Source organism: Pinus tabuliformis, chromosome 7 (assembly GCF_031772625.1).
Source record: "Pinus tabuliformis cultivar Carrire ecotype Pingquan chromosome 7, CPIR1, whole genome shotgun sequence".
NCBI lineage: Eukaryota > Viridiplantae > Streptophyta > Pinopsida > Pinales > Pinaceae > Pinus > Pinus tabuliformis.
In genome coordinates, this window is record NC_142293.1 from 1135772219 (window position 1) to 1135844307 (window position 72089).

Consider the following 72089-nt stretch of genomic DNA (forward strand, 5'->3'; position numbering starts at 1 on the left):
AATATATTCATTGATATGATATTTTACTCATTTTCTAACTGACATATTAATCCAAATTGAATGTTTCAGCTAGCTTCAACATTCTTATTGCAAATATACCGAGGTGATGAGTAAATTGTTTACTGGTATTTGATTTGGCTAAAAGTTGTGTAAAAACACATAAGAAAACACCAATAAAACAACAAGAGAGTAAAGGAATGAGCTTCAGAATGGTGTAATACAACACTGATAAATTCCAACAGTTCCAAGAGGAAGATTCAGTTGGAAAAAGGAGAGAGGAAGACTATCCTAGCTAGATGAACACCCTTAGAAGTATAAGAGTTGAGATGAGAAGTTATAAGGCTAAAAATAAGAGGATTGTCGTAGTTTAGGAAAAGCAAGCAGAAAAAAATGTAATTATATTGCAGAGCCTATTATATTTGCATAGGCAACATGATCTAGGTGCTAGCTACCTAGGAAGAGGTTTAGGCAAGCAAAGTCCATCAAGACTAGGGAAGCATGAATTGAGGATTTATGGTGTAGAGGGAAACATATCTAAGTAGACAAGTGAAGATATGGTGAGAGGAGAAACTCTAGTAAATACTCAAGAGGGGAGAAATAATCATGAGAAATTGTCTAATGTTGCCACCAAGAGACATCATCAGCAAAAAAACATGAGAGAATCATTTGATGCAGGCAGAATTTAAGAAGGAAAAACCTCCTACATTTGATGGAGAGGTTGTAGAAATTTTGAATAATTAATCACTTATTCACAGATATTATCCCAATTATACACTATTGCGGAATACATGCACAATACATAAGCTCCTCTATGTTGATCATCAATTTAGCAGCATTAAAATCATTGAAACATCAATCGCATGCACACATTAACACAGTATGTAACCCGGGGAAAGCTTACGGCTGAAAACCCCACACTATCTGTATATTATATTGATTGAGAACATGTAACAATACATAGTACAATACTCCTCACAAGTACTCAGTACTATCTCCACCTGTTACACACAAACTAGCTCAGATCTGAAGCCTCAAATCTCCTCCATTGTTTGCCTGCCTCCACTACGCAATCCTGCAAGAGAATAATGATGAATGGCTGAAGAAAACTCGTATCCCTTGGCTGAACCAGGAAATCCTCATTGGCATTACTCAATCCCACTGATTGTGCAAGATCTCATGCACAACTATAGTCACAACTGATAGCAATCTCAACCTCTACCACCTGTCTCCATTGAACTGTCCATGCACTGAGTTAACTGATGGATTCTTTAGTTGCTTTATGAGTTAATAATTAGTGAATTAATTTAACAATTAATTCACATCACTCATCACTAGTCTATTTGTAGTTAGACTAAATACAACTAGTTTAATCAAGTCAAACTGAACACAACTCCATCAACTCCACCAAAACTCAACCACATGAGTTCTAATTGAAGTCTTGCATGCAATAGCTCAACTGACCCACAAGAAAAGCATATTTCCTTCTGATAGCTGCATGTGCCACATCTGTAGCTCAAACTGAAGTGCTCCAAGAGGATAAGATAATGTTTATAGTCCAAATATTATTATGAGACAATAATATTCGACTGTTCTATTTTTAGCCTGGCAAGTCTAAAAATAGAAACCGCCCATATGTCTAAAAGTAGAAGTCCATCTATTTTTACCAACATGAACAATCATCCACAAATAGCATCCTGCAACTCGTAGACCATGATCCTCTAAAAATAGACATAGTCTAAAAATAGACTTTGCGCCAAAAATAGCTTGCAGGCCCACTTAGTGAAGGCGACTTATTTCCACTAAGCTCCATCATCTTGTTGCATTCTCAACACTCCCTCTCAACAAGATATGGATTATCAGCAACCCCTATCCTGCCTTGGTGGTATTCGAATTTGCTCCTAGTGAGCGCCTTCGCCAAGATATCAGCAGCCTGATCCTCCGTTGGAATGTATGAAAGTAACATGATTCTCCGCTACACACAATCTCTGATATGATGGTACTTGATGTCAATGTGCTTAGATCTATCATGAAATACTAGATTAGCCGAGAGTTTAATGCAACTCTGGTTATTACAATAAGTCACTGTAGGCTCTAAGTGAGAACCGAACAACCCAACCAGGATCTTCCTCATCCATATAGCCTCACATGCAACCAAACTTGCTGCCATATACTCAGCCTTTGCTGAACTAAGTGCCACGGATCTCTGCTTCCTGCTGTACCAAGAAATTGCTGTCGACCCGATACTGAAGCCCCCTCCTGATGTGCTCTTTCTGTCCATTGGGCTCCCTGCCCAATCTGCATCCGTGAAGCCACATAGCTTCACCTCATCCTCCTGTCTGTACCATAATCCATATCCCGATGTGCCTCTGAGATAACGCAATACATGCTTGCCTGCCTTCTAGAAGAGCTTGGTTGGCTTAACCATAGCTTGTGAAAGCTGGTTAACAGCATAGCATATATCGGGTCGTGTATTGACCAGATACATAAGCGACCCCACCAACTGTCGATAAACAGTGGCATCCACTACTTTTGCTGAAGTAGCATCCTCCTTCCTCCAACCTCCAGGAAAAGGAGTATCAATAGGCTTGCAACCATGCATGCTGAACTTCTCCAGTATCTCCCGAGCATACTTACCCTGATAAACAAATAGTCCATCACTGCGCTGCCAAATTTCCAATCCCAGGAAATAATGAAGGAGGCCCAAGTCCTTCATCTCAAACTCCTTAGCAAGATCATCCTTGCATGAAAGTATCAACAGCTCATCACCTGTTAGAATAAAATCATCTACATAAACTACAATGTTAAGCAACTTACCCTCCACCACAATCTGGTATAGGTTAGGATCCGCCTCACTCTTGGAGAATCCAAGTCCGGTGAAATAACTGTCTATCCATGTGTACCAAGCACGTGGTGCTTGTTTCAACCCATACAATGCTCTCTTGAGCCTACACACATGCGACTCGCTGCTGAAGATCTCAAAACCTTCGGGCTGCTCTATGTACACCTCCTCCTCAATGACTCCGTTGAGGAACGCAGTCTTCACATCCATCCTCTATTTTACAACCCCATTGTAGCTCGGGGGTCCATGGGGAAGAAGAGTACCCAAGAAGTAGGCTAGGAGGTCAACCGGTGAGTCAACGACATTCGATCAGGATGCAACATCCTTCACGTGTAGGCGGACATCAACAAGGGAGCGTAAGAAGCAATGAATTCAAGATCGAACCTCCACCCTTAGTGAACGGTACCTCATGTTTCCATAAAGTTCTATCACATGTTTATTGTTGTTTATAATGATCAGAATGCAAAATTAAAGATATGACATTGAGTTGTAATTTTGAACTATGGATGAGTGATTCTAAAAGAATTCTTTATATTGCATCATTACTTGTATTATAGTAACTTAGATCTTGCCTCTTATTTCATTATAAAAATGTGAGTATGATTTCCTGCATCCAATAACTTGATGGTATTATCTATGTTTGGTTTTTTAAAATAATAATAATAATAATAATAATAATAATAATAATTTACTAATATATATATATATATATATATGAAATTAGCATCATAGGGATGGTTCCTACACTTGGTATCAGAGCCAAGATTCAACAAACTTGAACCTTAGACCCTCTTAGCTTCATTCTCGCAATATTAATGGGGGGAATTTGAGGGAAAAGGTGGAATTGGATACCAACATTTTTTTTTTCTCTATCTACATTTTATTCACCCTCAATTTAGTGAAGACATCTAGAGTGCAACTATTTCTTGCATCATAATCAGTTGTTTTCTCGCATAGGTTGTTGATTATTATGCTATATGTCCAAATAGTAGGGTTGCAATTATCATCCAAATTTTGGTCACAAGCTGAGAAACTCTAGGATGAGTTCCTTTTTAGATAATCCTATGATAAGTGTATTGTAAATGATAAACCTTTGTTGTATGCTTCATTGAAGAGATCCACATCTTTAAACCCCTTGAAGTCAAGTCTCAACTCAAGTTTTGCCATGAATAACAATGGGATTTACACTACTACATTTCTCATCCAAATTCATAATAATGTGATGCTCAAATCATTACTAAAATAAACTAACAAAAACTTTAGCCAAGGTCTTCCCAATTTGTTGTCAAACTAATGACCTACTCCAATCATGGATAACCATGACAAGCCACTCCTAGTGAGGACAAGTATAAGAGGAAATGGTCAAATGTCAGAAAGGAAACATAAAGATGCAATCTCTATGGGCTTCATCGATTTTAAAAAGGGATTGTGATTCGGCTTGCCAATCAGATCACGTTTGATTTTCTTATTTCAATCTTTGTACTCAATAAAAATATCTGTAATGGAAAATTCCAAAATTTTCAATTAAGAACTATTTAGTAAAATAAAATTATTCAAAATTTGGATCATGACACTCCAATTCAATAGTAGTACGAGTCTAGCACTTGTAAGAAAAAGGAAGTGGGTGAAGGTATTTGACCGCATGTCCTTACTTTTGGATTTTAGAGAAAATGGTTAGATTTCCTTAGGAATAAATCATTAAATATAGATTGCAGATGTTAACATAAAATATAAACTCATTTATATTTATGGGATATCATTCTACCTTTTAGTCGACAAAAAGTAGAAAATGAAAGTAACAATCATTACAACAAAGACCTTCACAGCAAAAGCTATGCATTGTGATAAAAATTGATCAACGATAATAATCTTGAAGGATAAAACCTAAATTTAGAAAATGAAGGTTCAAGATGTAAGGACATTTAATCATATATTTGGGACAAATCCACGTTTATAACAAATGCAAATTATGTAAGATTTCCCTACATAGAGGATTATACATTGTAATTGAATAATGGATCTATCCATCCCATAGATGAATAAGAGGCTCGAAAGGTATGCTCTCTTAGGCAAACACTTCTCCATGAATTCTTGGGTATTAGAACTGATATCTAGATGTAATTATGACAAGGATAAACTATCTATTGTATCTTAATAAATGAACTCAACATTTACTAAATAAGGACACTCAGTTCAACTACTAGATTTTGAAGAATGATAGTTGTGAATAAGATAATGAGAATATTGTGCCAACAAAGTATGTGTGGTGAGGAATTCCAATGTTAAATTATGTTTAAGTTGAATTTCAAGGAATTTTTTTAGTGTGATTTTTTGGATTTTTTGGTGTTGGAATCCGGTGGAAAAAATTGAAGTGAAATATTGATTTGTGTTATTTAAACTAGTTTTTTTATTGTATATATGGATTCAACACCTTGAAAAATTCTTAAGCACTTCAATTGTGCGGGGATTACCCATTGTAGAGTCTCAAAGAAGGTATGTTTTGATGGTTATTTTATTATCTTTTTCATTAGGATATATAAGCCTTTCTGCATTTTAAACTTAGATAATAACGAAACACGTGAGGTTAAAAAAAAAAGTCGTTATTACGTGCAGGAAGGAGGAAAAGCAGAAATTAGCCATCTCAAAGGGAAAGATGAAGAGGAGCTAACTGCTGTCCCTTTGACGGGGAACCGCAAACAGACCAGATCAAAACGAACCAACCCAGAAAAGGAAGCGGAGATACCAGTTCGGAGCAGAAAAGGAAAGAAGTGACTCAGGGTTAATGATTCTGTGAATCCCTCAGGATCTTAGATCCTGAGGGATCACTATTTTATCTATTTTTTTGTATCTAGATATCTCCGTCATCATCCTTATATAAGTGATAGCATTGTTGGCTATAAGGGAGGTTCTGTTGTAATTCCTTTTTAACAGATCAAGACTATGATCTTTATATCCTGTTAAGACTTGCTCTGCTGTAAGTTTATTTCATGCATTAATACAGACTTGGTTACTCTTTTATCTTTGATCCTGGATCAACTTTAAGCGGTGTACCCCTGGAGGCTAAGGGCCCGGCCCCGGAGGACACTTGCTCTTGTACCATTACGCATGGTTTCTGTGTGGTTTGATTATAGGCGTAATCTGGTAATCTGTTGTGTTTTATGAACATTATATTACATGCTCTGTTATGTTTAACTTGTTTAATGTTCCTACAAATTGAAGTCTTATATTGACACTGCATTATGTTACCAATTTATTGAAGTGTTGATTAATCTCTACAGGATATTATCACTCCGGTACAGAATTCATTGTGATTGTGTTTTAGCATTATGACAAGTTATCTTGAGAAGTCTGATTTCAGATGATTATTGAATGTTACTGTTTATATCTTGAGATGCAATCGCATGCGTTTATTCAGATCAATAACAGAAGCAGATTGAGCACGTTGTGTTTCTAGGGTTGGAATTGGTAGTGTTGTTCTATAGTATGTGTATATCTTTTGAGAATGCAGGATTGATGTTTTGATTGGAGTGGTTAGATAGAATCACAGCTTGATGAACTTGGTTATTGCTTGTTCCAATTGCTATTCCATTTAGTTGCTGTTCCATTTCTGAATTGTTGTTCCATTTAGTTGTTGTTCCATTTCTGAGTTGCTGTTCCATTTCAATTGCTGGTCTATTTCAAGATTGTTGATTTGTTGTTTCATTTACTTGCCATTTCTTAAGGACAGACTCAGGCTGTAGTGAGTATCAGCATTTGCTATTTGGCTCCCAGACCTCTGATCTACTCCCATCAGTTATGAAAGGGATAGGTTATTGCCACCAAACCCTTGGCTGATGTGCTATTCTATTTCATCGTTATTTCCTTTACTTGTCGTTTCATTTATATTCATCAAGGACGATCTCAGGCTGTAGTGAGTATCAGCATCTGCTATTTGGCTCCCAGACCTCTAATCTGCTCCCATCAGTTATGAAAGGGATAGGTTATTGCCACCAAACCCTTGGCTGATGTGCTGTTCTATTTCATCGTTATTTCCTTTACTTACCGTTTCATTTATATTCATCAAGGATGATCTCAAGCTGTAGTGAGCCCCAGCATCTGCTACCTAGCTCCCAGACCTCGGATTTGTTCTCATCAGTTATGAAGAGGATGGGTTATTGCTACCGAACCTTCGACTGATGCAATGCTTGGTGTGATTTAGCCTTTTGAAGTAGTTAAGTTGTAGACATGCAGCCATTTACTTTTGTAGCCTTTAAGTAGCTGTACTACGAGCATTACTCTGACAAGTGCTAAGCCTCAGACTGAGACACTCTTTTGAAATAGCAAGACGTTCCCGGATTGACATTTTAATGTGAGGTAACTAGAGGTGAAAGATACCCTTTTTATAGCTCTACATTTTGGCGCCGTTGCTGGGGAAAGAGTGTAGCTATTTGTCTTTTTCAGGGTAGTGTACGAACCTGCTAGGGAAGAATTGGGTTTTGAAAACGGAAGGTAAGAACCTACGTACGGAGCATGTAAAAGCCCTGCTCCTTTGCCCGCTTTCCTGCAGAATTGCTGCTATCTGCTTAAGAAAGATTTAGTAGTTAAATTGAGTGCATGACTAAGCAGAAAAAGCCGGAGAAAAATCCCAAACCTTTGCCGAAGCCAAAAAAAGCTAAGGGGTCGGTGACCCTTGGTCGAACAACATTCATAGACGAAATCTATAAGAAAGCTGAATCTCAGCCTTCAGTAGGACCTAGGAAAGTTATTTCCAGACAGCCTACTAGCTCCCTTCAGGCCACAGGTTCACCATCTGTAGCCTTTGCTGAGGTGCATAGTCAAACTGACGAACAGGACTTTCAAGAAATTGAAAATTCTATTCCAGAGCGATTGCAAGAAGGGAATTTTAGTAATCTTTGTGAAGGAGAAGGGGAAACAGGGGAAGAGCCGAGATCTCCTCCTAGGATAACTCAGCCATTGAATAGCCCAGACAAAGGAAGTGCGGTAAAAATTATTATTGAAAAGATCCAATCCCCTCAGATAGGAATTCCAGATAGAGGAAGTGCTATTAAAACTAATCCTGTCAAAGCCATTCCCGCTCAACCAAGGAACACTCTTCTAGATATTCCGGAAGGTTATTGGCATATATTTGACCCAATGGCTCAAAATCCACCAAACACCCAAACCTCTACATTACAATACCCCATAGTGGATTCTGCAGCAAATGCCCCCATGAAAGCAATTCCCCTTCAACATATCCCTACATTTCACGGACTTACATCAGAAGACCCGGATGCATTTTTATTTGAATTTGATGTACTATGCAGGGGATATGACTACACCACTGACCCCCAGAAACTAAAATTGTTTCCCTCGACCCTGAAAGGGGCTGCTTTAAGATGGTTTATGGGATTAGGTGGTGGGGTTATAAATAATTGGGATCAAATGAAGGAATCTTTTCTAAAAAAGTATCAAGATTACTGCAGGTCTAGAGAACTAAAATATGAAATATTCCAGATGGTGGCTAGACCATGCGAAACATTAGAAGAATATGTGGAGCGTTTTCAGTATAATTTGCAAAGATCGCCCTATGCATCATCACCCTTACCCGATAATATGTTGAAAACAGCATTAATAAGAGGCATGAAAGAACAATGGATTGAAACATTAAACATTATGGGAAAAGGGGATATTTATCAAGAAAATTTTGCTGACATAATTGATCTATGCATCAGGAGTTCGAGAGGCAGTACACGGATCAAACCAGCAGAACATGATCGGTTTGCAAGAGAAAACAAAATTTCATCAGAAGGAGTAACGCGGGCTGAAATCGGAAATTTATTGGAAAACTTTAAAACTGATATACTAGGAACACTGACTACACAATTGGATGTTTTGCAGGCCAAGCAAAAGCAAATGGAGGCAGAACAGAATTTGGCTATCTTCTGCCCCAGATGTAGGAAGAAGCATAGCCATAAGGAATGCCCACTAGATGCAGTCCAAACATGCGCCATTTGTACAAAGGATCATTCGACAGAAAGCTATCCCTCACTACCTGGACTAAAAGCAGTATATAAGGAGGCAGAAGAAGAACCAGAAACGGTGTACATGCTCAACCAGCGTCGTCAGTGGCAGCCGTGACAAACTGGTATGTTTTCAGATCCAACTTCTTCTTTTCAGTATCCCCAATATAACGCTCAACAGTATAATACATGGCAAAGCCAATTTCAACCCCCATTCCCAAACTGGTCACCATAGTCATATCCTTCTGTTAATCCATGGCTAAATCAGACAAGCCAATCTGGTTGGTCGAATCCTCCTTATCCCCCACCATATTGGCAAAATAGCCCATATCCTCCACAATGGACTCCCCCTACTTCACAAAGTTCAGCCTGGCAGAGACCAACAAATTAGCCAGTAGGAAATGTCCCTCTCCCTCAACCTACACTGCCAGCTTTACAGCAAAATCCCCAGGCTAATCTGAGACCGCAACTCCCAGCCCAGCCCAATCCCAATCCAAATAACAGACCGGTCCAAGCACTCCAAATTTTAGAAACACCAGAAGAAGGACCCGATCTGAGGGAGTGCAATGATCTTCAGCTAAGATCTGGGCGTATTATCCAAACAGAGGGAAATAAAATAGTTCAGATTGAAGAACAGTCACCTAGAGAACATCTGTCACAAGAAGAGGATGTGAATAGACAGCAAACTCATAATCAAGCAACCACATCCTCTCCCCCATTCCCAGAACGTTTAGTCATACCTCGACCGATACAACAACCTAATTTTGACATTCTGGGAGAATTACAAAATTTGTACATAAAAATTCCATTCCTTCAGGCCATTCAAGACATCCCGATATACGCAAAAACTATTAAAGAATTGTGCATAAAAAGGCCAAGGAGGAATATAACAGATAATCCAAGAGTTCAAGTAGTCGGTACTTTATCTGACCTATTGTCAGGAAAGGAAACACCTATTAAGTATGAGGACCCAGGAAACCCAATAGTAACTGTTCAAATTTATGGTCAAACCCTAACCAATGCCTTAGTTGATCTTGGAGCTGCAATCAATATATTGACAACTGCTACTTGCCAAAAGTTAGGCATTACATCTGAAGAACCTACCTCAACTCTGCTAGAATTGGCCGATTGGTCTGTGGTTAGACCGGAAGGCATACTGCATGATGTCATGGTCTCGGTTGACTCCTGGGAATACCCAACTGATTTTCTGATAATAAACCCTAAAACCTGACTTGATGGACATCCACTGATCTTAGGAAGACCTTGGCTCGCTACCGCTGATGCCTATATCGGCTGTCGGCAAGGGAACATGATTATAACCAAAGGGGCGGATATCAAGAATTTAGTACTATATCCCCCAGCGCAGCCAAGTATCACTATAGTTAAAACTAATAGGCACCCTGTATCATATCTGACTGAAAACATCAGATCTCCATTGACTATACAAGAAGCACTAGAGTTCAAAGACCAAACAGAAGATGATGCCATCAGTAATTTCATTAGTCAAACTGAACTCACATCTCGTACCCAGTGTCATATGATAAAAGCAGCATTTGATAACGAAGTAGAAGAGGAACCTCTGAAAAATGCACATTATCACACAATCCCTATCACTTCAGTTGCACATAGTAAAATTGTGGAAATCGAACCTGGAAAGACCTTAAACATTAACGCCGACCTTACACCCGAACAAGAAACAAAACTCATCTATATTTTAAGAAAATATAAAGAAGCATTTGCATGGGATTACCCTGATATGAAAGGAATTGACCCGCAGTTATGTACACACCACATCTACATAGAAAATGATGCAAGACCTGTTAGGCAGCCTCAGAGAAGACTAAACCCTCACCTAAAAGAAGTAGTAAAAGCTGAGCTTCAAAAACTTTTAGATGTTAACTTCATCTACCCTATCTCTGATAGTAAATGGGTTTCCCCGCTTGTGGTGGTACCGAAAAAGAATGGGAAGTGGAGGATCTGCGTGGACTACAGGGAGCTAAATAAGGCAACACAAAAAGATCACTTTCCTCTCCCGTTCATCGATCAAGTATTGGACACTTTGGCAGGGAAGAAATTCTTTTCTTTTCTCGACGGCTTCAGTGGGTATAACCAAATACAGATTGCCCCTGAAGATCAGGACAAAACTACTTTTACTTGTCCTTGGGGAACATTCGCCTACCGAGTTTTACCTTTTGGTTTATGTAATGCCCCTGCCACATTCCAAAGGGCTATCCTTAGCATTTTTGCAGATCTAATAAATGAAGGACTGGAAGTATATATGGACGACTTTACTCCATATGGAGATGAGTTTGATCTAGCATTAGAGACACTAGAAAAAGTCCTACAACGTTGCATAGCTACTAGGCTTTGTTTAAGCCATGAAAAATGTTACATGATGATGACAGAAGGACTTATTCTAGGACACTACATTTCAGCAGCTGGCATTCAGGTAGACCCAGCCAAAATCCAAATACTTTTGCTTATTCCTACTCCTACTACTCAAACAGAGGTACGTAGCTTTCTTGGATTCTCTGGTTATTACAGAAGATTTATAGAACATTATTCACGTATTGCTGCACCATTGTATGCATTAACTGGTAATATTGATTTCTGTTGGACAGAAAAATGCGAACATGCCTTCAACGATCTGAAGAAGCTCGTATCTACAGCCCCAGTTCTTCGGGGACCAAATTGGGATTTGCCATTCCAAATATCATCTGATGCCTCAGATACAGCCATTGGAGCGGTCCTTGGACAGGAGGAGGATAGAAAACCATATGCAATTTATTACATTAGCAAAAATCTATCCCCTGCTGAATTGAATTATACTGTCACTGAAAAAGAATTTTTAGCTGTTATACATGCTATCAATAAATTCAGACATTACATTACTGGATATCCTGTTATCCTGTACACAGATCATTCTGCTATAAAATATTTAGCAAATAAGCCTGTCACAAATGGCAGAATAACTAGATGGCTGATTTTATTGCAGGAATTCGATATTAAAATCAAGGATCTACCTGGGAAATAAAATCCGGTAGCTGATTTCCTCTCAAGAGTACCAAAACCAGTCGATGCAGCAACAGTTGAAGATCAGTTTCCAGATGAGCATCTCTTTGTTGTTGCTGTTCAAACACCCTGGTATGCGGATGTCGCCAATTACCTAGCAGTAGGTAAGTTACCAAAGCATCTAACCCCTAATGAGCGAAAACAGATTGTCCAACGAAGTACCAGATTTTCCTGGATTGGGGGTTATTTGTTTCATACAGGGGCAGACATGCAAATCAGAAGATGCGTTAGACAAGATGAAATTTTTGATATATTGAAAGCATGCCATGACCAACCATGTGGTGGACATTTCGCTGATCGTAGGACTGCACATAAAGTATTACAAACAGGGTATTATTGGCCCACAATTTTTAAAGATGCAAAGAAATTCGTCCAAGCATGTGACAGTTGCTAGAGAGCGGGACACCCTAGTCACTCAGACGAGATGCCTTTGAAACCACAGTTATTCATCGAACCATTTGAGCGTTGGGCTCTTGATTTCGTGGGACCAATCAACCCGCCATCAAACCAAAAAACATACATTTTGGTAGCAACAGAGTACGTCACCAAGTGGGTTGAAGCAGAGACCTTGCCCAGAGCTACAGAAGAATCTGTTATACAGTTCCTGCTCCATCTATTTGTGCGTTATGGCCTCCCTAGAGAGATAATTACAGATGGAGGGCCACAGTTTGCTGGGAACAGAATAGCGGCAACACTCAATAATTATCATGTTCAACATAAAGTTACCACCCCATATCACCCGCAGGCAAATGGGCAAGTAGAAAGCAATAACAAAATAATAGAGACGATTCTAACAAAAACAATTGCATCACATAGACGCGACTGGGCAGCCAAACTACCAGAAGCACTGTGGGCTTATAGAACAACATGGAGAAGCACTACTGGTCACTCACCTTATCAGCTAATGTTTGGAAAACAACCTATCTTTCCTATAGAATTTGAAATCCAGACATTACGAACAGCACAACAAGTTGGTTTAGATTTAACTGAGGCACAGACTAATCGACTACAACAGATTAATGAGCTAGATGAAATTAGGCTCTCTGCACTTCAACACACTGCTCTGATACAGCAGCAGAGAGCTAAATGGCATGATGCTCTCATTAAAAACAGAGTCTTCCATGAAGGAGACTGGGCTCTTTTGTATGACTCTAGATTTCAGGACTTCCCCGGGAAACTTCAGACTCGTTGGTTGGGACCATATGAAATTCAGAAAGTCCATGACAATGGGACCCTTACCCTGACTACTATCGATGGTTCTGGATATACCTTCAAGGCAAACGGCCATCGAGTCCGTCTCTATCGCAAACCACTTACTCGGGAGTCCTTCTGCCAACAACTACGCCAAGATTCAGATATGGAGATCTTAGGGGAGGAAGACAAGTCTTCCCCGCCTGTAACTCACTAAAAAATCTACTTTTCTTTATAATTTGTATATAACTTATTGAATTATTTTTGTACATATTTTTGCAGTATGTTTTGTTATTTCTGCTGTTCCTTTTCCAAAAGGAACAACACTTTTGATTTTTGCTGTTCCTTTTTCAAAAGGAACAGCACTTGTGATTTTTGTTGTTCCTTTTTCAAAAGGAACAACACTTTTGATTTTTGTTGTTCCTTTTCCAAAAGGAACAGCACTTGTGATTTTTGTTGTTCCTTTTTCAAAAGGAACAACACTTGTGATTTTTGTTGTTCCTTTTTCAAAAGGAATAGCACTTTTGATTTTTGTTGTTCCTTTTCCAAAAGGAACAACACTTTTGATTTTTGTTGTTCCTTTTCCAAAAGGAACAACACTTGTGATTTTTGTTGTCCCTTTTTCAAAAGGAACAGCACTTGTGATTTTTGTTGTTCCTTTTTCAAAAGGAACAACACTTTTGATTTTTGCTGTTCCTTTTCCAAAAGGAACAGCACTTGTGAATTTTGTTGTTCCTTTTTCAAAAGGAACAACACTTTTGATTTTTGTTGTTCCTTTTCCAAAAAGAACAGTACTTGTGATTTTTGTTGTTCCTTTTCCAAAAGGAACAACACTTTTGATTTTTTCTGTTCCTTTTCCAAAAGGAACAACACTTTTGATTTTTGTTGTTCCTTTTTCAAAAGGAACAACACTTTTGATTTTTGTTGTTCCTTTTCCAAAAGGAACAACACTTTTGATTTCTGTTGTTCCTTTTCCAAAAGGAACAACACTTGTGATTTTTGCTATTCCTTTTCCAAAAGGAACAACACTTTTGATTTCTATTGTTCCTTTTCCAAAAGGAACAACACTTTTGATTTTTGTTGTTCCTTTTGCAAAAGGAACAACACTTTTGATTTCTGCTATTCCTTTTCCAAAAGGAACAACACTTTTGATTTCTACTATTCCTTTTCCAAAAGGAACAACACTTTTGATTTCTACTGTTCCTTTTCCAAAAGTAACAGCACTTTTGATTTCTGTTGTTCCTTTTCCAAAAGGAACAACACTTTTGATTTTTGTTGTTCCTTTTCCAAAAGAAACAGCGCTTTTGATTTTTGCTGTTCCTTTTCCAAAAGGAACAACACTTTTGATTTTTGTTGTTCCTTTTTCAAAAGGAACAACACTTTTGATTTCTGCCAATCTTTTTTTTTTAAAAGGGAACGACATTTCCTTGAAACTATTGTTCCTTTCTCCAAACGAACAACATCTGTGAACTGTTGTTATGACCTTCCTTGAAAGGAACATTACTCATACGATTTTGAAACAACTTGCTCCCTCTACCCCAAATTAAGGATGTTTATTGCTGATGTTCTTTCAAGTCTTTTGGAATACGACTATACATTTATGACATTAAAGCGAAAACGCAGCATACTGAAATCACTAAATCATAAATCGCTATCTTTATAAGAAACTGCCCTGACTTGGTGAAAGGATGCAGAGAAAGACATGCTTACTTATCATCTTTTGCTGCCATTGTTCTACTAACTTCGTTCTGATTAGTTATCTGTATTATGATGGTTCTTTTTCTTTAATTATCATATGGCAATAGGATCAAAAGATCTATACCTTTCTATTGGGATATTAAGACTTCTTCCACCATTCCTACTCTTAAGGAGTGTTGAACCACCCTTTGTGCATAAACAGGAAAGGCTCTCTATTAAAAAGAAGCAAAACAGAGTTTCTAAAAACTGTCAAATTGCAGGATAGGAAGTCTCATTACGAGCTGGCCTACCATCATCATCAGGATGGAAGCGAAGTGGCATTCCCATTAGGGCCACCACACCTGGGAAATGGTCCAAAAGGTATATCAAACAAATCATCCTTGGAACAGGAGGTCTCACCACGAGCCGGCCTGCCCACTATTCGCTCCTTCCTCGTGAATGGCATTATGACTAACTGGTCACCAAGCCAGCATAGTGGCCTACATTTTGACATTGCTCAAACGCTTCCTCGCATACAAAAAGGACTATGGTTCCAGGGGTGAAACAAACAACTATGCCAAGGTTATGGACACCTGTCGGCAGCAGAGCACTGTTAATGGTATTGAAGTCATATGTTTACACCAATAGGTAAGAAGATTACATCCTTTTGCTTCTTATGCCGTGATAATTAAATTATATAATATTACCCAACCATATAGCGCATGACTATATATCATCGCCAATCAGTACGAAGCTACTGACAGTGACCGCATGAGACCTTCTATTTATGGCAAATGTCTTATCCCTGAACTTCCATCAAATCACCGTAGCCCCATAATATTAAAAGCGATCTAACTTTTTACCTCAATTTTAGTATTACGTTGTTTTTGGCTAACATGTCATATATCCATAAGCTGTTCCATAAAGACCTCGCGGCAGAACAGACGCTGCTCCTTTATTTGACGGTTGGGACAACCTATCACATTGCGAGGGGAGGAGGTAACCTCATCATTCCCCAGAGTACGTGTCAGCCCGTTATTTGAAAAATTTTGTACTCAAGCACGGCATGGCTCAACGGTATGATCTTTTGCTAATTTTGTTTTCTTCTGCATGAGCTGACGTTCAAAGCTATTTCCATTGCATACGTTGTTGCATTTAAATTTGAATGAGGAATACGCTACCAGCTTCTCTGCGCTTCAACAAACAGCTGTTGTTCCTTTGAAAATTGGCAGTGAAACTATGGGAGGAAGGTCAGTCCGTCGAGAACCGCAAACATTAACTGTTTCAGCTGCAACCCAAAGAATCCTGAAAAGAGCAGGATGGTTAACCTATTTCAACCGCCTGAAGGAGTCTAATGAAACAATAGCAAGAAAATTTTTACAGAACTTACAAGAAGAATACTCCACAGTAAGAGGAAGGCGAATAGAAGTCACACAACGACATAATAGCAAGAGTCATGGGACTACCGGCCACGGGACCAGTATGGACAATAAAGAAGGAAAGGCTGCAGAAGATTTTGGAAATCTTTCAAGACGAGGGCCAGAAGTTGACAATCCAAGGAAAGGGGGTGCTACCAGCAACGCTAGGAGAGCCATGGGCGGAATTGGAAAAAGTCATCCAAAGCTACATCACTTGCGAAGGCAGAAAAGATGTGGTAAGACCACGACATCTTAAACTCCTAGCTATCTTAAAACAAAAATGTTCTGTGAATTTGCCTGCATTGTTGAATTCACTATTGCATGATGTCGCACGAAGTATGAAGAAGGCATAGCACGCAGAATCAGTTATTAGCCACCACGGATTAATTCACTTGATAGTAAATTATAGTCTCACCCAGCAGCAGAGCAGCTGGGAAGAACTAATTGCTGTTATCAATAAAGGGACGGCCACATCTGGACGTCCGAAAAAACAAAAACGAGTTGATAACACACCCCAACGTCCAGAGAAACGAAAACAGGACACTTGCACAGAAGTGCAACCTGAAAAACAATCTGAAAAACGACCCGAAAAGCGGAAACATGACGCTAGTACACCTGAACAACCAGAAAAGCGTAGAAAGTCAGCAAGGCTCGCAGGGTTACAAGGAGGGCTGGAGAAGCCCCAGGCAAGCACGAGCCAAGCAATAGAAATCGAAGATGAGCAGTCTGCAGAAACAGAAGCAGAAGAAGAAAGCAGCGAGGAAACAGAGCAGTCTGCAGAAACAGAAGCAGAGGAAGAAGGCAGCGAGGAAACAGAGCAGTCTGCAGAGACAGAAACGGAAGGAGAAGATGCCGAGGAAGAAGAACAGTCTGCAGAAACAGAAACGGAAGAAGAAGACGTCGAGGGAGAAGAGCAGTCTGCAGAGGCAGAAACAGAAGAAGGAAAGGAGGATCCAGAGCAATCTACAGGGAGAGAAGAAGAACAAGATGAGCAGACTGAAGATAAAGGAGACGAAAAGGAAGAAGTTGAGCAGTTCGAGCAGGAGGAAGGAATGGAACAGCAGGAAGGGAGCCCATTACAAGACCCATTAAGGGAAGATGAATTGGCCGACATTTTGGCCAATATGGGCGAATATGGCCAACCCCTGAGTCCATCAAACCTCCATGCCGAAGAGAAAACCCAGGAGAAAGATGCACCCGACGAATTGCATGAAGAAGAGGCAGCAATAGAAAACTTGCCCGTTCACAATGAGAAGATATTAGAAAATTCTGAGCAGGAACAACCCGTTCCTAGTCAGAAGCCACCAGAGGAAAGTCCGGAGGAAATAAGGGCAGAAGAGGAATCAGCCCAAGAAATAGCGGAGCCAAGTAAGGTTCTTACCCCAGAACAGTTACCTCAGGAAGAAAATCAGGAAGCTAGCCACAATCCAAACCGCAGCGAACAGCCTGCTGTTCCTTCGGAAGAGATGATGGAAATAAGGGAATTGTTACACAGTAATTTGTCACTGTCTCTCTGTTAGTCTCCCTACTGTGTCATGAATTCCAATTAATCATGCTCATGCTCTCTAATCTGGCCAAATGACCCACTTTGCCAAAGTTTATTCCATCATCGCGACTGTTATTAAAATAACCGCGCTGACTAGCGCCTCATAGTGCAACGAATGCGCTGCCAGCGCGGAAGCACACGGGTTTTCCGCGCTGGTCGAATTTCATGAGCCAGCGCATCCTATGTTTGTATTGAGTCGCGCTGACACAACCCTCTCCGTTATTCAGATGCGATGTCAGCGCTCCAGTGCAGTTATACACCCGCGCTGATCCAGTTTGGGCGAGTTTGTTCTAACAGCCAGCCTTCCAGATGACTCCAGACCTGGTTGTTGGCCTTGTAAATGTCGCCCTCCCTTCTATGGCATGTATGTTCGTCATTTGAGCCACCTTCCTTGGAGATAAGCTCATCCTCCCACCATTCATGGAGACTCCTTCTCCTATTTAAGCCTCTACCATGGCCATGAGCAGCTAGTTTTTGGATAGTGTGGAATTCATAGTGCTTAGAGTGCTGCTGCTAGTAGGTAGTTGGTGTGACAAGTGTGGATTTGCTAGAGAGCTTAAGGAAGGGTGTGAAGTATTTCTTGTGTGAGAGAGAGTTTTTGTCTTGGGAGATATACCTCCAAGGGTGAATGCTTAAGAGACTTGCTAGCTGGACCCTCTTGAGAAGGACTCAACGTCAGAACTTTGGTTGTACCTTTCTCTGTTATTGATTAATAATAGATGACTACTGTTATGGTTCCATTCTCATTTGTCTTTGTAATGGTTAATGTGAATTACATCCTTTCTGACTGATGTATAATTGTATTTATTAGATTTCACGCTTGTGTTTGTGTTTCTCTTCGTGTGTGCAGGTATCTATCTACGGGGATCGTGGAAGATCGTGACCGGCCAAAGCAAAGGAGCGAGAACGACATCTCTTCATCAAACAATAGCGTTGGAATCCAAGTAGGTGTATATTGCCTATATTTTATTTGCAATTAGGAACTTGCATAGTAGCATTAACTGATTGTTGCTAGACCCATTCTGGGCTAGTAGGGATCGCCTCTATCCGTAGAGGGGATTTACCTCCCCAACAGGAATTACGAAGGGAAAAGCGGACATTGTTGAACATAATAGCCCAGCTTCACTAGCAGATTAGGATTCTAAAAGCAAGGCAAAGGGTGAAGGGGACTTCAAGAAGAAAAGGTCTGGCCACACTAGTAAGGCCCCTTATGGGCAGGAAGCGGAGGACCAGAAGCCGTCCCACTGCTCAAAACCCTGACAGAAGCCAAACTGCTGTTCCAAATGAAGCTGAAAAACAAACTGTTGTTCCATTTGAAAAGGAACAGCAGTGGGCTGGAGTTCGTGTTAAAATTGAAAAGGATGATAAGATGGTTCAGATGGAGGCACCACCATTGGGAGTAATAAGGGCTCTGAACTCAAAACAGCGTAATAAGAAAGTTCAAGTAAAGCTCCCGGCCTCCACGGATGCATGGAAGAAAGACCCGAAAACAAGAACCCTCCACCAACATTTGAAGCAGGCCCAGCAAGAAGCAGAAAAGCTCAGGGAGCAAATGGTCCCCCGAGAAAAATATGAAGAATTACAGCAGCAGCTAAGGAACGTCAACTTATCTGAAAGCCAAGCTTTCGAAGGATGGCAAAGGGAACAGGAGAAAGTTGCCAAGGTAACCCGTAGATTAGATGTAGTTATCAAACAAATGGATACCTTGTGTTCTTTATATAATGACGTTCTAGCATGTAGAGCCCCTGCCAAAAATTATGCCCTATTTTTAATGGAGAGGTATTTACAATTGAAAATAAAGGTTGTCAAAGCAGGCGCTCCTATACAGATTAACACTATGGATGATTTCATAAACTGCTGTAAACATTACGGGGTGAAAGTGCAGAGATTATTATGTGAATTTTACTTGCATAACCTTATACTAGAACAAGAGACTGAATTGAACCCAGGCCCTTTTGTTGGGGACATTCAATTGCAAGCATTTATCTCATTTGCAGTTAATCAAATTAAATGGCTCAAAGCTTATAACGCTTTTCAAAAACAAGAGAACGGATTAGATCTTTGGGTAAGAGCCGAGCCTAGGGATCCAACGCAGTTATGGAGGAGTCATAGAAACCTTATGAGGGCTCCAGGAGTGATTGAAGCGCTAGGACCCATGCATGAGGCAATCATTCGGCAGGGACTTGAATACTTTTCCTCTATTAAGGACCCTGCCATTGATGCAGCTAAATTTCGATATCAAGTATCTAATCTGAATATTCAGTTCAGAGAACCATTTAAATACGAGAACTTTAGACTTGCTGCTAGCCGTTTTCCCCTCTATGGTGAAATTGTTTTGAGAGCAGGGCCATCCTGATTAGGATATAGGTTCCGGAGTCCAATCATTTGGCATCCAGCACCTGGATACCAAGCCCTATATGAGATGCCTGAGGGTCAGACAGGCCACTTCTTTGATTATTTAGTTTCGCATCACGGCTGTAGACCCTCACATGAGATTCCATCTCCAGCTTACTCACTCACTGCATTGCATACCAAATACAATGTTTTCATGAGGTCATGAAAAAGGGTAAGCTGGGGGGTGTGTAAAGTCTCAAAGAAGGTATGTTTTGATGGTTATTTCAGTATCTTTTTCATTAGGATATATAAGCCTTTTCTGCATTTTAAACTTAGATAATAACGAAACACGTGAGGTTAATAGGCAAAACTGATAATTGTCGTTCTTACGTGCAGGAAGGAGGAAAAGTAGAAATTAGCCATCTCAAAGGGGAAGACGAAGAGGAGCTAACTGCTGTCAATTTGACGGGGAACCGCAAACAGACCAGATCAAAACGGACCAACCCAGAAAAGGAAGCGGAGATACTAGTTCGGAGCAGAAAAGGAAAGAAGTGACTCAAGGTTAATGATTCTGCGAATCCCTCGGGATCTTAGATCTTGAGGGATCGCTATTTTATCTATTTTTTTGTATCTAGATATCTCCGTCATCATCCTTATATAAGTGATAGCATTGTTGGCTATAGGGGAGGTTCTGTTGTAATTCCTTTTTAACAGATCAAGAGTATGATCTTTATATCCTGTTAAGACTTGCTCTCCTGTAAGTTTATTTCATGCATTAATACAGACTTGGTTACTCTTTTATCTTTGATCCTGGATCAACTTTAAGCGGTGTACCCTGGAGGCTAAGGGCCCGGCCCCGGAGGACACTTGCTCTTGTACCATTACGCGTGGTTTCTGTGTGGTTTGATTATAGGCATAATCTGGTAATCTGTTGTGTTTTATGAACATTATATTACATGCTCTGTTATGTTTAACTTGTTTAATGTTCCTGCAAATTGAAGTCTTATATTGACACTGCATTATGTTACCAAATTATTAAAGTGTTGATTAATCTCTACAGGATATTATCACTCCGGTACAAAATTCATTGTGATTGTGTTTTAGCGTTATGACAAGTTATCATGATAAGTCTGATTTCAGATGATTATTGAATGTTATTGTTTATATCTTGAGATGCAATCGCATGCGTTTATTCAGATCAATAACAGAAGCAGATTGAGCACATTGTGTTTCTAGGGTTGGAATTGGTAGTGTTGTTCTATAGTATGTGTATATCTTTTGAGACTGCAGGATTGATGTTTTGATTGGAGTGGTTAGATAGAATCACAGCTTGATGAACTTGGTTATTGCTTGTTCCAATTGCTGTTCCATTTAGTTGTTGTTCCATTTCTGAATTGCTGTTCCATTTAGTTGTTGTTCCATTTCTGAGTTGCTGTTCCATTTCAATTGCTGGTCTATTTCAAGATTGCTGATTTGTTGTTTCATTTACTTGCCATTTCTTAAGGACAGACTCGGGCTGTAGTGAGTATCAGCATCTGCTATTTGGCTCCCAGACCTCTGATCTGCTCCCATCAGTTATGAAAGGGATAGGTTATTGCCACCAAACCCTTGGCTGATGTGCTGTTCTATTTCATCGTTATTTCCTTTACTTGCCGTTTCATTTATATTCATCAAGGACGATCTCAGGCTGTAGTGAGTATCAGCATCTGCTATTTGGCTCCCAGACCTCTGATCTGCTCCCATCAGTTATGAAAGGGATAGGTTATTGCCACCAAACCCTTGGCTGATGTGCTGTTCTATTTCATCGTTATTTCCTTTACTTGCCGTTTCATTTATATTCATCAAGGACGATCTCATGTTGTAGTGAGCCCCAGCATCTGCTACCTAGCTCCCAGACCTCGGATTTGCTCTCATCAGTTATGAAAAGGATGGGTTATTTCTACCGAACCTTCGGCTGATGCAATGCTTGGTGTGATTTAGCCTTTTGAAGTAGTTAAGTTGTAGACATGCAGCCATTTACTTTTGTAGCCTTTAAGTAGTTGTACTACGAGCATTACTCTGACAAGTGCTAAGCCTCAGACTGAGACACTCTTTTGAAATAGCAAGACATTCCCGGATTGACATTCTAATGTGAGGTAACTAGAGGTGAAAGAGACCCTTTTTATAGCTCTACACCCATCAAGCTTGTGATTTCAATAAATTCTTGTCGGATTTTAGAGAAATTAGACAGGAAAACCCCACCGGAAAAGCTTCCAAAAAATCTCACTAAAGACAACTCGGAATTCCAATGCTTTTCTTACCAGCGTAGATCCATCTTAAATATGGATCTAACATGAGCCGAGAGGGATCCAATTTCTTCACGTGCAAATTTTTTTATGATCCAATATTATTTAAATGTTTTGTATAACTATTTATTTTTTATTTTTTTTAGATTTTTTTAAAATTTTATTTTAACGGACATGAGCAAAATTTCAACTTGAATGACAGAGAGAGAACTACACATCACGCTACACTGTACAATGAGCCTCTCGACACAATGACTAACAACGCAATTATTTCCTAACTACGCTTTTCCAAAATCAACAGTGAAAATTCTTATTTGAACCTTGTTGTTCACTCGTGAGAGGTCAACGGTGCTCCCCAAGCTCAACGCCAAGTCGATGCGCACAACGGTTGACATCTGGCGTTGTGGCTAAAATGTTGAAGTCGTATCATTGTCGACACATCACCACCACTAGGAATATCTACATGTACTGTCAGGGGCCATTAGGAATATGTACGTGTAGAGTCTTACTTTGGCTACGAGCCCATGAGCATGCTTGTTATTAGAGCCCGGTACCTTCATTTTTATTCGTCCAAGCTCCTCACAGATTCATTAAATTTGATTTTAATGAAATTGTTAATCTACTTCCATCTCTAAATGTGTTACAGATCCACGATGATATTTGAATAAACTAGCACAAAAATGACTGGTAAATTAATCTCTTAGGTTCATGCAATAGATTTAGTTCACTCAAACAAGTACATCTATGTTATATCTAGCTTAATCCACCCAACAAAATCATACCATCCCATAAAGGAGCTCAAAGTACTATTGTTGCATCGATTCAATGCGTTGGTTATGAATACAACAATGATGCTTTCAAATTGCACCACATTAAATTTTAAACCTTTTAATTCACATGTTATTCTAGTGGTGAAAAGTATCAAGATTGCACTATTTATTCAGACATTCAACCAGTTTTAGCATCAAATCGATTTGCTATGCTCAATATACTAAAGAAAAAAAAATATCAGTCACACCCACTTATACAAGAATTGAGGTTCTAAATAAACCTTTAAATCATTCACCAATACCAAACATTGATTTCTCTCTTAGCAATACAAGAATTGAGGTTCTAAATAAACCCTTAAATCATTCACCAATACCAAACACTGATTTCTCTCTTAGCAATACAAGAATTGAGGTTCTAAATAAACCCTTAAATCATTCACCAACACCAAACATTGTTTTCTCTCTTAGCAATATTAAGGCATGCATTAGGTTAAATCTTCTATGAAAAACTCCTAGATCTATGTTAAATCCCAAAAGAGCAATTTCTTGAATTTAATAAGTCTTAAATATATCAAACTATAGAAATATTACCTTTGAAAGCATACTTCTAATTTATTTGGCTACCTATCACTTAGGTTCACAATGATTTGGAAATTAAAACATCAGATCTAAGATGTAATGCAAATCGATCTACTAGTTTAAGCATAAGAGACTGATGATTTTTTAAGTCTACGCTAGATTTAAAGGAATTTAGCAATAAGACTTGTATTAACAATCTAAAGGAAACAAACCTTACATTGGGGTTAAGGATTTACTTGCCTAGCTTGATGGTATTCTTTATTTACATTATGTGTTAAAGCCATATGCAGCATTTAAAGATGAATTTTATAGTAGTTCTCTAATGTGACATGATACCTTTCTATGATTTTTTAGCAACTCTTTCCTTAAAGATATGTGAAAAGGTAAAATATATATATATATATATATATAATATGCATATATGTACAAAAAGTATAACTATATATATAATTGTGTTTATGCCAATGTTATTATCAATGATAGAATGTAGATGTAATATCTTAGGTTGAAAAAAATAAGCGCTAAAGTAAAGTATAATGTATTACATCTTACAACACTGTGAATTTATAATGAAGTGTTACAATGATGTTTTAATAGTTTTACATCTCTAAATATCCAACTTTGGAATTAAAATCTATTGTGAATTTGATTATGCTATAGTTTATTACATCTTGAAAATAAAATGTAATAAAATAAAAATGATAACTAAAAGCCTATCTAGCTTTATGTGCTTATATATTTACATTGAGAAGGGAATGGATAAGTCTATGTGTACATTTATCTGATAAGCCAGGATTGTATATCCCCTTTTGTTCATAAAGTAATTCAAGGTATGATAACAAGGGTGATTTAGGAGGATATGAACCTTGGAACCATCGTCACCTTTTGCACTAAGGTTATTAAATTAATGTGGACTAATGTAAATTGGTAGTTATGGAATAGGTATAATGGCAAGAAGAGGCACAAGTAGGAGTAGGGATACTAGAGGGCGCAACATGGTGCCACCACAACAGCCAACTCTTATCACACCATCCCATGATGGGGAGCACATCACGACACAAGAATAGATGCATGTCGGAGAAGTTTTAAACTTAAGGAGGTCATTCCAGCATATGTTAGAGGTCACGTTATTAAACCGTTTGGAATAGGATCGGGGAGGACCTGTCACGCAGAATTAAGAATCCCAAAACCCCGCAAGAAATGATGTGCATTGAGATTTCGAAAAGGTAAAATTTCCAAAATTTTGGGGTCCATAGATGGTCAAACTATATAGGCATGGCTAGAAAACATGGCTATGTGTTTTACCTTGAGGGACTACACATCAAATTTGAAGCCCAATATGGGTGTATTCCAATTGAATGGAAATGAATTACTTTGTTGGAAGATATTACTACCCCATCTAGGGATGGATATCTTAGAGGTAACTTGGGAGTTATTTAAAGAGAATTTTAGAGAACATTGACTGTTAGAAGAGTTCGTCGAAAGACAACTAAATGAATTCAATGCATTGAAGTTGCACAGTCACTTAATGCCTAAGTATAAGTCTCATTTCATGGAACTATTTTGTTATGCCCCTCACTTAAACATAGAAAAGCTCAAAGTGAACAAATTTGCGTATGGACTAAATTTTAACATTTGGGATAAGGTTAGGATCCTGATACCTCACACCTTGCATGAGGTAGTTCAACAGGAAATTATCTCCAAGGAGGAGATCTAAATAGTAGACCAAGTAGGCCACCAAAACCCATATGGTCAAGAGCATTAAGTGGAAACAAAGTGAATCGCAAAAAAATTCAAAGGGGACCGGTACACAGTCATCAAAATTGGTCTGCAGAAAACCAAAAAATGCCATATAAGCATTAATTTCAACAACCAAGCATGATATCTCAACATAATCATCAACCACCACAATACCATCCCATGCAGTAGCATTGTGTCATGCCATGACAGTACCGATCACAATAGTCTAGCTCTTACCAGCAGGGTTCCAGACCAACTCCCAGTTCAGTCGGTAATAGGAGCCAAGCTCCTAAGAGGGGGTGTAGGACTTGCGGAGGTCGACACTATGAGATGGATTTCCCTCAAAATATAGGTAAAACCAACTCAATCTTAACAACAACCATAGTACATGATTTGGGGAAAGCTCATCACATCCATGTGGTGGTGAATAATCATCGGGCTGAAAACCAATCCACTGTGCTGAAGACATCATGTAATATTGATGGTATGAATTTTGTCTTTTTAATAGGTCTAAGATCTATTGATTCTTCTATTTATCTAAATGCATTATCAAAAATTAAACATGAATCAATTACAGAACATGATTTTATGTATGTAAAGTTGGCATGCGGTATGAAAAGAAATGTAGGAAATATGGTAAGGGATTGTGAGGTGGATTTGGGAGTATGTAAAACCAAGGTATCCTTGTACTCTACAATCTTAGGATCATATGATGTAGTCATTAGAATGAATTGGTTGGAACAATGTTAGACAATTCTAGACTGCAAGAACAAGATATTGAATTTCACATATGATGACAAGAAATGAAATTCCTTTAGTGGAAAGAACTGTTGGGTGTCACTAAGGTTCATCTCATCAATGCAATTGATGAAATATAGATGAAGGGGATTTCAAATGTTTGTGGTGGCAGCTCTAAATTATAAATGTGACTCTAAAAATATCGATAAGCATCTAATTCTTGTTGAATTCAAGGATGTATTCCTCGAAGAATTACCTGGGATACCCCCAAAAAGGGAAATTGATTTCACCATCAACCTCAAATCAGGCACAAAGCCTATTGTAATGGCACCATATCGCATGTCAACTCTACAATTAAATGAGTTGCAAATCCAACTAAAGGAATTGTTGGACTTAGGTTTCATATGGACCAACATACCCATAAGGGGAGCCCCTGTAATTTTCATTAAGAAGAATTATGGGACTTGGAAATTGTGCTTTGACTACCACTAGTTGAACAAGGTGACAATAAAAAATGAATATCCTCTACCAAGGATAGATGACTTGTTCAACCAAATGAGGGGAGATACCATGTTTTCAGAGATAGACCTGAGATCAGGATATCATTAGTTGAGAATCAAGGAGGAAGATATCCCAAAGACAACCTTTAAGACAAGATTTGGGCATTATGAATTTGTAGTATTACCCTTTGGTTTGAAAAATTCCCAAGGCATTTTCATGAGTTTGATGAATGTAATATTCTGGTAATACCTAGATAAGTTTGTACAAGTCCTTATTGACAATATTTTCATCTACTCAAAGACCCCAAAGGAGCATGACAAGCATTTAAGGATAGTTTTACAGTGCCTTGGAGAGAACCAGTTGTATGGTAAGTTTTCAAAATGTTCCTTTTACTAATCCAAGATCCATTTTCTAGGGAACATTATCTTTGGGAAGGGTATTGTTGTAGACTCGGCAAATATTGATGCCATCATTGAATGGTCAACACCAATTAATTTTCATGAAATATGTAGTTTCATGGGCATGGCTGGGTATCATCACAAATTTGTCAAATAGCCTTCGAAGATAGAAAACCCCATTACCAAACTCGAAAGAAAGAACAAGACGTTCATTTGGACTGAAAAGTGTGAAGAGGCATTCCAAAGGTTAAAATTGTTACTAACAATGATTCCAATTCTGAAAGTATTAGATATGGAGCAAGAATTTTTGGTCTGCACTGATGCCTCCAAGGAAGGATTGGATTACGTATTGATGCAAGAAGAAAGAGTAAGTGTATGTGTCAAGAAAACTTAGAACCCACGAGGAGAACTATGCAACCCTTAATCTAGAAATGACAGTTGTTGTTTACGCCCTAAAGATTTAGGGACAATACCTAATAGAAAGGAAGTTATAACTAAGGGCTAATCATTGTCGGCTACAACACATATTCACCCAAGACCATTTAAATGACAGACGGTGAAGGTGGTCAAAATTAATAAGTGAACATGATTTTGATATTATTTACATAAAGGGAACATTAAACAAGGTGGAATATGCTTTAATTAGGAGACCTCGAATATTTTCGATGATTTTTTTAAAGACAAACTTGAAGGAGAGGTTCCTCAATTTACAAGTTGAGGGAACTTGGTACAAGGAGGTTAGCAAGAGTTTGATGGAGGATGAAATGATCATCCCAAAGTATGAAGGATAATCCCTATCTAGTGATGGACTTTTATGCTTCCATGGGAGGATATATGTGCCATCGAATGAGGATATATACCATTTAATCTTGAGTGAAGCACATTGAGCAGTATACATGGCACACCCCAGTGTTAAGAAGATGAGTGTGGAAATCACTCTTATTTTGAAGGGGGATGAAGGACATTCTAAAATTTGTAGTGAGATGTTTAGAGTGTCAACAAGTAAAATATGAACACATACATCAATAGGGTTATTGCAACCACACGAGATACCAAAGTCTAAATGGGAAGCTATATTAATGGATTCCACCATGGTACTACCAATGTCCACAAGAAGACATGATGTCATATTTGTAGTGGTGGACACGTTGACTAAGAGCACCTACTTTATACTAGTTAAGAATACATATACGGCACTGAAGATAGCAAGATTTTTTATTGATGAGATTGTAATATTACATGGAGTACCAAGGAACATCATATCAGATAAGGGAGTAGTGTTTACAGGAAGGTTTTGGACTAGTTTCCAAGAAGCCTTGGGAACCCAACTGAACTTCAACACTACTTATCACGCTGAGATAGATGGTCAAACATACAGGACTAAGCAATCCCATGAGGACTTGCTACGAATGTATGTGATGGACCAAAAAAAATGATGTGAGGAATTTTTACAATTGTTAAAGACACATGGAATGTGGACAGTAGATAAGATAAAATGTTAGATGCATTTACTTATGACCCTTGGTTTTGTATTCCAATGTCTCTTGGACTCCCTTAGACTATTCACATTCCACACCCAAAACCCTTAGAGGATTAGGTGTCCAACAAGGGGTATATACATGTCCAAGAAGAGAGCTCTGATACAAATATACAACAATGCATGACAATAATAAGCTAAATATTCTCTTTGAAATGATAGTATAAGGTGGGAGAACATCAGGTCTCAACCAATGGTGGTTTAAGGATGACCACCAACACTGGAATGCTTAGTGCATTTCCTGGAAATCTTCCAAATCTGGAAACAAGTTGAAGTCTTCTACTAGAGGAAGTGCTCCCAATTTTTGTGAAAAGGGAGACCTTTTGGTCTCAACCTGGAACGCTTAGTGCAATTCTCAGAACTCTTCCAAATATGGAAAGAAGTTGAATTCTTTTACTAGAGGAAGTGCTCCATAATTCTTTGAAGAGGGATACCTTCAACCTGGAAAAAGGGAGGTCTTCAACCTATAGAAAAAAGGGAGAACCCCAACCTGAAAAGGGAGGTCTCAACCTGTAGTGGTTTAAGGAAGGCCACCAACCATAGGCATGCTTAGGGGCTTCTTTGTCTTTGGCTACAACTTTGAATCTGGGTATGGTTGTCTCTAAATGTAGGCTCCGGAAACAAGTTCAAGTCGTGGCTCATCATGCTTGCTTGATGTGGCTTTGAAGCATGTATATGACCATAAATTCCCCCCTGTCAGATGAAAGGTTAGAACATGAAGATATATCAATTGTGATACTTTTTAATATTCAAGAACAAATCTTGTGGTATGATTTAAATATCTTCTTGATTGTTAAATCCCATTGCCAAGAAGCGATCCATCCAAGGTGAATCTTTTTTATTGCAAGAAGCCTATTTAAAGCATTTGTTTGAAGAAAGAGTATGTTGACCAGAATTCTTGCATGGGTGAAGATCAAAACATTGATCATTCACATGGCCACTCGGTCATAATGTTGGCATTTCACAATCTGTTGTGAATGTGGAGGAGCAGAAACATGTGAAGGATCGTCCTGAAGAAATCCAACACTTTGAAATTTGATGGGATTTGAGTATTCTGGAGTATGAAAGGACTCCTCCTTATCATATCCAAGACATGTTATGTGCTTGTTGCTGACAAGTTCTTCCCAAGGTCTAATGATGGGCTTGGGAAGTGCAAGTGGAATTTCTGCATTTGCATGCAAATTCGTTTTTAATCAACCTCAACTTTACTACCTTGATTAGTTTTTGCATGTTGAATGGAGTCAACTTCTGACTCAAAAATGGGATTGTTCTAAACAAAAACAAGTTGATAATGATGACTACGTTGTTGTAGCTCCTCTTGTTATAGCTAAGACTCAAGCTGAATTTTTTTTATCTTTTCTTATGCATTATGCAAACAAGTCTAATATCAAACAGAGTTTCTTTTTTTACTTTAATTATGCCATCAACAGAAGATTGTATCAAAATTTTCAGGAACTCTAATACTTCATAAACTTTGGCCATTTTATTCATTATAAGAAAAAATGATCACAACTATGAACCAGTGAGGAATAAGCAGCACTCACTCACAATTCAATGTCACTGCAATATTCTTTATAAATGTACATACCAGGACTTCAATGCATGCACTTAATGCTCCAACTAGCAAGCAACAATGATTGTAATGCATTCACAATCCATGACATATGCATAATAGTTCATGCATGACCAGTGCATAGAATTAATTAGAGAGACCAACATGTATATAATGACCAATGCAGAGCATTGAACCAACTACGCACTTACTACTTCGACAAATTTCAATGAAGAGAAATGAATTTTCCATGCTAAGACTAGCAAATATTTATTTTCCATGCTATGTTGAGGCTCTCCATGTTATCCATTCTCACTGGTCTCAAAGGATAAAAGCAGTGCCAACTTCCACATAGCCCTTTTTAAATCCAAATGCAATAGAATTTGTATCGTCAACACTTCTAGTTAAATCTCTGATAAGAATACTAGGTAATCTTGGCGCTTCGGGAAATAATGGAAAGGATTCTTTGCAAGATTATGATGGGTATTTTTATCAGCAAGTTTGACTAGTCATGATTATCTATATGCTAAACGTCAAGGATTTCCACACAAAGAGTAGATATAAATTCCAAAATTGCTCGTTGGTTTGCAGGATTTCATTTACATGGAATTGGTATGCAGGCATTTAGTCAAGGAATCATGGACTGTCTAGCTTCTTCAGCATTAAATCAACTCTACACTACAGAGAATGCTTTCAGTCAAATACAAATCACCTTGCGCTCCCTTCAATCTGCTATGGAGTCATGCACATGCCTTAATTTCCTTGGATGACTCTTGTGAATTATCGATCTTTCTCGTAGTTCTAGAAAAAAGGTCAAATGTTGTTCATGAAAAGATAAAATAGAGCCAAGACCTTCTTCCATGAAACTTTAATGAACAAGATGAAGAAATTACAAAATAAATCAAAGATCATCCGAAGCAAAGTGCAAAGAAACTTCAATGAACATAATGAAGAAACGATGTCATGATTTCCTTCGACGATCAATATCCAAGCCTTCTCCTCCCATCCTCAATCTATGTTGAACTATTTTCTTGGTATGGGACCAAGGATGAATTGATAGCTTTAATTTAGAGAATATGGTATTATGTTCTCCTTTCTTTATGTAAAAAATTCACATAGCAAAAATTGAATCGTTTGGACTGACCACTAAACTCGACACATAAATATGTTCATGATGTTTAATCACTATAGAGATCTATTCGAAAAACAATCAGAAATAAACCAATGATTGTGTCTCAAGGCACATAAATTCAATGGTGAAAAAAAACTTTATTCGAAGGCATAGACATCAAGGTTCCAATGAACTGACCATTTTTCTAATCAACGCTCAGTAGCAATCAATATGACTCAAAAATTAGTGTTTGACACACATACCAAGGTCTGCAATTTCACAACGTAGAGATTCACACTGACTCAATGCACAGAGATGCACATACACTACTAACATATAAACTATATTCTCTCCAACCACAAACTGTTATTATGCCAATGAATGTAGAGAATGGACAATGCACAAGTTTCAATATTAATACGCAGAGAATGAATTAACATATTCCAGTGCTCAATAGAAATTAATGTTTTTGGAAGATAAATACCGCAGGTGAAATTCTTGCCATCAAATAGGTACATAGGATAGAGGCCATTTTTGTAGAGGGATTGATTTTTACTATTGGAGGATTTACAAAGAGGGAAAGGGAATGCCAAATAGAGACTTATGAACCTAGGTATGAGGGGAAAACACCATTTTTTCTATTTCAGGATAATGGGAAGGTGCAGGATTGAAATGCACAGAAAGGCCACAAAAACCAGTGGCTCAAATTAGATTGAGCAGGTTAGGAGTGTACCAGCTTTGATACCATGTTAAACACACATGGAATGTGGGCAATAGATAATATAGAACATTAGATACATTTACTATTCAAATTATATACATTTGTATCACATTCTTATGACCCTTGGTTTCGTATTCCAAGGTCTCTTAGACTCCCTTAGATTGTTCACATTCCACACCCAAAAACCTTAGAGGATTAGGTGTCCAACAACCACTAGTAGAATTTGCTTGCAATAATAACCATCAGAGTTCCATCAAGGTAGCACCATTTGAGGTCTTGTATGGGAGGCCTTGTAGAACACCTCTCAGTTAGGATCAACTAGAGGATCGGGTATTAATAGGACCAGAAGTAGTACATGTTATGGAAGAACAAATGACCATGATTAATGGGAGACTTAAAGAAGCACAAGATTGACAAAACAGTTATGATGATTCTCATTGGATGGATCAGTGTTATGAAGTGGGAGATAGGGTATTTTAAGAGTAAGACCAAAAGAGCTCCACAAGGTTTGGGAAGGGAGAAAATTTTTCTCCAAAATTTGTGGGACTTTTCGAAATCATAGGAAGTAAAGGGTTAGTGGAATATAGGCTTTCTTTACCTTAATCCCTAGCACATATGCATGATTTGTTCCATGTGTTTGTATTACATCATTGTATTTCATATCCTTCACATGTTATTGACTTGGGACATTTGCAGGTCTAAGACAAGGGCATAGTGATGGTTGAACCAGTTTGCATATTGGACCATCGAACTTTGCATATTACACAAATATTAGCTGACCAAGTTAAGGTCTAGTGGGACAGTTATAGTCCCATTTCTACAACTTGGTAGGATTTCGAGGAGATGTGTCATTGTTTTCCTTTTCTATTTTGAGGACTTCAGGAAAAATTCCATTGTTATGAGGGGGTGGATGTAGTTCCCCACTCTGGATAAATGACCCTAATATGACATTAGCCTTGATGTAGCCTTCGGGATCATACATTATTCTTTGAGGACTTGAGGTCAAGGATCAAGATATTTGACTTTTACTATTTATGGATGTGATAATAATTATTTTCAAGTTTGATGTTATGATGAAAATAGTTGTGTTGGATTTGTTTTATGAGTATATATAATCATGTGATGGATTCATTATGTCGTCTACTTACATTAGTTCTTACTCATGGTTAACATAGATGTTGATGATTATGTCATAGTGATGATTTAGCATACAAGAGAAAATTGGTGACTAATATTGTGTACAAACATTATTGATGATTATTGAGTGTGGAATGGGACTACCTAGATGCACTTGCATATGCTGATTCAACAACCTTTGGTTTGATTTTAGTTGAAAAATATTGTCTCCAAAAAAATTAAAGTTTAATTTAAATTTGTGTTGTGAATTCTAAGGACATGTTAGTTGGTTGCAGACATAGGTTAATTTCTTGGTTGAATGACTTACACATGGGTGATGAGGCTATACAGATAGATGGAACTTCATGGGAAGGGTGGGATAGTGTCCCTAATTCCACCCGCTAGCACTCTCGTTGTGACTTGGTATGAAAGGTGTTTGGATACCTTCACCTTGAAGATCATGATGTCGCGGGGGAAGACCCCAATTTAGGTTGCTCATGAGGATTTTACTGGGGGGATCACATTAAGGCAGATTCCTTGATCCCCAGCACCATTAGTCTCACTATAGAGGGTGACATACTATAGGATAGTAGTCTCCATTGTTGCACCTATTTTTTTCACCTTGTAATCACTAGCTGCTTGAAGGGAAAATGGTGTGGCACCCTTGGAACTTAAAAGGGAATTTATTGAAGGGCATGACCGACTTGGCACCCTTGGAATAAACAAGAAATTGATTGGTGTGGCACCCTTGTAAATTCAAAGGGAAGTTAGAGCATGATTGAATTGGCACCCTTGGCATCAAGAAGAAACTACTCAAATATAATTAAGATATGGTAATCATAATAATTCACATAATGAAGTAAGTGAGATTTTAGAACCAAGTTAACTAAATCAAGAGTAAACCTTGGGGTAAAGGGAGAATAGGAAGAAATAAAAAGATTGGACCAATTGAGAACTCTACCCTTCCCACGTTTGGAAAATCTTAGGTAGATAATGTGCATATAAAGTAAGTCCAAACTATTTTAGGTTTTAATAAGCAAGGGGGGGAAGGGACATATAGTTAAATAGAAACATTAATCTTGGAATAGTTTAAACTCATTAAGAAAATAAGGTGGTGAATGAAAATAAATAATAACGAATTAAATTAGAAAAAAATAGTTTCATGAGAGAACCTCCATGTGCCAAGATCCAACGCAAGGATCTCCATCTAAGAGTCAATTTGAGTTAAAATAAGGTGTAGTTCGGGGACAAAATATGAGACCTACTAGTTGACTATAATAGTGAATACAAAATAAGAAATATAAAAGGGAGATCAAGAGATAACTAGGAGAAGAAATAGGGAGTCACGTTGGGATGAGAAAAAATATCATTTTTGCTAAGATTTAAGTAAATAATTTAGGAGAGCCTTGGTGAAAGGTTGACACATGGGTGGGTGAATAATCAAACTTTTATATTAATAAAAATTATTATTAATGCATGAAGTTTCAAGTGTCACCTATGAAGCCTCCTATAAAAGAAGGAGAAAGCTAAGGGAGGGGGCCACCTTTTTCCCTATTGTTGGATGGATTACATAATTCTATTGTGAGTGACTATGAAGCCTATGATGATTTTGGTGAGGTGGAAGTCATTAGAGAGGGAACTCTTGAGCTAAGAGTGTTCTCCTCCATTGTCTAGTATTATTCCTCTACATTACATCCCCATTGCGGCTCATGGGTCCATGGGGAAGAAGAGTACCCAAGGAGTAGGTTGGGAGGTCAACTGCTGAGTGAGCGATGTTTGGTCAGGATGAAACATCCTTCACATGTGTACACAAACATCTACAAGGGAGCACAAGAAGCAACGAAGTTGAGATCGAATTTCCACCCTTGGTGAACAGTACCTTGTGTTTCCATAAATTTTTATCACATGTTTATTGTTGTATATAGTTATAAGAATCTAAAAGTAAAGGATATGGTATTGAGTTCTAGTTTTGAACTATGGATGAATTATTCCAAAATAATTATTTATATTGCATTGTTTATTGTATTATAGTAACTTAGACCTTTCCTCTAATTTCATTACAAAAATGTGAGTATGATTTCATGCATCCAATAACTTGATGGTATTATGTATGCTTGGTTGTTTAAATAATAATAATAATTTATTAATATATATATTTGAAATTAACGTCATAGGGATGGTTCCTACACTATCAGAGTACCATGGGTAAATATTATAGGTCATCTGAATACCATGGGTCTTTTTCTTCTTTTATTAAATTGACTTATAATATTTGTTTTTCTTTAGTCACCTTTTAATTAATTAATTCTCTCATATCCCATAACCAATTTTAATTTGTAACCCAGGTTAATGAGATACTCTCCATGTCTAGAAAAAGGGACATTACAATCCTCCCTTTCCAAAATTGCTTGACCAAGAAATTCTATCCTCAATAGTCAAATCTTAGATGAATATGAAGAATCACTTCTACATCATTAAGATGGAATACAAAATCTATATGCTATGACCAATTATTGATCCCGAATGAATTTAAAGAAGGCCATGTGAAACTCTTGCTACATCAATAAGACACTATTGATCCTTTTGCCTCCTTCCTTCTAGTTGTTCTCCCCTACTTGGTCAATCTTTTCCATACAAGGGAATAATTCATCTGGATCCCATTTCCAAATATGGAATTGTTGTAACTTCTACAACCCCCCTCCAAAATTTTGTCTACACTTTGATTTTGGAACCAACCTTTGAACATATGAACTATCGCTTCAATCGTCGTCAAGTGTTCTTCTTGATCATTAAATGTGGAAAAGAATTATTCTTTCATGTTGGGCTTGTGGTCTTAACCGTGTTTCCCTGGCGAAAATTAGGCTTTGTCGACAATAGTTGTACAACTTTTGAAGACAACCAAGCACTTCTCAAATACAAGTTAAGTCTTGCCTTGATCAATCACTGGTTACATGCCTTGCATAGACTGAAAAATCCTCTACCACAGAGAATGTCCAATTCCCTGTGAGATTGAACTACGCAATATTGTGAGGCATGCAGTTGTTATGAAAGAAAATTGTGCAATCTTCATGTGAGATGCAACTGCGCAATTCATTTTCCAATAGAACTGCACATTCCCTTGTCACAAGGAACTGTGCAATCCCTTTAGCCAGTTGATCCAAAATGGATCTTGCAGGTTAAGTCGAAATTTGCTTAACGACCAAGATGGTCCCATGTAGCAATTTGTTATCGACTTGTGTAGAAAATGGATAGTCCCAGATCAACCCTAAAACAACAATGAAGTGTTTGTCGTTATGAATCTGGCACTTCTTACAGTTTCTCATTTGGAATTCGAATGATGGAGAAATCATCTGTCAAAGTTTATGAAGCACAGGGACAAAAGAGGGCTTGGCTAGCTAGGTGACATTTCTACAAATTGACATGTGTCAAACTTGCATTTACCGTGCATATCTTCAGTTGATGGTAAGATCATTGGGTTCTTATTCCAGTTGCAGGAGCATGGTCGTGATTGGTTTATTGTTGCAAACTTATGATGTCACAACTTTGATGTCTAAAACCATGATGGTAAAGGTTATGTCGCATTTAAGATGCCATATCCAAAGTTTATGTGGCAAGGTGAGCACATATAAAATCCGAATCAAATGGTTTATGCACGTTAATAAAATTCATGGTGGAATTTTAATAAACACCATCAAACTATACGCAATAGTGTTTTTAAACTATATGATATAGTTTTTCAACTATTGTGAAATGTCGCATTTATATGGTAAATGTATTATTGTTGCATTACATTTGTATTACAAATCCACGACATTACCAAATGATGAAGCATACGATGGTATCCACGTAGCTGGACAATCAAAGCAGCATGCCACGCAAGTGTCGGAGCACGGAACCACCGATTCGTAAGATCAGGAGACTGAGGTGCTACGTCATATGTTAAGGTTCCAAGTCCAGGTTCCACTGGTTGAAGTTCAAATCATGTCTGTGATGGTTATGGTTGACTCCACATGGGAGCAGGTCAATACCACGTCACATTTGAAGTTCCATCGGAGTCAAGGTTCTGGGCCAGCACGGAGGTTGCGTTAAACGGTCAGTGTGAAAGATGGGAGTTGTCACATGGTGGGTCAAGCCCGCGTGTTTTGACTGCTCACTCCAACCGTTAGCATTAACTACATATGTCGGCACCCAGGTGAGCGGAGTTTCCGCTTGGGGTTTAACTTAACTCCAGTTCTGTTTAAACGTGGATTTTTATGTTATGTAATAGGGTTTGGGGTTGTGCACATGTGGCCACACTCCAACCCACCAATGTTACATTTTATGCAGAGATAGTTGCCGTCGTTTGAAGACTGGAACCGCTGTAGAGATAACCAATAAAGGATAAGGGATTTCTCCAGTCACATAGCAAATAGTTAAGCCTTCTGCACCATCTGCAAACCGTGAGTGTATTATTGTTATTCCTAAAGTCTAATTTTTGGTTTTGTTATTAAAAACAAATAACTTTCATTTGTGCTAGGCATTATGGTCGAGACTTTGGATAAGTCAACCATAAGGTGGCTTCAAGTCATTTATATATATTTCGAAAATCATGGTGTTGATACCATTCGAAATACCTTGAAGTTAAGGAGCTAGATTATGATATAGTTTGTTAAAACTAAGTGCATAATGTATTTTCACCGAGCCATTGTATTGGCCAGCTTCTAAGTTTGTTAAAACAAACTATGCTAAATGTAGCATTCATCCATCCTATAAATGCTTTGAATGTTTTAAGCATAGGGGACACACTTGTGGAGATCACATATTCAGTGTGAGAGTTCTTCTTGAAGATTTTCAGGAAGGCAGCAGAGGATGCAGCATACTCAATTTGATTACAAGAGTTGAAGTTCAGATTTGAGCGCAGAAGGTAGAGAACCATTATGCTAGATCAAGGCATCGAGAAGCATGAAGTCATGAGCCAGTCAGTTTTGGGCTTTCCAGTGTCATACGGAAACCAAATGGAGTGATTCAAAAGCCTAGACAGGGGTTTCAAGGCACTCCAGAGGCATTGGCAAGGTCCTTTCAGTGAATGAAGCAGCAAAAATTCCATATTTCAGTACAGAGACAATCTAACTCCTATTTCAAGTTGAGGGAGGTTTGATTTGTATTCTCATTGTTGTTGATATATTCTCATTTTCAGTAGAGGTTTGAGTCTACAATTTAAGACTCTTTTGTTTTGTTGTAATTGAAAAATTCACTAGTAGAATGTCCATGTGAAGTTGCGAGAGCTCTCTATCCAAGAGCATTTCCATTCTGGGGAAATAGCCGCAACTGTGGCAGCAAATGTAACATACCTCTTATTCACTAAAATACGAGCGGCCTAGCCTTTTGCGCAGGGCCTGGAGATGTAGCCCAGGAGGGGTGAACTCCATCATCAACATCGGTGTTCTCTATCTTGTTGATTTGCGTAACTTTTGTTTAAAGTTATTTACAGTTAATTTCACATGTGATGAAGTCATCCATAATGAACAACTAATTAACAAAGTTGCATGAAGCATCATTTAATTATTCTTGCCAAGGAGAGAAAGAACGATCTAATTTTCCACATTTCAGATCATATTTTGGTATCAGAGCAGGTTCTCATCCAGTGCAAGAATGGAAAAGAGTTCCAAGCAGTTCAAGCGGGAGAGGTATCAAAGCAGGAGACTGAGGTGCTACGTCATATGTCAAGGTTCCAAGTCCAGGTTCCATCCGTTGAAGTTCAAATCCTATCTGCGATGGTTATGGTTGACTCCACATGGGAGTGGGTCAAGACCACGTCACATTCAAAGTTCCACCAGAGTCATGGTTTCGGGCCAGCGCAGAGTTTGCGTTAAGTGGTTAACATGAAATATGGGAGATGTCACATGGTGGGTCAAGCCTGCGTGGTTTTTACCGCCCACTCCAACCATTGGCATTAACCACATATGTCGACGCCCAAGTGAGCGGAGTTTCTGCTTGGGGTTTAACTTAACTCTAGTTCCATTTAAACATGGATTTTTATGCTATGTAATAGGCTTTGGGGTTGCGCACGTGGCCACACTCCAACCCACCAATGTTACATTTTACGCAGAGATATTTTCCGTTGTTTGAAGACCAGAACCGATGTAGAGATAATTGATAAAGGATAAGGGATTCCATGAGTCACATAGAAAACAGTTAAGCCTTTCGTGCCGTCTGCAAACCACCAGTGTATTATTGTTATTCCTAAAGTACAATTTTGGGTTTTGTTATTAAAAACAAACAACTTTCATTTGCGCTAGTACAGAGACAATCTGACTCCTATGTCAAGTTGAGGGAGGTTTGATTTGCATTCTCATTGTTGTTGATATATTCTCGTTTTCAGTAGAGATTTGAGTCTACAATTTAAGACTTTTTTGTTTTGTTGTAATTGAAAAATTCACTGGTATAATGTCCATGTGAAGTTGCGAGAGCTCTCCATCCAAGAGCATTTCCATTATGGGGAAATAGTCACAATTATGGCAGCAAATGTAACATACCTCTTATTCACTAAAATGCGAGTGGCCTAGCCTTTTGCGCGAGGCCTAGAGATGTAGCTCAAGAGGGATGAACTCCATCATCAACATCAATGTTCTCTATCTTGTTCATTTGTGTAAATTTTGTTTAAAGTTCTTTGCAGTTAATTTCACATGTGAAGAAGTCATCCATCATGAAAAACTAAATAACAAAGTTGCATGAAGCATCATTTAATTATTCTTTCCAAGGAGAGAAAGAATGATCTAATTTTCTACATTTCAGATCACCAGTGAACTGTGTCATCCCTAAGAATGGTCAAATATGCACTCCTAGAAAATAGGAGGTGCATATTCCTATCCATCATTGTGGCACGAGTTTATATTTCTTATCTTCTGACATGTGTCAACTAACAAACAGACCCTCCTTGATTTTAGGCATGCATGCCAGAAAAACCAAACCTAATCTCATGAGTGTTAATCTATATAAGAGAGGCCCGTAGAGCTCATCATTACACTCAACATTGGAGCTCTATCCATTCTTAGGAGTTGAGCTTTGGATTCCATTTGCGCTGCTTTTATGAGTAAGTTTCTCTTTTTTTCGCTTTTGTGTTTGCAAGTGTCGCTTTTCCCAATTCTTCTTGTAACAAGTGGTGTTTCTATTATTATTAAATTCTACAAGTGTCGTTTCAGTTTTTTGATCTTCTTTTCAAGTGTTCATTGCATTCCTTGCCTTTTCACTTACCAATCACTGTTGCTTGGTGTATTTATGCATGCATGACTTTCCTTTTTCACTATTTTGTTTGCTTGATGGTAGTGACTGATTTGAATGACTCTTGGATCAATCTACACCCTTTCCCTCTTTAGTCATAGATCTGGAATCTACCCTTCTTCCAAAAGAGACTATGCAATCCTTGAGCCTATCTTCCCTCTTGAACTACACAGTACTTAATCACAAGTAGTAGAGGCCCTTCTCTGTCAACTACTATTGTGCACTACACAGTTACAGGAAGCAATGATCCCTCCCTGCCAACTGCAACTGTGCATTCTAACCTCCCTCTTTCCCAGTAGAAAATGTGCATTGCGCATATCTAGTGCATACTTAGCTCCCATGCAATCTAGAACTATGTAGCCTCCCTCCATAATTGCGCAATGTGCATTTCTAGTGCTTACTTTGCCCTTCTTGAACCCAACATTGTGCAATCCCTTTCCTCATTGTTTGCTTTTATGCTTGAAAGATGATTATTGAACATATCTCTCTTGAACTAACTTGAAATTTCCATGAGTGCATCTTTTGCAATAGTTTCTGCAAAACCTGAACATATTAGTCTTTCATCATCAAGTAGCACCATGCCTCCCAAGAAAGCACCATCAAAGGAGGTCACAAAGAGCAGTACTGAAGAGGCCATTAACAGTATTGTGACAAGAGTCCCTATCTTGTCAGACACATAATTCTATATTGAAAAGGATTCTATTGTCACATGGATCACCATCAAAGATGTATTCACTTCAACAGAGTTCAAAGAAGATCTAGAGGATAGGGAAGTCTATGTGAACATAAAACGATCAGGGTTCCATAAGGTGGCTTGCATATATCTAGTACTACCATATGTAGATGTTATTAAGTAGATATTGCAAGGTGTATACACCAAGAGTATGGCATTAAACACTGCCAGCGGGCAGTAACTTCCCTCCTATCACCACATGACATTCACCAGATTTACAACTTTACCAAGCCTGAGCAGCACTTAGATTCTCAATTCTATGTTGCCTCGAGTAATCTAATTACTAAAGAGGTGATCAAGTCATGGTGGAAATAATTGGCCAAATTTTGCCAGAAGCTTAATAGTACTTACAAAACCAAGTCTCTCAAAATAGTCTACCAGTACTTGATTTCTATGTGTTGTCGAGTCTATGGACAGAGGAATATTGAATATTTCCAAAAAGGATGGATCTATATGATATAGTTGATCATCACAGAAGGGAAGATATTCAATTAGTCACACATATTGTCTCAGTAGTTGTAAATCAATTTGAATAAGGTGAAAAATCCACCTAAAGGCAAGCAACTATATATTTACATGTCTACCTATTTACTCGATGGAATATGTGCTTGCCATGAATTCCCCAATCTTAAATGGAACTGGACTCCAAGAGACCTCCCTGTTCATGTGTATTGCAAATTGTTGTCAAAGTACAGTTATAGGGGAATGTATGAGAAACTTGTTGAGCACTTCTTCGAGGTTTTGTATTAGATGATCTTTGAGGAAGAAACTCCTTTCATGTCCCATGAGGCAATGAATATAGTAGAATAAGTAGTATATTGGTTTGACTCACCTGATGGCACATATCTTAGGGTATTCGGGTCTCAAAAAGATCCACATCTTTTACTGAGATATGTGACAGATAAGGTGGTCATGCAATAGATTGCATATCACCTTAGCACAGGGCTTTCCCAGTTTTTGTAGAAGAAGAAGCCACCTTGGCCCTCCTTCCCTCTGCAGGTGGGACCCTATGAGCTCAAGAGCTTAAAGGCCACAGAAGCAAAATCAGAACATTGACTCAAAATCCTTAAGTTTGGTAATATGATCTTTCACATGTATGATCTCTAAGGAGTGTGCAAAGGAAATTGTGTTAAGTTTCATTTTTCCTAGGCTTATCAATCTTATTCCCTATCAGAGGAAGATAAGATAAAGAATTGCTATAATGCTTCCTGACCACATGCACCAAGAAAAGAGGTAGGCCCTTCCAGTACAATACCTGAGTAGAGTGTTACCCAGGAAGGTAAGTAGTAAGAAGTGCCCATCCCAGTCAATATCGAATATAAGAGGAAGGTTGTGCATAATACACAAGTGGAGTGGAGCCGCAATTTTAAATCAGACCCTACCATTTTGAGAGTGGCCATTGGAGTGGAAAAGAGGAGAAATCAATCATAAGAACTAAAGAGAAAGTGGAAGGAAGAGGAGAAGATGCAATAAGAAGAATGAATACACAGAGAAGAGCAAGAAATGAAAGAACGAGAAGATATGCAGGCACATGAACAATTGAGAAGGAAGGAAGAAGGAGAAGAAAGATAGAAATAGCTTGAGGAAGAACAACAACAAAAGTTGGAAGATGAAGAAAGTAGGAAAAAGCATGATGAAGAGTTTGCACGAGAAATTGAGGAGCAAATACATGCACAAGACACGGAGTTTGAGCAGGAAGAAGAGAATCAAGAGGTTGGAATTTCATATCGAGGAGGGCCCCTTGGTTGACGGATTTCCAACACCGTCAACAAGAATCTAGCATCCCTAATGTCCGAACTATTAAAATTAAATAACAAAGCAATGAAATGAAAATATTGGAAACATAGAAAAGCATAAAACAAGAGAGACATAGATATATGTGGTTCACCAATTTGGGCTATGTCCATAGAGAAACAGTCAGTCCTTCCTTTTATATTATCCAACAAACTAAAGAGATACAACCTATAGCACATTCACTGTAGCATCTTCTTCACTCTACACAATCTCCTCTCTTTCCTTTTTTTCTAGAATAATACAAAGTTTTAATACAATTCCCTCATCTAAACCAAGTGTACTTTTTTAGGTAAAAAAAAACCCTACATTAAGATAACTTCTACCATAATATATTTTGCCTGATGAACAGTCTAGATTAACTACGAAATTACAATATTTTAGAAAGAAATTTTCTCAAAAAAAAAAAATTCGAGGGCGTTGTTCTTGAACCCCCACAACAATAGTGGGGGGGGGAGTCACCCCACACTCCCTTGTCAAGGACTGTGATCCAAATGCAATTGAAACAAGACCTCTGAATTAGAGAGATAATTTTATTTTCAAGGTTGTTTTCTTCGAACCCCCACAACAATAGTAGGGCGCAAGCTTCCCCACACCCCCTGTTAAGGCATTTGATCCAAGCGTGGTTGAAGCAAGACCTTTGAACTAGAAAGATAATTAGGCTCCATGCCCAACACAAACACTCCAACCATGTTGTACCCATGGCTAGAAGTAATCTCCCATAAGTTTCCCATTTGATAGGGTAACAACTCATAATATCCCTCTAGTCTAATTATTGGGGACCTCTGCCATAGTGGATGTCAATTATCACTATAACATCTTTGAATTCCCTGACTTCCCAAAGAGTATCTCACTCACCAATCATCAACAACCCTTGAAATGAACCACCACGTTGATGCTACACTACTCTAATTATAACTTAGTTTCCACTGCATTGTAGCTCCCATTTTTCCATCCTTATATACTTCTTATTCTACTCAAACATCTTGCAATCTTGTATTCCTGCTTCCTCGTACCATCCATCCAACATCTTCTCTCTATCTGGGTTGAGAAATAATGTGCAAGGTTTATTGTGACTTGCAATTCTACTCTCCTACTATTGTGAACTCAATGTGCTACAACCCTTGCTTATGTACTTATGAAGAGGGTTGTTGTATGTCTCACCACTTGCTCTCATTAAGAGCAACTTAAGAGCATGTTTTTGTTGTTTCCCTCTCGGGTGTATTAACTAACCCTCAATACTAAAAAACTTGATAGCTAAACTTGCATTCCTGATCCTCCACTCTTCAATCTCCCTATTCTTCTTCAATATTGTACATTTTAGCCCCTTGATTTTTTCTTTTATTTCTAAGAGGCCTCCTACAAGTTCCTGCAAATCCATAGCTTCTTCATACCTATTCAGCCCACTCATTTGATCTTTAGTGTCACTACTTTTTTCATCCTCCTGTGTAGATGATGAGGACTATGCTTCACCAACTCTTTCTTCTTCTACTAGTTCCTCATCAATAGACATGTTTTATTCTTGGGGTATGGCATTGACTCCATGCTCCACGGTTTCACCTATTCTTTTTTTTCTTAGCACCCTTTGACTACAGGAGATATTTTTCTTTACCAATTCCTAACACCTTTGATTGCAGTTGCTTGCAAATGACATCATCATCACCTAAAATAAAAGAAAAACATTTTTCATGTTCAGTTTTAAAGTACTAGGATGATGTTTACTAATGTTTGTGAAGAAACAATGGAATACTTGAAAAATCAAATTATTGGAGTCTAGATTGAACATAATGGCACCCATTCTAGTTATGGCCACCATATCCAAGATCTTGAGCTTCTTACCAAAGGTAAGGTCCTTGATGTCATGCAATTCTTGGAAGCTTTCCATAATCAGCAGTAACACCCTTCTTAAAATGGCATCATTGTAGGGGGGCAGAGGAGCAATTATCCTTATGATTTCACACAGGCAAGAAACAACTGCAAGTCTTACCTCCTTACAAAGATGCTCCATAAACCTGTGTTGGATCAAGGCAAGAATTGATGGTTTCATTACCCAACCCAGTATCCTCCAATTAGATTGGGCTACTTTGGACAAGCATGTGCCCAACTCCTCCAATTGAGAGAGAACATCCTGTTCTTCATAAACTTTAAATTTGATCCAACTAAAAAGAGAAGATTTCCCACATCCTTTTCTTTATGTAGATCCCTTAGTCACTTTTGATGAAGAGTAATATGAACTCCTTTGGAGAAGGGATTGTTAATTTTTCTTGTTCTTTGCCTCATAAGAACATCATTTCCCTAAGAACCCATTGATGTATTGTTGAATTGTTGCCTCCCTCCTGCAAAGTTATTTATGGAATTTGTGATGCCATCTAAGGCTTATTTTCATTTGTCATCAATTATCCTTTAGCATTCCAATCCTTGACTGTAATATTCCTTGTACTTTATCTTACCAAATGTTTTTTTTTTCTTGAAAAAATTATGGCTTGAGTTTTTTTCTTTTATTTCAAAAATTACCATAAACTGTCCCAAACTTGTACAAGAAGAATTGAGCAGCAAATAAATAAACACTGCAATTCATAAATTAGATAAACTACTGGAATTCTTGGAGGAAATTAACTTTATATGGGTATTATCTCATAATCTCCCTCCAGTGTAATTGTTGGGGACCTTTGCCATAGTGGATGTCAATTGTCACCATAACATCTCTAAAGTCTGTGACTTCCCAAAGAGTATCTCTCCCACCGGTCATTAGCAACCATTGGAACAGACCACCATGTTGATGTTGCACTACTCTAATTATAACTGAGATGCCACTACATCTTAGCTCTTGTTTTTGTAGCCCGATATACTTTTTATCTTGCTCAAAAATCTTGCAAGCTTGTATTCTTGCTTCCCTATACCATCTATCCAACATCTTCTCTATGTCTGGGTCAAGAAATAATGTGCAAGATTGCTTATTACGTGCACTTCTACTCTCCTACTATTGTGAACTCAATGTGATGCAAGCCTTTCTTATGTACTTCTGAAGAGGGTTGTTGTATGTCTCACCTCTTGTTCTCATTAAGAGAAACTTAAGACCGTGTTTTCATTGTTTCCCTCTCAGGTGTTTTAACTGCTCCTCGATAGTAATAAACTTGACAAATGCCCTTGCATTCTTGATACTCCAGTCTTCAAGCTCTCTATCCTTCTTCAATATTGCATTTTATCCCCTTGAGTTTTTCCTTTATTTCTAATAGGCCTCATACAAGCTCCTGTAAATCCATAGCTTCTTCATACCTATTCATCTCACTCATCCAATCCTTGGTGTCACTGCTTTTATCATCCTCCTGTGTAGAAGATTAGGATTGTGCTTCACTAGCGCTTTCTTCTTCTATCGGTTCCTCGTCAGCTAACATGTTTTCTTCTTGGGGATTTTCATTAACTCCACGCCCCATGGTTTCAGCGATTCTTTTGTCCTTAACACCCTTTGACTACAAGAAATGTTTTTCTTTATCAATTCCTCTCCAATGACCAAATGTCCTTCGTTCTTGTTGTGATGGACAATTTTTCTTCCTTCCCTTTTCATTTTAACCCTTTTTGGCATAACATGTGACCAACAACCCCATTGAATTTAGCTCTCTTTCAGTTCGCTTTCTTTTAAACCATTTAAGGTTGAGCTTAATCAATCTTCTTGAGATTTCAAGAGAAACTGGTGAAATAACATGCTCTTTCCTCCAAATAGCCAACACCTTTGTTTGCAGCTTCTTGCAAATGACATCATCATCACCTAAAATACAAGACAAAATATTTTGCATGTTGTATTTTGTAGTGTCAGGATGATGTTCACTAATGTTTGTGAAGAAAAAATGGAATATCTTAAAAGTAAAATTATTGGAGTCTAGATTGATCGTAATGGTACCCATTCTAGTTATGGCCACCATATCCAAGATCTTAAGTTTTTTTACCAAAGGTAAGGTCCTTGATGTCATGTAATTCTTGGGATCTTTCCACAATTAGTGGTAACACCCGTCTTAAAATGTCATCATTGTAGGGGGGAAGAGGAGAAGTTATAATTATGATTTCACAAAGGCAAGAAGCAATTGCAAGTCTTACCTTCTTACAAGGATGCTCCATAAACCTCTGTTGGATCAAGGAAAGAATCGATGGTTTCATTTCCCAACTTGATATCATCTAATTTGATTGGGCTACTTTGGACAAACATGTGTCCAACTCCTCCAATTAAGAGAGAACATCCCCTCACTTCATAAACTTTAAATGTTATCCAACTACAAAGATAAAATTCCCTACGTACTTTTCTATTTGTAGATCCCTTAGTTTCTTTTGTTGAAGAGTAATATGAACTCCTTTGGAGAAGGGTTTATGTCTTGTTCTTTGCCCCATAAGAACATCACTACCCTAAGAAACCATTGATGTATTGTTGAATTGTTGCTTCCCGCCTGCAAAGTTATTTATGGTATTTGTAATGTCATGTAAGATCTATTTCCATTTTTCATCCATTCTCCTTCAACATGCTAATCATTGAGTGTAATATTCCTTGTATTTTATGTTACTAAATGTTTGGATTTTTCTTGAGAAAATTATGGCATTAGTTTTTTTTTCAAAAATTACCATAAAATTGCCCCAAACTTGTACAAGAAGAATTTACTAAAAACTAAATAAAAATTGAAAACTCAAAAATTAGACAAACTATTGGAATTCATGAAGGAAATTAACTTTAGATGCAAACGCTTAGGCTCAAGAAACAAGACCTTTGAATCAGGAAGATAATCAAGCTCTACATCCAACAGAACACTCCAACTATGTTTTACCCATGGCTAGAAGTAATCTCCCATAAGTTTCCCATTGGATAGGGTTTCAGCTCATAATATCCCTCCAATTTAATTTTTGGGGAGCTCTGCCATAGTGAATGTCAATTGTCACCATAACATCTCTAAAGTCCCTGACTTCCCAGAGAGTGTCTCTCCCGCCAGTCATCAACAACCCTTGAAACAGACCACCGTGTTGATCTTGTGCTATTCTAATTATAATTGAGATGCCACTATGCTCTAGCTCCTATTTTTGTAGCCTAATATACTTGTTATTTTGCTCAAACATCTTGCAAGCTTATATTCCTACTTCCTCGTACCATTCATCCAACATCTTTTCTCTATCTAAGCCGAGCAATAATGTGCAAGGTTTCTTATTACTTTCACTTCTACTCTCCTATTATTGTGAACTCAAAATGTTGCAATCCTTGCTTATGTACTTCTGAAGAGGGTTGTTATATGTCTTACCTCCTTCTCTCATTAAGAGTAACTTAAGAGCATGTTTTTGTTGTTGCCATCTCACATGTTTTAACTACTCCTAGATACTAAGAAGTCTGACAGTTGACCTTGCATTTTTTATCCTCCACTCTTCAAACTCCCTATACTTCTTCAATATTGTCCATTTTAGCCCCTTTAGTTTTTCCTTTATTTCTAAGAGGCCTCCTACAAGCTACTGCAAGCCCAAAACTTCTTCATACCTCATCATCTCACTCATACAATCTTTGGTGTCACTACTTCTGTCATCCTCTTGTGCAGATGATGAGGATTATGCATCACTAGCTCTTTCTTCTTCTACTAGTTCCTCATCAACTGACATGTTTTCTTAGCGAGGTATAGCATTGACTCCACACTCCACGGTTTCGCCTATTATTTTTCCCTAACATCCTTTGACTACAAGAAATATTTTTCTTTACTAATTCCTCGTCATTAACAAATTCTCCTTCATTCTTGCTGTGATAAACAAGTTTGCTTCCTTCCCTTTTTGTTCTCACCCTTGTTGGCATAACCTATGGCCTACAATGCCATTGAATTTGGCTCTCTTTCAGTTAGTTTCCTTTTGAACCATTTAAGGTTGATCTCAATCAATCTTCTTGAGAGTTCATGAGCAGTAGGTGAAACAACCTGCTCTCTCCTCCAAATAGCTAACGACTTGTATTGCAATTGCTTGCAAATGACATCATCATCACCTAAAATAATATATATATATATATATATATATATATATATATAAATTCATGTTGTATTTTACAATGCTAGGATGATGTTCACTGATGTTTGTGAAGAAACAATGGAATACCTTAAAAATCAAATTACTATAGTCTAGATTGAACATAACGGCATCCATTCTAGTTATGGCCACCATATCTAAGATCTTGAGCTTCTTACCAAAGGCAAGGTCCTTGATGTCATGTAATCCTTGGAAGATTTCCACAGTGAATGGTAACACCCTTCTTAAAATGTCATTGTTGTAGGGGGGAACAGGAGCAGTTATCCTTATGATTTCACATAGGCAAGAAGCAACTACAAGTCATACCTCTTTACAAGGATGCACCATAAAGTTGTGTCGGATCAAGGAAAGCATTGATGGCTTCATTTCCCAACTTAATATCCTCCAATCAAATTGGGATATTTTTGACAAGCATGTGTCCAACTCCTCCAATTGAGAGAGAACATCTGTCGTCTTCAAAATTTGATCCAACTAAAAAGAGAAAATTTCACATCCTTTTATTTATGTAGATCCCTTAGTTTCTTTTGTTGAAGAGTAATACAAACTCCTTTAGAGAATGGTTTGCTAATTTGTCTTGTTATTTGCCCCATAAGAACATCACTGCCTAAGAACCCATTGATGTAATTTTGAATTGTTTCTTCCCTCCTGCAACGTTATTTATGGCATTTGTATTCCCATATAAAGCCCATTTCCATTTGCCTCTCATTCTCCTTCAGCATGTCAATCCTTGAGTGTAATATTCCTTGTATTTTATCTTACCAAATGTTTGAGTTTTTCTTGAGAAATTTATGGCATGAGTTTTTGTTTTTCAAAAATTACCATAAAATTATGCGAAACTTGAACCAAAAGAATTTACCAGCAACTAAAATAAAAATTGCAAACTTGAAAAATTAGATAAACTACTGGAATTCTTGGAGGAAATCAACTTTAGATGCAAACCCAAACCCAAACCAATCTCTTGGAAATTTGAGCTTCTACAGAGATTCGTGCCCTTAGCAAATTGATTCACACTCACAATTTGTTGCATTATCTCGAACTACATTTAGGATGATTCATCCTTAAATTGGCCCGTTGATTTTTCTCTTGCGTGGATGGAATCCCCAGCCTTAGCGTTAACCATTCAATTCATTCATGGAAGATATCATTCGCATTGGCCTTCTCACATGGGGAAAATTATAGCCCCCACGTACTTGTGAATTTGGCCTATTCAACTTTTCTCCCACTATGCGATTTGTGACTGCAATTGACAATTTCTCATCAGGAATTTCAGCAACAGATAGTATAATAATTTGACACTCAATCAGTTTTAAGGTGCACCTACTGCACCAGCACAGATCACGATTCACTTGATAATGAGAACCAGATAGATTGCTTACCAGAAAATGTTGAAACCACACATTCATTCCACTGGAAAACGCGTCCAAACAATTCGAACATAAACTCATCCCACTCAACCGTTTTTATTCCCACAATTCGCCCACCCATGGACTCAGAAAAGTTGGCCTCAATACGTCTGCCAACTAGGCTTCCTAGTGTATGGGGAAACTCAGGACTCTATAGCAGTTTCGTGGCTCAACCCTACCGAACAACTATCTTGCACCAGACCAAATGCGACTTCCTCAACTCAAGATTATAGCCCCCTGTTGTTTCACTAATTCAATTGCTTGGTAACTCAAGCTAGAAGTTTGGTGAACTCATACCTTATCGAAAGTAACTCAGCCCTTGCGTATAATAATGAATTCAGTCCAGACTCATACAAAAACTCGGCCACCTGTCAACCAATATGCACAGCCTAGCAAATCAACCTGCAAAATACTTCCCTGACCTTCGTAGAATTTATGGCTCTAATGATATTAATTTTCAAACCCTCAAGCAAGCAAGATAACAAGCTTTGATACCACCGTAGTGTTTTGAAAAATAATTTTGACGAAATTTTCCAGAACTTTGCTTCAAAACATTACACCATAAATTTCTTTATTTAAACCCAATCTAATTGCACAATTTGCACCATAAAATTATCGGCACAACAAATAATTTTTGCAATATGAAAGCCCAAAAATGTTGCAACTCAAAGTTAACACGAGAAATAGTAGCAAACTCAGCAAAATTCAGCCTTATTATATTAAATATGGTTGTGAGAACCTATTACAAACAACACCAAAATTTTTGAATGCCTAATAATGGCTTATCCAACTCTATGCTCCCACTAGAGATTTGATTAACCTCTCCTCATGATCTCCACATTAATCCCAATGAGCACATATGATTTGATTCCTCATCTTTGAGTTGCTAGGGTATATATCTCAATATTGAAACCCCTCTTCACTAGATCATCCGGGGTGGATTACTGACTGTTGAAACTAACCCTCTACATAATGTGGGCTCTCACCTAAACAAGCTCCAAGAGTTGAACTCAACAACAACAAACAACAATTTCAAATGCATGCCTAAAGAGTGAGCTCTCATCTCCTTTAATAGTCAAGGACTATCGAAGTACCATGGGTAAATACTATGGGTCATCTGAATACCATGGGTATTTTTCATATTTTATCAAAGTGACATGATATTTCTTTTTCTTTAGTCAACTTTTAATTAATTAATTCTCGCATAGACCATAATTAATTTTAATTTGTAACCCATGCAAATGAAATACTATCCTTTCCCAACGTCCAGAAAAAGGGACATTACAAATTCCAATGGACAGTAAAATGTGCAGCCAACTTTGAGTAGTTAAAACATTTGCTCACACATGCACCAATATTGAGGATAACATACATAGAAAAGGACTTTGTGGTGTGCATGGATGTATGCAAAGAATGGCTCGCTGGAGTCCTGATGCAAGAAGGATAGGTGGTATGTTACGAATCAAGCAAGTTGAATCAACATGAGAGAAATTATGTCACTTTTCACTTGAAGTAGGCAATGATAGTGCATGCATTAAAAATGTGGAGGGAATACCTCCTTAGAAGGAAATTTGTTTTAATGAGGTCATGGAGGGTTGAGGTATTTATTTGACCAACCCAAGCTAAATACAATACAAGCAAGGTGGCTATCCTTGATCAATAAATTTGAATTTGAGAAACTATATCAAAGGCAAGGAAAACAAAGTAGCAGATGCACTTAACAAAAGGTTGCAAGTGGTTGATGTAGTAGCCATCAGTACATGTGACATTGACATTAAGGAAAATATTAAAGAGGAAAAGCATTAGGATGAGCATTTCCAACAAGTAAAAGAATGCTTGCAACAAGAGCTAAAGGAGAAAATGAGTAAGAATTTATCTCTCAGAGGATGGATTGTTGAAGTTTAAAGGTAGGTGGAATATACCTTGCATGGGTGACTTAAAGAAGATCATCTCTGATGAGTTTCACAAAATACCTTATTCAAGTTGTCTTGGTTATCGGAAAATGATAACACCTATGAAAAAGATATACTACTAGTTGGGAATGAAAATGGATGTTGCTAAGTACATTCTCAAGTGACTGGAGTGTCAACAAGTGAAAATTGAGTATAGACATCCAACGATATTTCTACAACCAATCCCCATTCTTGAGTGGAAGTGGGAATTCATTTTCATGGACTTCATCGTAGGACTACCAGAGACACCTAGACAACATGATGTCATAATGGTAGTGGTGGACAAGCTGAGTAAGGCAACTCATTTTATATTTGTCAAATCCACTCACCAATCAAGTGACATTCCTTAGTTTTATGAAGGAAGTGTTTAGATTGCATGGAGTACCCAAGAAGATTATTTTAGATTGAGATTCAAAATTCATGTCAAAGTTTTAGAAAGCATTGTTTGTTGGCGTCAGAACAAATCTAGCATTTAGTCCAAGGTATCATCCTCAAATGGATGCAAAGACTAAAATATTAAACAAAGTGTTGGAAGACATGCTAAGAATGTATATCATGCATCAGCAAAAGAGGTGGGAAGAGTTCCTACCTTTGGTAGAATTTCCAGTAGGTACAAGTAATCATTGAAGATGAGTCCTTTTGAGGCTCTATATGGTAGAAAATGTAGCACACCTATTAGTTGGAATGATCAAGTGAACAAGGTGCATATTGGACTTGATATGCAAAATAGAATGCACAAGGAATTCCAAGTGGGGGAACATGTTTACCTCCAAAACAGGCCAAGGAAAAGTTGACAAAAGATTGGGTCTTGTGCCAAGTTGGTACCAACGTTTTATAAAGAGTGGGGCTAGTGGCTTATAGACTAGCCTTGCCACCCACAGTGAAAGCACATGATGTTTTCCATATTTCTTTTCTTAAAAAGTATGTGCATGATGTTAATCATGTTGTTGATTGGTTTATGATATAGGTGGAATCTGTGAGAGAATTTGAACCAGACCCACAGTGCATTACGGATTAGAGGTTGATCGTGCTCTAGAATCGAGTAATCAAGCAAGTCAAGGTGCAGTAGTGGCACATAGGACCAAATGAGGCCACTTGGGAAATGGTTGATTAGATGAGGGTATCATACCCATTTTTGTTCACTATATAAGTAAATGTAAAGAGATATGTGTCTATAAATCTTGTCATGAATATTTGTGTTTGGATGCAGAACACCGAGGATGATGTTCCTCTAAGGGGATGAGGTCTATAACAACCCTTTTTCTACCCCTCTTGTAAATATGACTATGAGTTGTAATTCATCTGAATAGTGTGAAAAGTATAAATGATGGTTGGACTAAGAAGAAGACACAGATTCAGGGTTTGTGGAGGAGGACTATCTTAAGAAATGAGTAAACCCAAGCCATTGCATTAACTTACCAATTATCTCCCTGTTGATAAATTTATGACCCTGTTGTTACAAGCATTGAAGGGAGTATGGGCTACCTGGTTGAGGAGGATGAGCTCATGCATTCCATGTCAAGGAGAGACATGTTGATAAGTCAACATGCAAAAGGATAGAAGACATACAAAGAAGGCATTCGAAGAAAAAACAATGGGCATGCAACAAGGAGAGTAAGCATAGACATTGAAAGTGAGAAATCTCATGAAGGAACAAGAGGGAACATGAAGTGCTCTAGATTCGTGTGTCGCTTATCAGGTGGAGTCACTAAAAAGGGCTCTATATTTCAGTGTCGTTTATTTGGTGGAGCCACTGAAAAGGGACTTGTATTCCCGTGCCATTTATTGGGTGGAGACCAAGCTCTTTGGATTCATGTGAAACCTATCAGGTGGAGGCATCATGGGCTCTAGACTCTTGAAGTTTGGAGCAGGTGGAGGCATTTTGGGCTCTGGATACTTGTTGTGTTTGGGTAGTGGAGATAATGTGTTCTCTGGAATCCTAGTTGTAGGTGGAGGCACTATGTTTCCTAGATTCTATTATGATATGATTGACTCGTATCGATGTGAATTACCTTGAGCACTTAACTCCTCATACTTTGAATCTAGCTCGGGAGTGGAGAATTGCAAGAAATATTTGCGATGTAGCTATCCTGTGGTTGGGTGGATAGTTGAAGCCCATCCCTCAGTTTCCAGTTATCTAAGTTGAAAAAAGAAGTATTTTCATTATAAACCATCCATATTACCCCATTATTGATGACTCATGTGTGATATATATTATAAAATTATATGTGTGTAGTAGTATGGTTAATGGAGGAATATGATACTCCTAATTATCTCTAAGGAGATGCTTCATGTGTATGCTTCCATGATTTTGTGGGGCTTGGAGGTCTCAATGTTTGCTGATATGATCCTACATTATAGATTTATTTGCATATGTATGCATGGTTATTTAATTTACTTAGTTAACTATTACAACATGTGTATTCCATTGTTTGGAACTGCAATGGACGTCATGGATGTCTAATTGTCTAAGGTTGTTGATTGTCTTCGCACCTACATAATATGTCAATGGCTTTGATAGAGAGTTATTATCCACTATGTGGGTTCATATGGTTGTGTTCTCTATGAAAGTTATTGATTTGTGTCCACCATGGCTTGGATGTGATTAACGTATGTTAGCGGGCATGTGGTTGGCTTCATATGAGTAGTATGATTTTTTATGTATTTGAATTGTTGGCATAAGGGTGAAGGTTCCAATTCTTGTTGTGGTTGTAGATTTGAGTGAGACTTGACGGTAAGGAAGGAAATGCAAGCCATCGAACTCTTAGAACTCCCAAGTCTAACTATAACAAAAGGTCAGTCTTGTATTCAGATTGAATAAGCCTCATTAAACTTGTAACGAAATTTGGAAATTTTATAAAGGGCAGAGGACTTTATTTAACCCTCATGATTACCCCTAAACACAAGGTTAATTCATCGCTTAATTAATTTTTTAGAGTTGATCCTCATTATGTGAGTCACGCCACGTTTGGGAAAGGAACCTTTAAGGATAACATTGTGAACCGACGGGCATGGTGAGTTGGCATGTTGGTGTGGACAGGTGACGTGTAGCAGTGGTTTTGTGGTGCCACGTGGCTTTCAGAGCCACAAGGTACTGACGTGGAGTTTACGTGGTCAAGGCCACATCACAGCAGACCTAGGACCCCCAACAATGTTTTTATAGTGTCTCTTTGTAGACAAGTGCAGTGTTAACAGAAGTTGTGGAGTTGATGGGAGGTGCGGGATGGAGACATTCTCGTTTCCTGATGTGTAAATTCATGTCATGTTTTGCCTCCCTTTCTAAGTACTTTGTGTTGGCCGCTAATGATGAAGGCTACAAGCGAGACAGGAGAACCCTGATGTTGGAGGATAGAGATATTCACACCCTGAGGAACATATATGTGTTGAGTAACATGAAAACTTGCAATTAACCCAAAAATTGATTATAGCGTAGAAATGTTGAATTGCACAAAGGGGGGACAACCCTTTAGGACCGCTTGACTTAGGTTTGGGTGGCATGTGCCACATAGGTCGGGTAAGGCTACGTAGATCTCATGTGAGATTCTCGACATGGAGATGTGACGTGGCACATTGATGTTGTGAAATGTGGTAGACACAATAGCCCCTTTAGATGTCTGAAGGATAGGAATTTGGGTGACACATGGCACCATGAGGGGATGTCACATGGCAGGGTGACATCACATTGATGATGATGTCACATGGCAGGGTGACATCACATTGGGATGTCACGAGGAGCTAAATGATGTGGATGTCAGGTGGTGCCACAGGACATGCCATGTCATCCTGGAACCACTTCTATCAAAGGATCCTTTAGGGTGTTCTTTGCATATGGCGGCGGTTGATGAAAAATGCAATGTCAAAATTGGCATCCTTATACAGAGAATTTTTTGGTTCGCACCTTATGTCTAGTGCAAGGTCATTCATGGTTTTTTCTGGGATAAGGGTATGGATTAACATAGGCACTAGATGGGGAATTCCCCTGGTAACATAACATAAATGTTTATGTTGCGCCACAGAGATTTGGAATGGAGCATACCTAAAGGTGTGACCTGATGGTGCAAATGCATGATGACATGGTGGGAGCCACATTGGACCATAAGTGATGTGGCAGTGTCATGTGGACACTCAAGGCACCAACTGGAAATACTTGCTAATATGGCAAGGGTTGAGGGGCCAAATTTCAAATGGACATAACTTTCAATCTAGATGTCGGATTAAGGTAAAAATTATATCGTTAGAAAGATCTTGATGAATTGGTTATGATGGTGTTATCCAAAGTGAGTTTCGCATAATTTGGGTGGGAAGGAATTTTGTAACCCCATTTACATAATAAGAGCATGGAGGTTGGGTTAGTTAAATGTAGAACTTCCCATTTAGCCTTGACTCCTCAAAGGAGGTGGGAAGGAGCGTTATAGTTACCCATAAGGTGAGGAGCTTGGTCGAATCACGACTACATCTACCTCTTCACTTTGCTTACTTCTAGAATATATTATTTATATATCATAATGTTTTGCTACAAAGAGTCTGAAAATAATTGGATTTTGTGCTTCACTTCCCTCTTGGGTGGTAGCCCTTTAGGCTCCATTTTGATATCTCTATTCATTACTACACCCCTCAAGGGATGCATTTGGCCTTATTGACTCCTCATTAGACTAATTTTCTCTTAAAAACAATAAAATATAGTTCTAAGTGGAACTAATCAATTTTCTTTCTTGGTTGGCACTTTTCAGTGAAATATTACCCTTGCCTTTGTGTTTGTTGATGATGAATGACATTCCATCCTTCATGAGGTGGTACTGATTGGTTCTCTGCATGAATATTGTGTCACACATATACATGTAGGGACTCACATACACAACTCTGAATACATCAAGTGGAACTACATCCAATTCCCAATCATCATTAAAATCAAAATTGATAGCAAATTTTATCCTACATTATTTTGTTACCTTAATTTATACATATTTATTTACCCATCCCTGTGTATATGGGCTAGATGATCTCAAATATCCAATTCAAGTTTTTTGATTGGATTCACTATTAGTAGATTAACCTATGAACCTAAGTGGGCATCAATCTTAGTCCTCTTGACCTATATTTTAATGTGGAAGAGCACGTTCGTCTCCTTCTCTTCTCGACGATGAAGGTTGTTTAGATTCACCTCCTTTTGCACTGAGGTAAAAGAAATATTCTCATCCACATTAGAGTTGTTTTCCACCTTATTGGTTGGATTTGTGATAATAAGGTTCTTTTTTTTCTCATCCCTCTTTTAGTTCAACTATGGATGCAATGTCCATCACGTCTCCTATGTGTTTCCATCAATGTTGTAGTGATTACAATGATTGCTATGATGTTTGTACTAATGTGTAGTGTTTGTTGTCTTCCTCTCCTTTCCCCTTTTCCACTTCTTCTCTCCTTCCTTCAAAGCTTCTTGGTTCTCTTTATAATTCAAACCACTTGATTGTCCTTTATTTTGGCCTATGTTTTCCAAGTACTATGCCTATACACAGGTCCCATCCACCATTCTTGGTTTGAACAACATCGCCCGCTTCCATAGATGGTTGTGTGTACCCCATAGATACTTTTAGAGTACATCCAATACCTTGGAACAGATGCCTGACATGATGGCTATTTTCTTGAATTATGTGGTGTACTGCTATACACTTTTCCCTTAACTTTACCTAAAGTAGTGCCATAAGTCCCATTAATCTTGTACATACTCTCTATGCTAGAATTGGGACTATATGAGGGTTTTAAATTCATCCCACTTAGTTTTTTATGGATCACCCTCAAATCTAAGTGTCCAACTATGATTTTCCCACCAGATTAGGTCAATTGCCTCTAACTTCAACATAGTGAATGATATTTTATGTTCCTCATCTATGTGGTGAATGCTAATATATACCTTAATTGTTTGAATTGGTGATTCAATTTTAACGCATTGATCTCACCTCAGTTTTGCTTGATATAGACCTTTGCTTCTATATTGAACATGGACTATGAATGGGTGATGGCACTTGAACTCGGTTACTATTTCTCAGGTTTTTTCCTTGACTCCTTTCTTATTTCCTAATGATCCCCCAATTTTCCCTTTTATTTGATCTCCGAGTTGAAACTTCCATCTTCTCTTATTTGAAACTTGTTTGCTAGAGAGTCCACAAGGAGGTTCATATTGTGGTTGATATCTATAACTTGTGCTTCCAGCCTTAAGAATCTCTCCCTTGTTGAATCAGGTTTATTGTGAACCAATTTATCAATTATGGTTAGGGTTCTACGACTTTTTGCTTAAACCACTTCCTGGATCCTACTATGAGATTCCCAAAAGAAACTTGATTTAATACCAATATGACTCATAAACTATTGTGGATATTACACTAGATAGTTTATCACAATAGATATGATAAAAATAGGCTAAAATATTTATTGTAAGTATTAGTTTCCTTAAATTCCATATTTATAAACTATTGATTTACTATTTATGCATGTAATAGATAAAATGTTGAAAATAGAGAACAATAAAATATAACACACATCAACAACAAGGAACACGGATAAGCTCTTGGAAACACCTACGAGAGAAAACCCAACTAAAAGGCAAGTCTTCTCAGCTTTCTTTTTCTTTAAAATGGAAATAATGTTAGTACAAGGAAATAATGTTCTCTTTTAATTAATTTAGTTAAATACCACATAAAAACTTCATATTAAAAATTGAATAAATTACACATAAAAAAATTAATATCAATTACTTTACATTTCTATATATAAAGTTGATATAAAATTATATTACTTAATATGGGGCCCAGGCATTGAAATATTTTATTTATGGTTGACACTATACTAGAATATTTTTTTGTTGTCAATATAATTATTTAGATATCACATGTCAACTAAACATAAAATGAATTACGCAGTTACAATATCAATATTATTTTTAAATGTCATGTGTCAACCTTGTATTAAGTAAGGGAAGACTTACATATCTCCATACTAAAAAGTTAAAAGCAATTATAGATGAAATTAGTTTTTTTTTTTTTTTTTTGATGTAAAATTAAGATGGCTAAATTTGATTTATTATTATTACTATTACTATTTTTAAATTTGTTAACATAAATATTATTTTTGGGGAGGGAGGAACGAGAGGGGTTGTTTCTTACTCGATGAAGAAAAAGAGATAAAAATTGTCTGGAGGTTAGAGGTGATGATCAATAACAAGGCAAAATACATAACATTATGGCAAGGATTGGAACTAGCATCGACCAATCGAATTCAACAAGCATTTGGGGAGTCCAAAATTGTCATCCAACAAGTAATAAAGTGTCGCAAAACTGAAGACTCTTGGCTCCTCCCGATTTTGCATAGGGTTAAATTGTTATTGGGACAATTTGATCCTATAGGTTTCTTCCATATTAAAAGACATTTGAATGAACAAGTCGATTACATGGAAAATCAAGGAGTTTTATTACAGCCCAAAGACCTGAAAATAAACGAGGAGGGAATTATATCCAAACTCCTTCCATAATATTGAATATGAAGATAAAAGTAAAGGAAATCATGAGGCACAGTAATCTCGGGAGCAGTGCACAAACAAAGGTGTTAATTCAATATCCTTTTGCATTAATTAAAATTCAGTTGATGTGTCATGACAATATGGAAAATTGTTTTTTCGTGGCCACCTAGAGCGTCGACGTATGCCTGGAGTTGGCACCACATAGAGGAATCTGCAAGGATTTGGTATCTGCATGTTGCAAATGTATGAAACCATTTTCCTAACGCGTCTTTATTAGTTTGGCAGAGGACAACGAATAGTTTCTACGACGATTATTTAAAGGATCTGATGCAAGTGGCCTTGAGGAGTGTAACAGCCTCCAATGAGGTGGGCCTTCGGGATGGGAATCAGATGGGAAATCCATCACTAAATATGGAGCATCCTGGAACCCAGGAATTCAGGGAGAATTTAGTCCTTTTTCTCATAGTCTTGAGACGATATTTGTGGGATCTACAGGTGAAAATGGAGCAAGACGAGGGCGAAGCAGGTTAGGGATTGGAATTCATCTGGATGAAATCACATTGACATCACATCATGCAGAGATGTAGCTGATAAAAACTCGAGCCAACAATGAATTTCTCTCCCATCGATTAGGATTGTTGGAGTTAAAATTGGAGCGCTTGTAGTTGGTCATGGAAATAATAGAGTTTAGGGTGGAAAATTTAGTACGGAGACCGGAAAAGCAATGAGGTGGTGCCCAACCGGGGAGAAAATGAGGTGGTGCCCAACCGGGGAGAAATTGGCGACCAGGAGATGGTAGGAAATGAAGGCAATGAGGAACAGGAGATTGTGGTAAACGAGGAGGCTAGTACCATCATGGAGGACATAGGGGAGAACCACGTGCAGTTAATCTCACTTCGACCATGGAGGACCTATAATACTTTTAAATTTTATATGAACATATGTTATGTTGATATGTATTTTTTAATGGTGTGTTTTGGAGGAACTATGGGGAAAATGTCTTTGGCATATTAGTATGTTTCTTTTAAGAAAATCTTAATGTAATGGGTCGGGAATTTTGGATACCAAATGGGAACACTTGATGTAAAAGGTTGTGGCTTTTAAACTGAATGATTATAATGCCAACAATATTCGTCTTTTTAAAAAAATATAAATATTATTTTTAAATGTAACGTTACAGGACAACATTTCCCCATATTAGGTTGCAAAGCACCTCTACACGCAATTATATATATATATATAATTCTTTTTACCCAGAGGAACCCAACAGCCCGCCTAACATGTAAGTACCAGTAAACCTCTAGTCTCCTCCATATTAGGTTGCAAAGCACCTCTACACGCAATTATATATATATATATATATATATATATATATATATATATATATACCCAGAGGAACCCAACAGCCCGCCTAACATGTAACTACTAGTAAACCTCTGGGGGGCTACGATCTGTCCTCCTCCCCGTAGCCTGGGTCGCAACAAGGGGGATTTGAACCTGGGTCTCTCGAGTTTCAATGATTTCACATATCTCGGATTACCAATTGAACTGCCCCCCCAATACACACACAATTATATATTAGATTAGATGTGATATATCTTATTTTTGGAAACCTAGAAGAAATTTGAAATCTTATATTCCAAGAAATTATAGATATTGATAACATCTAAATACATTTATTGCGCCAAGAGGCACTCTACAAGCTGATGTCGTTTCGTCAGATTTCATTTAAAAATAATTAAATAATACTTAAAAAATAGTAATAACAACACACACACACACATACATATATCAATGTGAGCCATAAATCAAATACTTCAGTTTTCACTGTAATTTTACATCATCTATAGGTGTGTGTGTGTGTAAAATTCCTAATTTCTAATTTTCATTATTCAATATGGAGTTGATAAGTGGTATCTAAAAATAATGTTGATATTAAGAAATAAAGTAATTGAAAGTAAAAAAACTTTAATTTTGTGTATAACTGCGTTCTACTTTTTAGTATATATATCTATATATATATATATATATGAGGGAGATGTGTAATACGTGACATCTAAAATATATATATATATATATATATATGTATATATATATATATATATATATGTATATATATATATATGTATATATATATATATGTATGTATATATATATGTATATATATATATATGTATATATATATGTATATATGTATGTATATATATATGTATATATATATGTATATATATATATATATATATGTATGTATATATGTATGTATATATATATGTATATATATATGTATCTATACATATATGTATATATACATATATGTATATATACATATATGTATATATACATATATGTATATATACATATATGTATATATACATATATGTATATATACATATATGTATATATATATATATATACATATACATATACATATATATATATATATATATACATATATATATACATATATACATACATATATACATATATACATATATATATATATATATATATATTTTAGATGTCACGTATTACACATCTCCCTCATATATATATATATATATATATATATATATATATATATATATAGATATATCGTTTCATTGACTGAAGATAAATGTAAAATCCCACTATAAAGAAGAAGATGCTATCGACAAAAGGGAGGTGAGAGATGACAAAGGAGTGGGATATATTTACTCCTTTTAGCTCTCCCTTTGGGATGGAATCATGAATAAGCTTGCTAAAACTTCCGCCACATGAAGAAAAAGAAGGGGGGAGAGGGGAAAACCCTAACAAAATCCCCTGGAAGCACTAAAGAAAGGAGATGGATGACCATCAATGAGAACTACAAAGCTAGAAGAATGAATACAACTCGTGATCCAATTATCCATATTAAGATTCATACCCAAATGGATCAATAATAATCTTAGGAACGTCTAATCCATGAGATAGTAAGCTTTGGATAGGCCTATCTTGGTAGTTGTTACTGCAATATTATTTGTTTTTATATAATGTAATGCTTCTTGGGACAATGAAATTGCATCATGGATTTTATGGTTTTGAAGGAAACAAATTGCTCCGTAAAAACAATCTCACTATTAATGGGCTTAAATCTGGAAGAAATAATCTTGGATATGAGCTCATAAATCATGTTGTAACAAGACATGGGCCGAAAGTCATCGAAAGACATAGTATCCTATTTTTTAGGGACAAGGGTGATGAAGATGGAATTCTAAACCCCCAAGACTTTCCTTGTACTTTGAGACTCTCTAATAAATTTTTGTACATCATGTTTTAGCAAATCATAAAACCACAGTAAAACTTGACTGTCATTCAGTCTAATCTAGGACTCTTTCTCTTTTTCATGGAGGATAGAGCAACCAATAGTTCAGTTTCAAAAATGACTTCCATAAGAGAAGACTTCATGTCATCGGTGACAACAGGAAGGAAAAGGGATAGTCTCCAACATTTGTTAGATAAGACACGAAGCAATCTAAGAAAAAAGGGATTTAAAGTGTTAGACTCCCAATCGAGCAATCTCATGGAAAGAGGAGTGTGAAATTCTATCCTCATCCTCAATTGACAAGATGGAGTTAATGTTCCTACAATAATTTACGTAATTGTGCATAAATTGTGTGTTGTTATATCTTTGTTGTATCTTTCATTCATCCAAATAGCCCTACTTTTGAGCCTCCAAGTCTCCTCTTCCCTGGTGATAAACTCCCTTTTGCAGCATTCCAGAGAGTGCAAGGCGTCTAACCTCGCTTATGAGAAAGTGCCTGAAGATTTCAAAGAATATAAGTCATTTATCTTAGTTTCTACCTCTCTTATCTCTGCATACAATCTAGTGTCATAGTCTTTTGCCCATATTTTTTTTTCCTTTTATAATCTTTAAGCTTTCAACAAACTAAAACATATAAGTGCCTAGTCATTATGTGTCTAAGGGAGTGCACGAATCTTCCACCAATTTGTGATAATTGTCCTCCTTCAACTATATGTGGTTGAATTTGAAAGGGGCAAGTGGCATAACCTTTCTTTTATTGATATAAAGAATGATTTGGTAGTGATCTGAGATTTTTCCTACCTCCAATATGGAATTAAGCATGAATGAAGACGAGTTAAAAGAATTGGAAATAAGGAAGCATTCAAGACACTTGGAAACTGTGTTATCTTTCAATCTCATGTTTTGTCATGTAGGAACTATCTTAATTAGATCAATGTCAATGAGGTTTAGAGACGAGAAAAAGTGCCTGAAAAAGTCCTCCAGGGGACCTCAATGAGAAGAGGATCCCCAAATTTCCCTAATGGATATTGTTAAGTTTAAATCTCTTCTGATGATAAGATTTGGAGTTTTGAGAAGACCAGAACCTGCTAAGGATTCCCACAATGTTTTGTGATCTATGTATGGACAATAAACATTTAAACATCTTCTAAAATTATTTAACTCTCAAAGTTCCAAATCAATGGATACATAATAGGGAGAATAAAGGGATGAGATGATTGTTAGAACAAGCCTCCATGTGGAGATGAGGCCTCCTAACATACCATACACGTATAATGAAATGAATGACCAATCCTTCAACCAGGGTGCTAAGGTATTACACACATTTTCCCCCACTGCATTTATCTCCTGCAGTTGGATAATGTCCAATTTTTTGGCTCACATGAGCCACTTGAGGGAAATATTTTTGTGGGTGCCCCCGAACTCCCAAAGGTTCAAGGAAAGAATGATCATTTGGAGCCCCTGAGATTGAATTTTGTTCTAAGAGACCGAAAAATTGAATCCATATTGCCATTTTGAATACTTTCTTTTTTCCTCCACTAGCCTTCGAGAGATTTTATTCCATCTAGAATGACCTATCGACTGATTATCCAAGGACAAACCTTTGGCTATCGAAGAAACCTAATTTTCTCTAGAAGATGAACAAAGAAAATAGTTATTTTGAGGGACCCAAGGAAAGAAGGAAATGACATTAGCTTCTACATCTAACGAAAAAAAGGAAACAATGGGAGAGTTCTTATGACTTATATCAAAAGAAGTGGACTTCAAACATGGGACTAAATTGGCAGGAATGTCCACAAGGGAAAGAGGCAAAACATATGGATAATTTCAGGGGTCCTCGGAGGGAGGTTGAAAATTATTAAGTTTCATATAAGTTCCAAAATAATTTACATCCACATCATTGACATCAACAGTCTCATCTCCTTTTTCATTTTTTGAAGTTGCATTAAGAAAATTCTTAAGAAATCTTAATCAGATTCGCAAATGAGCTAGTGTCCAAAACCAAGGCATCCACATTAGCCATCGCCAAGCCATTATGGGCATTTAGAGAGATCTACATAGTCGTCATAGGGGACTTCTTAACTGTTTTATCCAAGGCATAAACTTTTTAACATTATTGTCGCATGAATCATACAGATGACCTACCTTTCTACACACAAAACATCAAAAGGGGAACTTCAAGTAATTGATTGATTGGTACCATAGGTTTCCTGTTATAAATCAGCTTGGTATCTTCAGGAAAGCCCTCGCTTAGGTATATCTCAACCTAAACCCAAGAAACCTTATGATCAGGTTTTTTAAAGCAGTTTTCCTCTAGACTAATAAAGTGTCTGATACAATTTCAAACTTCCTCTAGAATGTGCTTATTCCAAAAAATCATGGGAAATCCCAGCAGTGGAACCCAAACCTTATGCACAAGCATGGGTTGATGAGCCACATCAAAATCCTATCTCCATCACAACATAACCAATATGGAAACCCCCCCGTGAATTTTATCATCCTCTTCAGAACAAATTTAAATGATGCAGAACAAATTGCACACCAACAAATGAAAAGTGGGAGAGCATCTGAGTAAAGGAATCCAATTTTGATTAATTTGTTTTGGAAGAAAATCCGGGCTTACCAACTTTCCCGTGAACCTTCCAATCAGAGCATTTTTTTAAGGATGGGGAAGTTGAATAGAGGGATGGTGTCCTCAATAACCATCCTTAGCGTCGTTCGCCTCACCTCGAAGTCTTACTAGAAGAGGATCAACGACTAGGGTTTGGAAGAGGAGTAGGATGTGATTGTCCAGGAAGATCAGAGGGAATCAGGGTCCATAGCAAAGACATTGTGAATTTTTAGAGGGGTGAAGGGAATTGATGGCATCTTGTGAGGCAAGTATTAGCGATGAAATAGGTAGAGCACGTGAAATAGCACCCAATGGACAAAAACTCATTTGATTAATTTATGTCTGCAAAAAACTTATTGTGCAACCATATGGACGATTGTTGTAATCCAAGAGCTAATCATCTATGGTTGAAGAGTATAGGTGACATGAGACAACAAGGAAAGATTTGGAGAGCAGGGAGTGAAGGAAAAGTTGGGGAGTGATATACCTATTGAGGTATATGCCGAAAAAAATAAAAGGCAAAAAAAGACCCTGAGGGGGTCCTGAAACCCCCTCAGGAAAAAAAATTAGTTTCAAGAGTATATATATATATATATATATATATATGTATACTCAAACATGTAAATAAATGTTTATATGTCTTAAAAATATATTTTAGAAATTTTCAATTTATTTTTAATATTTAAACAGTAATAAGTATTGTTAAGATGGTTTTAAAATAGTATTAATGTTTAAAATACTATTTTAATATCTTTCTCTTATATATATATATATAACAACTTGAGTGGGCCTGATGAATAAGAACATATATTTTCTTGTAAGAGGTCACTAGTTCAAATTGAGAGGGGTGGAGTATATACACCTCGATAGACTTTAGTAGTGAAATAGTTGCATAGATGCGGGTCCCTATGCAATTTACTATTCATTCTTGCATATTGGACATAATAATGTATATCGTATACATGTACGCATTTTGGACATTGAAAACCTAGCTTGATATTAGTGGAAGAATGTTCTTCAAGATTTTTTCAAATTTCAAATTAATCTAACTTATCATAATTTCAATTAAAATTTGACATGGAAAATAAATTTAACCTCTTATTTCATTAAATTTTAACACGTGCCTTATTTTCTTTTACTAATATCTTGAACATATTTTAGAAAAATAAACGACAATCAATTAATCAACTAAATTATGAGGGATCCTAGAAATTATTTGTTGAAAATAGCAACAAGAAAGGTTAAAAATAGCATCAAGAAAAATCCTAATTTAATGTGTCCTTGAACTAAATTAGGAATTAAATTGTAATTGTAATTCTCATAGAAACTTGTAATAGTTAACTATGTTAATTTGACTTAGTTGACTCAGTTAATTCAAGTTGGGAGTCTATCTAGGGTCATGTAGAGTGGTTCCTAAATCTTAGGGGCCCAAGTTGAGTTCTTTTGAGTTTTAATTATTTAATGCAGTTTAACTGAGTTAAATTCAGTTAAACTAGTTTGAACTGATGGAGGAATTAGTGGGATATCTAGTGGTGGGGTATAACCTGCAATAGTGGGGTGTAACCATCACTACTCAATTAGTAAACTGAATATTCACTCATAATTAACTCATGCAAGTTAGATCATAGAAAGACCGAGTTGAGATTGGAGTTCAGGGATAGTGTACTATCAGTTGTAAAATTATCTAAATTAAATAGATGGTGCATGCAGGCGAAAGAAGGCCTAAAATAAATCATTCCTTAATTATAAAACTCACTAATTTTAACCATTCGAATGTCCTTTAAAAGGAGGAATGAAGGCACAAGTTTAATCATTTTTTGGTGAGCACGAGTTGGTGAGACCAAGTGATCTAGAATTTATCCAGGACAAAGAATTAAAGGTATTACAGACTCATGTGCATGGATGTGCCTATGTTACTTTATGCAATGAATCGATAAGATTGCGAAATACATAGACACTGAAGCAGTTAGAGAAAACATAATAGGAAAACATGTAAACACGACAAGTTTAATAAGGAGTTCACCCAATACTCCTGGGCTATGTCTCCCAGTCCAGCCTTCAGTGGTGGCCTCTCTATTATGTTTTCAAAGCAGAGTTTTTACAACAGTGAGCTCAATTTGAGTCTCACTCAACAGATATAAATCAGTAGGACTGGACTTGGATCCCCCAAGTCTCTGGAGTACACAAACTCTCCTTACTGAAACTCAACCTCTGTTGGTCATAGTAGTATGAGCCCAATCTGAGACTCATACATGACAGGCCTATGCCGAGGAGTTCGCTTGAACCTCTCAAGCCTTCTCAGGAGTACATAGACTCTCTAACTCTCTCTGGCTCTGTCTTGATGCTGCCTTTTCTCTGCAGGTCAGCTCGACTTACTTTCTCTGTTCTCTTCTCTTAGCTTTCTTACTCGCTTTTCTCACTGCTTGCTTTGTTTCTATTAGTTCGTGGCTTTAAAGCCAATCTGATTTCTGACTATTCATTTCTGCTTCCCGATGCTCTGGTTCTCCTACCTCTGTCCATTTGAATTCCTTTGTTCTGCATCATCGTCACTGTGTAACACCTTACGGGTAGGTGGCCACTTGTTTCATACGAACTGAGTGTCAGTTCTCTTGGAAATGTTTGAACTGTCATTATTTCCGTTTAATTTCCCAGAATGCCCGCGAACATGATTCCTCTGCCAACTCATTGTTCATGCCGGACTTCAAACCTTTATACAACTCGGCCTATTTACCCCATTGAATCCGGTCATCCATTGGATTGCATGTCCATCGTCGATCTGGAGCCTCTAGATCCTACGGTCTCCATCCATATCAGGCGGGTAAGTTGCATGACGTTTACCCGTCCGATGTGAGCGGTTTTCTCTCTCTTCCGCTGGACGCATGGCACCTAGTGTGTGGCATTGGGCGGGACTCGGTTGAAACCACTTACCGCTCGAAGCCCTTCTGATATCCTGCCAGTTTTCGTGTGGGACCTGCCTCTGACGGAATCGGCGAATTCCGTACGGTTTTTGACTTTTCAGGTCCGGGTTGCTCAAGGCTTTTCCTTCACTGAGGGGTTTTCCCAGCGATATGCGAAACCTCCCCCGTTTTTCAAAATGGCTTCCCGTTTTGTTCTTTCGTGACAGCGCGTGTTACCATGGGCCAACGATCTGCGCGCTTGACCGAGGTTCCTCGTTGCTCGGCGCTACTCACAAATTACAACTGTTCGAGGATACTTCTAATAAGCTAAACCTTTGTAAGACTTTGAAACTTTGGCATGAATTTTACAAAGTTATGAAAACTTAGAGAGTTCTTCAAGATCCAATTCAGATCACGACCTTCCCACTAAAAATCTTTTGGACCACCAAAAGTTGGTTTTTAAGCATCAATCAAGTGAGGGTACAGACTCCTCGCTTGCCCAATTTCTATCCATTTCACACTACTTGGTTTTGAACCGTTGAGTCGAATCCTCAGGTACTCAACATCCCCCCTGCGCATAGTTCTCACCTTTCTGTCCAGAACTATATCTTTTGAAATTACCAGAGAATCCACAGTAAAAACCATTTTTCGTCAACGTTTCAAATCCCAACTGGGATCCATCATCAGGACTGCTTGAATGCTTGATAGTAGAAGAGCTTAATTGAGGGATTTAAATAGTAATGAGGAGAGAAGAATTAAAGATGAGATGAATGTCGGTTGCTTTAATAATATTAATTGTAGAATTTTGAATAATTATTTTTGATTTATTATTGATGAGTTTATTAATTGATTTAAATTATTATTATGTTAATCATTATTATAATTAAAATTAATTAATTGTAATATTATTAATAATTAATTAGCTTTAATATAGTAATTATTATTAATTTTAATCATTATTCTACTAATACTTCATATAAGCATTTAATATTAGTTAGTGTTATTAATTATAAAATAGTATTATAAAATAGAGATATTCAGGTAACAGATCATCAATAGAAGGCAATTGACTCTGCTCTTCCTGCAACTCATTGAATGCGTGAATGCTTGATAGTAGAAGAGCTTAATTGAGGGATTTAAATAATAATGAGGAGAGAAGAATTACAAATGAGATGAATGTCGGTTGTTTTAATAATATTAATTGTAGAATTTTGAATAACTATTTTTGATTAATTATTGATGAGTTTATTAATTGATTTAAATTATTATAATAAATTATTATTATGTTAATCATTATTATAATTAATAATTAATTAATTTTAATATTATTAATAATTAATTAATTTTAATATAGTAATTATTATTAATTTTAATAATTATTCTACTAATACTTCATATAAGCATTTAATATTAGTATAGTGTTATTAATTATAAAAGAGTATTATAAATAGAGATATTCAGGTAACAGATCATCAATAGAATGCAATTGACTCTACTCTTCGGGATCTTCAATCAATGAAGGTTCAAATAGTCTCAAGAAGTTTGCATTAACAACTGAGTAGATGTGCATGTAAGCTAAGTAAATCAAGGCGAAAAGCATTCTCACCAATTTTCTCAAGTATCTTGAAAGGTCCATACCTTATTGGCTTCAGCTTTTTACCTTCATTTTGCATTCTGTCTTTGCTAATATACAGCCAACCTTGATCACCAACTTGGAAACTATGCTCAGTCTGATGCTTATCATGCCTTGCCTTGTACTTGGCTTGGCTCTTTTCCACCTATTCCTGTACTACCTGGTGAATCTCTTGGATTTGTTCGATGAACTTGGTTGCCTTGTCCACATCACTGTGTCCATCAACCGCTATGTCTTTACCAAAGACAAACCCAAGGGAGACCTTGGTGTGAAACCAGAACAGGTCTCAAAAGGAGATCTCTGTGTAGAAGAATGTTTAGCTCGGTTGTAAGCATGCTACACATAACATAAATGTTCATCCCAAAGCTTGGGATGCTTGCTGCAATAGCCTCTAAGCAAGTAGACCATTGTCCTATTGACCACTTCTGTTTGGCCATCTGTTTGCGGATGAAAATTTGTGCTCTTCTTCAGTCTGATGTCCATCAATTCCCAAAAACTTGACCAAAATTTCCCAACAAATCGAGTATCTCGATTAGATATAATGGAAGTGGGTAATCCAAAATGAACCCATACATGCTGAAAGAACAACTTTGCAGTTTGTTCAGCTGTAATCTGTTTGTTACAAGGTATTAAAATACACATTTTGCTGAACTTATCCACAACAACATATAAATAGTCATGACCTTTTCTAGATTTAGGCAGTCCCCCAACAAAGTCCATAGAAACGCTTTCCCAAGGATGAGAAGGAACTGGTAGTAGAGTGTACCAGCCTAGTTTTCTATTGTTGGGTTTGCTTTTAGCACACATGGTACGCCCTCTTACATATCTAGAAATTGTCTCATTCATTTTTGGCCAATAGAAAAATCTTTGCAGCTGTGCAATTGTTTTACTTATACCAAAGTGACCTGATAGTAGAGGAGTGTGTGCTTCTCGAATTACCTTTACTCTTTCTGTTGGAGGAATGCATAACTTTCCCAAATGATATAAGAGTTGGTCCTTAACATGATAATCCAATTCTTCTACTTGTTTTCCATGACTTAAAGTTGCATATAGATCTTTAAAATCTATATCTTGAGCATACTATTCAATGTAGCTCTCATGCAAGACTGAATTATGCTCAAGTATAGTGGATGCATTTATGATTGGTCTGGACAACATATTTGAAACTTTGTTGTGTATGCCCTTTTTATATCTGATGACAAGATGAAATTGTTGTAGAAAACCCATCCATCTATAGTGTCTTGATTGTTGAAACTTAGTTTGTGAGTGCAAATATTGAAGTGGTTGATGATCAGTATGTATAACTGTCTCTTTGCCCATTAAATAATGTTTCCACTTTTTCACACTCTATACTAATGCATACATTTCTTTATCATATGTGGGATAATTAACTACTGCGGAATTAAATGTCTCAGAATGATAACATATTAGTTTACCGTGCTGCATCAACACTGCTCCCATGGCATAGTCACTGGCATACATTTCAATCTCAAATGGTCTTTGAAGATCGGGCAGTGCTAGTACTGGTGTTGTACTAATCTTTTCTTTTAAGGTGTCGAAGGCTTTCTGCTATTTGCCTCCCCACTGAAACACCTTGTTCAATCCTATTAAAGCATGTAAGGGAGCTGCAATCCAGGAAAAGTTAGAAATAAACTTTCTCCAATATTGTGTTGCTCCTAAGAAGCTTCTAACTTCTGTAGTAGATTTGGGTTTAGGCCAGTTTACAATGACTACAACCTTAGAAAGATCTATCTTCAATTCACCACCCCCTACAATATGACCCAAATAATTCAAAGATGTTTTGCCAAATTCACATTTTGAGAGCTTAACATAAAGATTCTCTTTTTTCAGAACATCTAGAGTCT